Raw genomic sequence first — 72089 nt, 5'->3', positions numbered from 1 at the left:
CTAGTCAATGGAGAGTATTAGCCGAGATAGAATAGAATCATAGAAAAGTTACAGCACAGAAGGAAGCCATTCAGCCCATCTAGTCTATGTCAGCCGGAGGTCACCCAGGTGCGCTTTCTAATCCCACCTTCATGCATCCGGTCCATAGCCCTGTATCATACAGAACTTAAGGTTCAGAACCAGGTACTTTCTAAGGTGCAAATCCAGGTATTTTTTACAAGAGTTTAGGATCTCTGCCACCACCACCAACTTAGTCAGCGAATGTCAGACTCCCACTACACTTTGCGTGAAAATGTTCTTCCTCTTTCCCCCTCTACGCCTCTGCCACTTATCTTGAATCTATGCCCCCTGGTTCTAGAATTCTCCACCAAGGGGAACAATTCTATTCTGTCTATTCTATCACTTCTCATAATTTTGTACACCTCCTTAATTAAGTCATCCTGCAGCCTTCATTGTTCTAAGGACAATAACCCCACACTATCCAATCTCTCTTTGTAGCCACACTTTTCTAGCCCTGGCAACATTCTTGTAAACCTCCTCTGCACTCTCTCCAGAGCAATAACATCTTTTGAAGTCCTTTGAGCTTTGACAAAAGGTCACCTGGACTCAAATGTTAGCTCTTTTCTCTCCCTACAGATCCTGCCAGGCCGCTGAGATTTTCCAGCATTTTCACATTTGTTTCAGATTCCAGCATCCGCTGTAATTTGCTTTTAATGTTCTTCCTGTAATGTGGTGACCAGAACTGCGTACAATAATCCAGTTGTGGCCACACCAGTGTTTTATACAATTCCAACATTGTATCCCATTTTATATTCTACAGCTTTGCCAATGAAAGAGAGCATTCCATATGCTTTCTTTACAACCTTATCTGTTTGAACAGCTGCCCTTAGGGACCTGAGTACTTGTCCACCAAGATCTCTCACTTCATTTACTCCTCTTAGTATGTTCCCATTTATTGTGTACTCCCTATAACAGTTTGACCTCCCTAAGTGCATGACCGCACACTTTTGTGTGTTAAATTCCACCTATAACTTTATCGCTCACTCCACAAACCCATCTAGATCATTTTGAAGATTATAGTTATAGCTCGGCCAATCTTTGTGTCGTCTGCAAATGGAGTGGAGCATCGGCTGTCTCTCTTTGCGGATGACCTACTTCTTGACATTACAGACCCAACCCCCTCCACCGACGACAAAATGAAATTGCTTAACACCTTTGGCTCCTTCTCGGAGTATAAACTTGAACTTAGGCACGAGTGAATGTTTCCTGGTTAACCTCCCTGGGAGGCGAGTCCAATTGGGGGCTTCACCTTTTTGCATTTCTTTTTTTTTTGATAAACAATTTCAATGAGGTTTTTTTTGGCATTGTAGACAGTAAAATTACAGAACGTGAAAACGAAAGGACTGTACAGTAAGCAAAATACACACTGCAATTGCCCTAACCCGTCCTTCCCAGATCTGCCTAACTGACCCCGTATACTACATTCCCCACCCCTCCCTGCCCCCCCCCCCCCCCCCCCCCCCCCGCCCCTACCACCCTGCTGACGATTAATTCCCCGCAAAGAAGTCAATGAATGGTTGCTACCTCCAGGCGAACCCTAACAACGACCCTCTCAAAGCGAACTTGATTTTCTCTAGGCCCAGGAAACTTGCCATGTCTGACAGCCAGACTTCCAACTTCGGGGGCTTTGACTCCCTCCAAGCTAGAAGTCTTCGGGCTACCAGGGAAGCAAAGGCCAAAACGTCGGCCTCTTTCTCCCCCTGGACTTCCGGGGCCTCTGAAATCCCACAAATCGCCACCTCCGGACCACTCTAATGTTCACTACACTAGACATGACGTCCTCGAACCCGTGCCAGTAACTCCTAAGTTTTGGACACACCCAAAACATGTGGACATGGTCTGCCGGTCGTCTCAGACACTTTACACACCTATCCTCTACGCCGAAGAATCTGCTCATCTGAGACACTGTCATGTGGGCCCGGTGGACGACCTTAAACTGAATCAGGCTGAGCCTGGCACATGTTGCAATCCCATTAACCCTGCTCAGCGCGTCCGCCCACAGGCCTTCCCCAATCTCCCCTTCCAACTCCTCCTCCCATTAATGCCTCAGCTCCTCGGTCTGCGTCGCCTCTGCTCCCGTGAGCTCCTTGTAAATATCCGAGACACTTCCCTCCCCCACCCATCCTCTGGACACTACCCTATCTTGGATCTGAGCTGCTCTACTGCCTTACCCATGGACACCACCTCAAACTCCACCTGCAGCCTCCTCCGTTTCCTCAAGTGCTCCGCACTCAGGGCCCCCGCATACCTCCTGTCAATCTGCAGGATCTCCGCTAACAGTCGGTCCGTTTCTGCCCTGTCCATTTTGTCCCTGTGAGCCCAGATTGAAATCAGCTCCCCTCTCACCACCGCTGCTGAGACTTCCCCCGTATCGTTGACCTGCAGGTAGTTTTGTATACACTTCCTCACCCTCTCGCACACCCCTTTGTCCGCCAGCAGTCCCACATCCAGCCTCCACTGCGGGTGCTGGAAGCTCTCTTCACTCACCTGAAGCTCAACCCAATGCGGGGCATGGTCGGAAATGGTGATTGCCGAATACTGCGCATCCACCACCCCTGTCAGTAGATCGCTACTCAGTATAAAAAAATTGATCCGGGAGTAGACCCTATGAACGTGCGAAAAGAAGGAAAACTCCTTCCCTATCGGCCGACCAAACCACGGATCGCACCCCCCCCCCCTCCCCCCACTCCCCCCCCCCCCCCCCCCCCCCCCCCCCGTTCCCCCCACTCCATGAACTCCCTCAGCTCTTTTCCCATTGCTGACAATCTACCCGTTTTTGAGCACGACCGGTCCAGGCCTGGATCCATAACTGTATTGAAATCCCCTCCCATAACCAGCTTGTGGGAATCCAGGTCGGGGATCTTCCCCAGCACCCTCTTTATGAAATCCGCATCATCCCAGTTTGGCGCATATATGTTGACCAAGACCACCTTCCTCTCCTCCAGCCTACTGCTAACCATAACGTAGCGACCTCCCCCATCCGAAACAATATTCCCCACCTCAAACTGCACCCGCTTGTTCACCAGAATCGTGACTCCCCTGGTCTTAGCGTCTAGCCCTGAGTGGAATACCTGACTAACCCAGCTCTTCCTCAACCTGATCTGGTCCGCTACCTTCAGGTGCGTCTCCTGCAACATTATCACGTCCGCCTTGAAAGCCCGAAGATGCACGAACACTTTAGCCCTCTTCAGCAGCCCATTTAGCCCTCTGATGTTTCACGTAACCTGCCTAGTTGGGGGGCACTGTGCCACCCCCCTTGCAGGTCAGCCATCCCCTTTCCTGGGCCTGCCCCCAGCCCGTGCCCCGCGCCTCTGTAACCCCGCCTCCTGGCAGCACCCATCCCCGACCTCTTCTCCACTTCCAAAATCAAATCCCTCCCTTGTCAACCAAGCAACCCCTCCGCCCCCCTAGCAACAACACTCTATAACCTAACCCCATCCCTAATCTGATTGTATACACACCCCCCACTGCGCCCCCGCAGACTAGCTCACCCAGCTAGCCTAGTGGCCCGCGGCTCCGGCGCCAGCATGTCTCCCACCTATTGTTTCCTATCTGCCCTCCCCCCGCCCATCGAAACCATCGCCCTCATCAACCCAGCCCCGACAGCCGCCCCCTTTAAGAAACAGACGCCACCCAAAGTCAGTATAAAGAAAAACAAAGACAAACTCTTGCCATAATACAGATCAAAGTAATAACACTCAAAATAATACAAAGTCAAAAATCCCCACCACGATCCCCCTCACAGCACAAAAAACCCACCGAAATCGAATAATTTTAAAACTACATTCCCCTTCTTAAACAAAACACAATTATCGAAGAGAAAAGCCAAGAACGAAAACAAACGAACGAATAAATCAGTGCAAACAGCATTTGAAACGAGCAGGAAAAACAGTTTCTCAAACTTAGAGCAGAATGTTCTCAAGTTGGCACCAGTCCTTCCCTCCTGGCAAACTCCATAGAGTCCTCGGGCAACTCAAGGTAATGATGTTGGTCCTCATGCGTAACCCAAAGTCGCGCCAGATACAACAGACCGAACTTAACCTGCTTCTTGAACAGGATCGACTTGACTTGATTAAAGCCTGCCCTCCTCTTGGCCACCTCCACACTTAGATCTTGGTACACCCGCAAAATGCTGTTGTCCCACTTACAGCTCCGCATGCGTTTGGCCCATTGGAGAATACGCTCCCTATCCAAGTATCTATGGAACCTGACCACCATCGCCCGAGGGGGGTCTCCCTGCCGTGGCTTCCTCGCCAGCGCTCTGTACGCCTGATCCACCTCCAACGGTCGGGGGAAAGCCCCATCTCCAAGCAGCTTCTGGAACATGTTCACCACAAACTACCCGGGATCAGCCCCCTCCGCCCCCTCCGGGAGGCCAACAATCCTTAGGTTCTGCCGACGGGACCTGTTCTCCAAATCCTTTACCTGTTCCAGCAGCCTTTTTGCCGGTCCTTCAGCATCCCCACCTCCATCTCCACCGCCGTCTGGTGTTCCTCCTGTTCAGCTAGCGCCTTCTCCAGTTTCTGGATCACCCTGTCCTGGGCATCTAGCCTCCGCTCCTTAATCGGGTCCAGACATTCCCGTTTCTGTTTGGCGAAGCCTTCCCAGATGACCTGCATCAGCTCCTCCGTTGATGGTTGGGCCGAAGCCCCAGGGGTCTGGACACCGGCCATCTTATCCGCTGCTGCAGCCAACACCAAGCTCGACCCCGACTTTTTGTTTCTTCCCTTTCGATCTCTTCGGGCTCTCTGTTCCATAAACCAATATATACACCGAACACTTGTTCACTGTTTCTTCAAATCTGGCGCTTAAAAGCGGAAGCGCCACCTTTTTGCATTTCTGATACAAACTTTTGCTCTCTGAGGGTGGCCCACAATTGGACCTCACTTCATAAATTGAATTACACAAGCCGGATTAATAATGTCAAGATAGATTAGAAGAGGTGGAACAACCTTCCTCTATCCTTGGCAGGTACGATTCAGACTATTAAAATAACGTGCTCCCGGGATCTTTCTTTTTCTTTCAGTGTCTTCCCATTTTTCTTGCCAATTATATTTGGGTGGATAAGAATCCCAGATTCCGTAGTGTTCTGCTCCAAAGGGATAGAAAGACGGGAGCTTAGCCCACCCCAATTTATTGTTTTATTACTGGGCCACGAACAATCAAAAACTTTTGTTGTGGATCAGTGACCCCGATTCAATTTGGGGACAAATAGAGGCTTGTTCCTGCTTTATCTCTACTCTTCTTGCCATAGTCAGTGCACCATTGCCCTTTTCCCCCACTAGATTTACCTCAAACTCAGTTAGGGTCTCCTCCCTCAGGATTTGGAAACAGTTTAGAAACCATTTTAAGCTCCTTTCCCTGTCTTCACTAGCCTTTATTTCCAACAACCACCGTTTCCGATCTTCCGGTTTGGACCCAACATTTTAAATCTTGAGAAGTGAAGGGTCTGGAGCGTTTTGTGGACCTGTTCGTGGGGGAGGGTTTGCCAGTTTTAGGGAGTAAGCTGATAAATTCTAACTGTCCAACTCCAGGTTTTTTTGGTATTTTCAAGTTTACAATTTTTCACGGAAGACTTTTCCTTCCTTTCCTTCTGTGCCATCTTTTTCCTTGATGAGGAGGATTCAGTCTCTGGCTCAGCCTGGGGTCTATTTCACATCTATATGGCCATATTGTCTTGTCAGATTCCATTCCGCTAAACGGGGTGAGCGCAAAATGGGAAAGTGAATTGGGCCCTGTTCTTACTGATGAGGTTTGAAGTGAGGCCCTTCACGCAGTCAACTTTACATCATCTTGTGTTTGGTTGAGACTAATTCAGTTTAAGGTGTCACACAGGACGCACTTGACTCGGGCAAGAATGCGTGGGTTTCCCCAAATGTTGTTTTCTTGGCCTGGCTACCCATATTCACATGTTCTTGTCCTGCCCCAAACTTCTAGACTTCTGGACTTCATTCTTTAACACCATGTCAGAGATACTCCATATGGATTTAGACCCATGTCCACAGGTGGTCATATTTGGGGTGTCGGCTTCGCCGGGGGATTCAGTCTGGGGTAGAGGTGGGCATCGTCGTCTTTGCCTCGCTAATGGCCTGGAGGTGAATATTGCTTGGTTGGAGGCCTCCCACTTTACCCAGTGCCTCTGCTCGGTTGGGTGACTTAATGTCATTCCTGCATTTGGAGAAGGTCAAGTTCACCATCAGGAGGTCGGTGGAGCGATTCTACCTAAAATGGCAACTATTTATTCCCATTTTAAGGAGTTAGTCACTGTCAGTTGTTGGGGGGGGGGGGGGGGGGGGTTGTTAGGTTAGATTTAGTACCTAAGTTAATTATGTGTTGTGTATTTTTTACTTTTACATTTGCTTGTGATTTTTTGCATTCTGTTATTCTGGTTTGTGTTGATTATTCTGAAAAAAATGTACATACTTCCAGGATCCCGATCTGCATCTAATGAACATGAAAACACAAGAATTAGAAGCAGGAGTAGGCTACTTACCCCTTGAGCCTGCTCTGCCATTGAATACGATCATGTGTCATGTGAGAGTACCTTTAAGAAATGGGTGTTTTTATAGAATAACTGTAGTGGGTGTACCTTTAAGAAATGGATGTTTATTACTGCAGTGATGGCAGAGAGTAGGTGGAGCTGGGCTGTCTGTCAGCTTTTTACTTTTGCTTTAGGCTTTTTGCTGCAGGGTGGGTTTGGTTTCATTTTAATTTTGGAGAAGCTGCAATCACAGCAGGATGTGCGTGAATCTCTGCAAGCTTATGACTGTCCATTTGCTGATTTCAACGTGGTAACTGTTCTCAGTAGTGAAGTTAAGCCTGATGTCTTTCTGTAAAAAGGTGTTTTTTAAGTCTTATGGATATTAAAAGGAAAGCTTAAAGGATTACTTAGTGTTGTAGTCTTTGGGGGTTGTATTTGAATTAATGGTTGCTAAGATTTTCACTGTATGTTTTAAAAAGGTTAACTTGAGTTCATAGAATAAACATTGTTTTGCTTTAAAAAATACTTTTCCATTTCTGCTGTACCATACCTGTAGAGTGGGCCATGTGCCCCCCATACCACAATCTATTAAAAGTTGGGGGTCAGGTGAACTCCATGAAACACTTGGGGTTCTCTAAACCCTGGCCCATAACAAATGGCTGACCTGATTATAACCTCAACCCCACATTCCTGCTGATACGCGATAACCTTTCACCCCCTTGTTAATCAATAATCTATACCGCTGTGCCTAAAACATGTGGAAGGAGTCTGCTTTCACCGCCTTTTAAGGAAGTGAGTTCCAGAGACCACGGCCCTCAAGAGAAAAAAAAATAATCTCTGTCTTAAATGAGCGACCTCTTATTTTTAAAGAGTGACCCCATTTCTAGATTCTCCCACAAGAAGAAACATCCCCTCCACATCCACTCTGTCAATACCCCATAGGATCTTATATGTTTCAATCAAGTCGCCCCTTATTCATCTCAACTCTAGTCGATACAAGCCGTCCATTCCAGATATTAGTCTGGTAAACCTTCTCTGAACTGCTTCTAATGCATTTAAATCTTCCTTAAAAAAGGAGGCTAATAATGTATACAGTTGTCCAAATGAGATCACACCATTGCTCTTCATATCAAGCGTAATAAACCAATTCACGGGCAGCACAGTAGCATTCTGAATAGCATAATTGCTTCACAGCTCCAGGGTACCAGGTTTGATTCCGGCTTGGGTCATTGTCTGTGCGGAGTCTGCACATCCTCCCCGTGTGTGCGTGGGTTTCCTCCGGGTGCTCCGGTTTCCTCCCACAGTCCAAAGATGTGCAGGTTAGGTGGGTTGGCCATGCTAAATTGCCCTTAGTGTCCAAAATCTCCCTTAGTGTTGGGTGGGGTTACTGGGTTATGGGGATAGGGTGGAGGGGTGGGCTTGGGTAGGGTGCTCTTGCCAAGGGCCGGTGCAGACTCGATGGGCTGAATGGCCTCCTTCAGCACTGTAAATTCTATGATTTAAAAAAATTCCCCTCACAAGCCTTTGTGATTCAAGCACTAGGACACCCAGTTCCCTTTGAACCTCCGAGCTCTGCAATCTCTCAGCAGTTAGATAATATGCTTTCTTATTCTTTCTGCCAAAATCAACAATTTCACATTTGCCCACAATATATTCAATTTGCCACATTTTTCCCGACTCACTTAACCTCTTCTTGCACTTTATAGCTTCCTTACATCATCTTCACAATTTACTTTCCTACTTAACTTTAGCAAATTTAGCAACCATACCATACCCCAGTTCCTTCATCCAAGTCATTTGTATAAATTGTAAAAGGTTGAGGGCCCAGCACTGATTCCTGTGGCACAATATTAGTTACATCTCACCAACCAGAAAAAGACCCATTTATGCCTACTCTCTGTTTCCTGTTAGCCAGTCGATCTTCTATCAAGCCTTCATTTTACCCTTCACGCCATGAACTTTCATTTTCCACAATAACGTTTGACGTGGCACCTTATTACATGCCTTCTGGAAATCTAAGTACAGTACAACCACCGCTTCCCCTTTATCCACAACACATGTGACCTCTTTAAAGAACACCAATAAATTGGTTAAACATGATTTCCCTTTCACAAAATCATGTTGACTCTGCCTGATTGCCCTGAATTTTTCCAATTGTCCTGCCACAGCATCTTTAATGATAGCTTCTAACATTTTTCGTATAACAGATGTTACCCTAACTGGCCGAGAATATCCTGCTTTCTTTGTCCCTCCCCTCCGGAGTAAAGGACTTACATTTGCTACTTTTTAACATTCTGGAATCTTCCCCAAATCTAGGAAATTTTGGAAAATTATCAACTATCTCATCAGCCACTTCTTTCAAGAGCCTAGGATAAAGCCCGGCAGCATCTGTAGGGAGAGAAAAGAACTAACGTTTCGAGTCCGATGACTCTTTGTCAAAGCTTAGCTCTGAAACGTTAGCTCTTTTCTCTCCCTACAGATGCTGCCAGACTTGCTGAGATTTTCCAGCATTTTCCCTTTTGCTTCAGATTCCAGCATCCGCAGTAATTTGCTTTTTTCTAGGCTAAAGCCCATCAGGACCTAGGATTTGTCAGCCGCAGACCCAACAATCATCACCAAAGATTAATCGGCACTTCCTTGCACCATACTCTGTGTATGTTCCATAAAAGAAAGAAACCAAAAAACCCTGGCGGGAATTGTTTATGGCTGTCTAACGGTAATTGTAATATAGGAAATTAGAGATACATGTAATAGGGGTAACACAGTAATCATGGGGAACTTTAATCTTCAAAAAGATTGGGATTTATGGATATGCGCCCCAAAGTTCCTCTGGTCCTCTACTTCCTAGTTCCCTACTGCCCATTGTGTATTCCCTTACCTTGTTGGTGCTCCCTAAAGGCATCACCTCACACTTTTTAGGAATGGCATGGTGACACAGAGATTAGCACTGCTGCCTCACAGTGCCAGGGACCTGAGTTCGATTCCAACCTTGGGTGACTGTGTGGAGTATACACTTTCTCCCCATGTTTGAGTGGGTTTCCTCTGGGTGATCCGGGTTCCTCCCATTTTCCAAGGATGTGCAGGTAGGTGGATTGGCCATGATAAATTTCCCCTTAGTGTCCAAAGATTAAGTGGGGTTACTGGGATAGGGTGGGGAGTGGACCTATGTAGAGTAGTCTTTAAGAGAATTGGTGCCTTTAAGAGAATTGGTGCAGACTCGATAGGCCAAATGGCCTCCTTCTGCACTGTAAGAATCTTATGATTTTGTTGAGCAATTGGTTAGAGTACAGGCCAATTTGGATCTGGTATTGTGCATTGAGACAAGATTAATTAATAACCTTATCATAAAGGAGCCTCTGGGGAATAGTTATCATAATATGAGAGGATTTTGTATTGAGTTTGGGAGTGGTTTAGTTGAGTATGAAATTTGGATCTTAAAGCTGAACACAGCAAACTACGCAGCTCGAAGGGCGAGTTGGCTAAGGCAGATTAAGAAACTAAATTAAAAGGTATGACATTGGATTGGATTGGATTTGTTTATTGTGACGTGTACCGAGGTACAGTGAAAAGTATTGTTTGCGTGCCGCTCAGACAGATCACTCCGAACATGAAAATACATAATAAGGCAAACATAAAATACACAATGTAAATACATAGACACAGGCATCAGGTGAAGCATACAGGAATGTAGTATTACTCGGTGGAGAGGATGTGTGAAGAGATCAGATCGGTCCACAAGAGGGTCATTTAGGAGTCTGGTGACAGTGGGGAAGAAGCTGTTTTTTTAATCTGTTCGTGTGTGCTCTCAGACTTCTGTATCTCCTGCCCGATGGAAGAAGTTGGAAGAGTGAGTAAGCCGGGTGGGAGGGGTCTTTGATTATGCTGCCCGCTTTCCCCAGGCAGCGGGTGGTGTAGATGGAGTCAATAGATGGGAAGCGGGTTCATGTGATGGACTGGGCTGTGTTCACGACTTTGTAGTTTCTTAGTCTTGAGCCGAGCAATTGCCATACCAGGCTGTGATGCAGCCAGATAAGATGCTTTCTACAGTGCACCTGTAAATGTTGGGAAGAGTCAATGTGGACATGCCAAATTTCCTTAGTTTTGCAAGGAAGTATAGCTGCTGTTGTGCTTTCTTGGTGGTAGCGTCGACGTGGGTGGACCAGGACAGATTTTTGGTGATGTGCACACCTAGGAATTTGAAGCTGTCAACCATCTCCACCTCGGCCCCGTTGATGCAGACAGGGGTATGTGCAGTACTTTGCCTCCTAAAGTCAATGACCAGCTCTTTAGTTTTGTTAACATTGAGGGAGAGATTGTTGTTGCTGCACCACTCCACTAGGTTCTCTATCTCCCTCCTGTATTCTGACTCATCGTATTTAGAAATCCGACCCAATACGCTGTGTCATCAGCAAACTTGTAGATGGAGTTGGAGCCAAATTTTGCCATGCAGTCATTTGTGTACAGGGAGTCGAGTAGGGGGCGAAGCCTTGCGGGGCCCTGGTATTGAGGACTAACGTGGAGGAGGTGTTGTTGTTTATCCTTATTGATTATAGTCTATGGGTCAGAAAGTAGAGGATCCAGTTGCAGAGAGAGGAGCCAAGTCCTAGGTTTTGGAGCTTTGATATGAGCTTGGCTGGGATTATGGTGTTGAAGGCAGAGCTGTAGTCAATAAATAGGAGTCTGATGTATGAATCCTTGTTGTTGAGATGCTCCAGGGATGAGTGTAGGGCCAGGGAGATGGCGTCTGCTGTGGACCAGTTGCGCTGGTATGCGAATTCAGTGGATCTAGGCATTCTGGGATTATGGATAGATAATTGCAAACATTTAAAGTATTAATTCATAATTCACAACAATTATACATTCGCTTAAGGAATAAAAACCCCACAAGAAAAGTGGTTCAACAATGACTAACAAGAGCAGCTAAATTGGAGGCGTGATTTAAGCAAATAATTTTGAAGTGTAATAGCGAACAGGAAACGCTACGAGCTTCCCAACGCTCGGCTGACCAGGCTGTCACCACAATAAAATATTAATTGGTTCACTTGATGAGGCCCAGACAGGCTGGACATCAGAGTCCTCACCCCCTATGAGGAATAGGCACTGGAGGTTATGGAGGTGGCTGAGGACTGAGCGGTGACCACCGTGGAGGTTGGTGTACGGCAAAGGTGAGAATCCACTGGCCCCCATCCAGATGACTTGTCACACGTGAGGTGTTAGTGTCATACAGACGGACTCATCCCTCCCACTGACTACATATCCATTCTCCCGCAGGACCGACAACCGAAGGTGCCGGCCCATCGGAGGTGGCACGCCCTCCCCCTCACCTCCTATGAAAACACCTCGGAGGGGAGTTCCAAGGATCCCACCATAATAGATGCGGAAAAGCTGTAATCCCCACCCTTCACCAGCACAGAGACACACCCCTCGGTGGGCAACAGTAGTGGACAGGCTCCTGCGGCACATTCTGGTGAGCACCATACTCGCCTGCTGATGCATATCAGGTGGAAGCAGTAACACCCAGGTGAGACAGCAGTTGGAGATCTGTTGGATCCCAGGACCCAGCTGGGTCCGAGCTGAAATGTTGAGCCGCTGGAATGGGTTTACCCGGAGCTGATGCAAATGCGAGGGTGCGGCCGTGAAATTCAGAGGAGGATGTCAATGACCTAGTCACTGAGGGGCATCACCGAGGGCACCATGCTGCAGACATTGGGGAGCCACCAGAACTGGCAGAGCCAGATGATGCAGGGCAGTCAGGGCTCAGTCCAAAATCCCCTCCATCCCCACGGGACCTATGGGCACCGACCAGGGCGAGGGGGCACTGGGTGTTAACCCAGCGGCCACCAGCACCCCAGTGTTCCACCGCCCTGACAATGGTGTGTCTTGCACCTGGTACAGTGCAGCACGGCAGGCCATGTGCCGCCATCAAGATTCAAAAACAGCTTCTTCCCCGCTGTCACCAGACTCCTAAATGATCCTCTGATCAATACTACACTCTTGTGCGCTTCACCCGATGCCGTGTCTATGTATTTACGTTGTGCACCTTGTGTTGCCCTATTCTGTATTTTCTTTTCCTTTTCATGTACTAAATGATCTGTTTGAGCTGCTCGCAGAAAAATACTTTTCACTGTACCTCGGTACACATGACAATAAACAATCCAATCCATTCCAATCCAAGTGCGCCGGGGCCCTCCAGTCCTAGAACCTCCAGAGGACACCAGTCAGGGGTATTGAAGGCCACGGGACATGGCAGTCAGCTGGCTGCCTCCACCTCCTATGTGCATCCTGGGGATGCACCTTGATGTAGCGCTCGACAGAAGGCTAAGCAGGTCAAGGATCAGAGAGAGAGCACTGGGGTGCAAAAGGGATGGGGGAATGGGGGGGGGGCAGGAGGTAAGCGGGATGTGTGGTCAGGGTAAGAGGAGTGGGGGGTAAGTGGGGAGTCTGGGAGGGGTGGGGTGAGTGGGGCAACACTATCGGGAGAGTGGGGGAGTTGGGGACACCTTTGTTCTTTAATTGCAACTTCATTGCAGTGTTAATGTAAACCCACTTGTGACAATAATAAAGATTATTATTATTACCATTAAAGTCTGTTGGCCTCAATCACTATGATGCCTCTGGCACTCTGTCCAGCAATGCAGGCAGAGTACCAATCCCAGTCATGCGGGTCCTGGGCTAGCCCCCCCCCCCCCCCCCCCCCCCTCCCCCCTGTCACACCACATGCAGGTGATGGGTGTGAGTGAGTGCTCAGAAGAAGGCAAGGGTCAGGCAATGGCATTGAACGAGGAGCTCCAGCTCAGGGTTATCATCACCTCCCCTGCCCTCGACCATGAGCTGTTGACAGTGTCCACAGCCCCATCACCCTGGAGTGATGTTACACAAATCCAGGGAGTGTGGGAATTGGGGTGGGGAGGGGGACTTGGGAGTGTGAAGAGGAGGAATGATGGACAAGGTCATGTCCTGCGTGAAGCGGGCATGGATCAGGCCCTCCTGCTCTCTGGGCTTGCCAAACCCTTGCCCTGCCACCTGTCCTCCTTCCTGCAGGTTCTCCCAGGCTCGTCCTCCAGCCCCTCCTGGTCCTCCACCTCATCGTTCTCGTCCTCCTTAGAGGTGGCCACAAATTCTTCCCCCTCCACCTCTAGCACATCACCCTGCTGCTGTGCCACATTAGGGAGGATACAGCAGACCACCAGAAAGCAGGCGACCCTCCAGGGGGTGTACTGCAGTGCACCACCAGAGCGGTTGAGGCACCAGAACTGCATCTCAAGCAGTCCAATGCACCGCTCAATGATAGCCCGGGTGGCCTCAGGGGCCTTGTTGTATCAGGTCCGCATCAGTCACCAGCCTCCGTACTGGGGTTATTAGCCAGGTCCTTGAAGCTCCCTTGTTTGCTACATTACTAAAGTGCCTAAATTTCAATAACAATACATAACACAATTGATAGTCAAGGGCATTACCATCAATGAATCTCCTGCTATCAATATCCTGGGGTTACCATTCATCCGAAACTGAACTGGACTAGCCATATTAATACTGTGGCTACAAGAGCAGCTCAGAGGCTAGGAATCCTGTGGCAAGTAACTCACCTCCTGACCTTCCCCAAAATCTCTCCACCATCTACAAGGAATCAGTAAGGAGTGTGATGGAATATCTTCACTTGCCTTGATCAGTGTAGCTTCAACATCACTCAAGAAGCTCAACACCATCCAGGGCAAAGCAGCCCAGTTGATTGCTACTCCTTCCACAAGCATTCACTCCCTCCACTATCGACACACAGTACCAGTAGTGCGTACCATCTACAAGATGCACTGCAGGAACTCACCAAGGCTCCTTCGGCAGCATCTTCCAAACCACAACCACCTCGAAGGACATGAGCATCAGATACCTGGGAACCCCACCACCTGGAGGTTCCCTTCCAAGTCACTCACCACCCAGACTTGGAAATATATTGCCGCTCCTTCACTGTCACTGGGGCAAAATCCTGGAACTTCCAACCCTAACCCTTGGGTGTACCTACACCTCAGAGACTACCTTCAAGAGTAATTAGAGATGGGCTATAAATGCTGGCCTAGCCAACGATGCCCACATCCCATTTATTAAATACTTCTGCCCTATCGCACCTGTTTCATGTAATACAAGTTATTGTTACAAAAGCAGTTGCACAGAACTAAGTTGGGTAGAGTAGGAGACTAGTGCCTTGGGTGATGTGGGATTTTCAGAAGGATGTGGAAGCTTTGGAAAAGGTGCAAAGGATATTTACCAGGATGTTGTCTGGAATGGAGAGTGGGTCTTACAAGGAAAGGTTGAGTTGCTAGGCCTTTTCTCATTAGAACGGAGAAGGATGAGGGTGACTTGATAGAGGTTTATAAGATGATCAGGGGAATAGATAGAGTAGACAGTCAGAGACTTTTTCCCCAGGTGGAACAAACCATTGAAAGGGGACATAAATTTAAGGTGAATGGTGGAAGATATAGGGAGGACGTCAGAGGTAGGTTCTTTACCCAGAGAGTAGTGGGGGCATGGAATGCACTGCCTGTGGAAGTAGTTGAGTAGGAAACATTAGGGACCTTCAAGCGGCTATTGGACAGGTACATGGATTACGGTAGAATGATGGGATGTAGATTAATTTGTTCTTCTTAACATAGGATAAAGGTTCGGTACAACATCGTGGGCCGAAGGGCCTGTTCTGTGCTGTATTTTTCTATGTTCTATAATTGGGAGCTGGTCTGTCTAGTGTGGAATGGTGCATGTTAGGACCTGACGCAGTCTCTCAAATCACAGCACTATGTACTAGCTGGACTGAGTGATGTTTAATTCATTCAATGATAGAACCCAATCAGTAATAAAATCAACACAAACACTTGGCTGTATAAAAAAAAACTTGCATCCAAATAGAATCTTTCAGGAACATCTCAAATGACATTTGGAGTGTAGACACTCCATTCTGCCCAACCTGCGACCCCTCGCTGCCCAACCTGCGACCCCTCGCTGCCCAACATGTGCATTCCCACTCTGAAATAAACAAACACTCACTGCTCAATGTGCACCCCCTTTGCTCCAGTGTGACTGAGAAAGGTTGTGTCAACAGGTCCTGAAGTTAGGTCGCCAATTATAAAAAGGAGACTAGGCATTGAGCTCTGTAAAAAGATTTATTCAATGACATGTGTAAAATACAATACTGATTAAAAAGTGTTTTGTGTACACATCCAACCCTGCCCATTATCAAAACAGAGCCTCAGTCCCACAGCTGATGAGCAAGGACAGCACAGGCAGAGATCAGACATTCCTCCGCCAATTCTAGTTTTGGTTTTGGTTGCACATTATCTGAACGTATATCTGCATGGGCACAATAATGCAAGCATGGCTCCACGTGGGATGGGGAAATACATCAGGCCAATGTATACATATGATTAGAGAAAGTTGACCAAATTCCAACTGTAGTACGGAGAACAAGGCAGGGCGTCCAGAAATCTCCAAAATGTAAACATAACATGGAACGTCTGTTCTTTTTATCAAAAGCTCATTTTTCAGCTTAAGTGAGTCATGTTTAGGGCCCAGCATGAGGTGCTAAGCCCACTAAAGTCAGGCCTGTAGAGAAAAGGAGGTTCTACTAAAGTCAGGCCCCGGGGGGGCAGACTGCTATAAAATTACAAAGTCATCATACACCCGGAAAAGATTTGTGGTGATTGAGCGATGATGCCTAGAATGGCTTCATTCACAGGAGTATGATGGCTAATCCTTAAATCCACAGATGTTTGCAAAAGGAGAAACAATTGATCTGCCTCCTACAATTCCCTAAACAGTATCAAAAACCCCAGATCTCATACAATAAAAACAGAACTTGTTATTTTCCAGTCCCATCTCATTTTAAGATTACAAACTAATTTATCACAAGGAATTTATTCCACAATCTTATGGGACAGTAACACCAGCTTGGCACACACAATGTCACGGGCCATTCATCATCTTCAGAGATAGAGGAAGAAAATCAGGCTAACGGTGAGATTGTCAAAAGCTAATCGCTCACTACGTATAACATACATCAGGGTTGCCATCCTGTTCAGATTGTCTTGGAGTCTCCTGGAATGAATGATTAGTCTCCCAGAGCATCCAAGAGAAAAATCAGAGGGGCTGTCTCTTCTCCATTTTCATACTACATGGACTCATAATAAGCAACAGGCTGGCAATCCCCAGACACAACCAGGCCCTGGCATATGAGTTCTGTATGGAAAACCATGTGATAGATAGAGCAGGTTCTGGGGTAGAGGGGATTGTGGGTATTGCAGCAGCCATTAATGACTGATTGCCCCAAAGGATGATCAATAACTGGAGTATGGAGGCTGGGCAATGAGAGGGGATGGTCAGAAGATAAAACTTTCCAGGATAGTTAACAACCATAACAACAGAAACACATTGGAAGTCAGGAACCATGCAAAGCCACCTTCAGATAACATGCCTTCTCCTTGATCTCATTGAATCTCAACAGTGCAGGAGGCCATTCGGCCCATCGCATCTGCACCGATCCTTTGAAAGACCACCCTACCTAGGTCCAATCCCCTGCCCTATTCCTGCAACACCACTGTAAAGAGCAATATAGCATGGCCAATCCACCTAACCTGCACATCTTTGAACAGTGGGAGGAAACCGGAGCACCCGGAGGAAACTCACGCACAGGGGAGAACATGCAAACTCCACACAGTCACCCGAGGTCGGAATCGAACCTGCGTCTCTGGTGCTGTGAGGCAGCAGTGCTCACCACTGTGCTGCCCTTCTCCTTATAACGTTACTGTGTACCACCCACAGACGTCATCTAGGCCATAGGGAGGGGTGTATCATCCACACAAAGGTCATCCTGGCAACGAGGGAGGGGTGAACCCGCCGTGGAAAGGTTACCCTGGTGACAGGGGAGGGGTGTACACGCTGCAAAACAATTATCCTGGCAAAAATGATGGGGCAAGAAAGAGATACACAGAAATGTCATCCTGGCAATGGGGAGGGGTGTCCCACACACAGAAAGGTCAGTCTGGCAATGGGGAAGGGTATAGCATCCACAAAAATGTTACCCTGGAATCAGCGATGGGGGTATACTATCCACAGAAAGGTCATCCTGACAATGGGAGAGGGGTGTACCACCCACAGAGAGGTCATCGAGGCCATGGAGAGGGGTGTACCACACACAGAAAGGTCATCCTGGCAATGGGGGAGGGGCATACCATCCACAGAAAGGTCATCCTGGCAATGGGGGAGGGGCATACCATCCACAGAAAGGTCATCCTGGCAATGGGGGAGGGGCATACCATCCACAGAAAGGTCATCCTGGCAATGGGGGAGGGGCATACCATCCACAGAAAGGTCATCCTGGCAATGGGGGAGGGGCATACCATCCACAGAGAGGTCATCGAGGCCATGGCAAGGGGTGCACCATCCACAGAAAGGTCACCTTGGCAACAGGGGAGGGCTGTGCCCAATGGGGGAGGGGTGTACCCGCCACAGAAAAGTCATTCTGGCAACTGGGGAGGGATGTTGCTATGCAACATTTACCATAGTTTAAGGTAGGGAATTCAGCCTCACATACTGTACCTCCTTAACATGAGGAAACCCACACTATACTCTCACCCAGAACAGTGTGACAAACAAGAGCTCTTTAATTGCGTCAGTGTCTAACTTGCATTCAAAGATGAGAATCCAGCCAACGTCAGGATGTTTTGTCTTGGGGCTTGGTGGGGTGGGGTGTGTTGGTTGGGAGCGAGGCAGGGCAATATCTCCCAAGGTGACATCAATGCTCGGAATGCCCCCTGCCCCTATCCCTTTTGAGTGTGTTTTTAAAAGATTTAAGCTTCCCTTATGCAATTGGCTTTGGTTCCGTGGAGGGATAGGCTCCCCAGGTGACCCAGATTGATACTCCGCTGATAAAATCCATTCAGATAAACCAGTACACAGCAAACCAGAGTCAGTGAGAGGCTGATCTGACTACAAGCTCCCACAGTAATCCCTCCCCACCCACATCCCTCCCCCACCTAATATGTCTGGAACAGTCCAAGTGATGTGTGTCCATATCAAACGTTCTTGCTTCTTCATTCTTTAGTCAGATTTGTCCTTCTTCTTGGAAGTGAAAGACACTTTACCAGCCACAGTGGATCCCACCGTTGAAACACCTCCTGCCACAGCTGATACGCCACCCTTCACTAGTCCCACGCCAAGTGCTGGCACTGAAGTGACTGCTGTCTTGGTCACTGCTAGACCTTTGCCACCGAGCCAAACCACACCACCAACTGTGGCACCAACAGCTCCCTTGGTGATGCTGTACAGGCCACCAGTCACTTTCCAAAGCATTCCACCTTCTGTCTTGGGATGATCCTTCGAGGAGTCTGGAACTGGGAAAGAAAAAAAGGTTATTAGCCGAGTCAAAACAAAGCATTTCCACCCGGGATCGCCGGAGCTGACCAGCACCAACAACCCCACTTATTCTTTTAATCGTTCCCTCATCCCAGGGTCCTGAGGCCAACTGAAGGGAAATAACTTCTAATTACACTACCTCCTCTGTCAGGCCATCCCAAAATAATTTACAGCCAATTGAATACTTTTGAAATGCTGGGAACATTACAATTTGTACACAGCAAGATCCGCTAAACAGTAATAATAATAATAATAATAATAAATTAGTCACAAGTAGGCTTCAATGAAGTTATTGAAAAAAGATCCTAGCCACCACATTCCGGCACCTGTTCGGGGAGGCCGCTACAATCTGTTTTTAGGTGTTAGTTGAGTATAAATATTGGCTGGGACCACCAGGAAAAATGCTCTACCTCTTTTATGATGGTACCATGGGATATTATTTGCCCACCTTAGAGGGCAAACAGGGCCTTGGCTTAACATCTCATCTTAAATATCACAGTGTAGCACTCAATCAGTACTGGAGGTTCAGCCTGAATTATGTACTCGAGTCTCTGGAATGGGCCTTAAATTCGCCTCCTGACTCCAAGATGAGAGTGCTAGTCACTGAGCCATGACTAACATTTGGCCAAAATCTGACTGGGTTGTCATCAGCAAACTCCAGGAACCAGCGATCAATTTATTTTCTGTTTTACCATAAAGTTGAATGTCTCAAATGATCCAGCTGACCTCACACTCACCACTTTCAGAGCAGGCCCACACCAGTCACAGTCGCAAGAACACAGTGCGTTCCTAACATGACACCCTGCTCTAACACTTGATGTGTTGGGTAATCTGGATCTGTGGAGACTGCGTTTACCTTAGCAGTAACATAGACAGGCTACCAACACTTGTAATAGTACAACTCTATTTTATTTAACTAAGAGCTGTTAAACATACTTGCACTTACAGAACCCAACTCCAGCTTTTACATTGGGGAAAACCTGATTCACTTATTGTTATTTTGTTTCAAGTTACACTTTTCTGGAATGCAACTACAAGGTTAATTGAGGAATTACTGGACAGAGCGGTCATGATGGGAATGAATGGCCGATACTGATCTACCCGAGTGTGAAATAATTCCTATCTCAGCTAATCCTAATGGCTGTGCCAAGTGATGGGGAAGGTGCTTTATGTGAGCAGGAGCCTGGCAGAGCAGTGGCAGATTACCTGATCACTGCTTCCATAACTGAGGAAGGTTGCATTACACAAGGCAACAAAAATGAGGCAAAGAAATTAAATATTTAATTCACTTTCTTCCACTTGCCTTCCAGTTAGCAGATTAAGTTCCTTACCTTCAGTTGGTTCACTGTCGAGAACTTCCTGATCATTCTTGTTTTGGGATGGTGATCGGTTCATTTCTGTACAATTCACAGCCTGAAATGATAAGGACAGGGAAGGGTGAATTCCACTTGGGCTTCCATTGGAATAGTAAGGATATGACAAGAGAAGGTTGCTTGAACCATCCAGCCATTACTTTGGCAGTCTGTGTACAAATTGCCCTTCCAGCAATGCAGACCAAGTTTACACAAAATTTCTCGCCCATCTTGGATAGAATCTACATGCTCCAAACTGTAATAGACTTCAATATTGGAACATCTTGTTATATTATCCTCTCTGCTGGAGAGGTGTAAATAAAGTTAGTGCAGCTGGTCATTAGTGTTACTCAGAGCGAACCACAGCAGAAAGGTGAGAACAAGGCTGGGACAGAATTTGTTTTTACACGCCATTTGAGAAATTAAGAACATCATTGACACATTTTCTGGATCTTCTAAAGCTGACTCCGAGGGAGTGTGGGCAATTTGAAAGATTGAGCCTCGTCAGGGTGACCAACTCTTGGGCATAAATGAAGGGATACTTTGGTATAGAAACACGGAGGGGAGGGGCAATGGAGTTTTTGCAAGCCTGTGAGAGCGGGGAACGTGGACCGCCCTGACGAGAGTTGAGCACGCAGTGCGAGTGGGAAGGGAAAGGCCTCACAGCCGCATACAGCAGCACGGTAGCATTGTGGATAGCACAATCGCTTCACAGCTCCAGAGCCCCAAGTTCGATTCCGGCTTGGGTCACTGTCTGTGCGGAGTCTGCACATCCTCCCCGTGTGTGTGTAGGTTTCCTCCGGGTGCTCCGGTTTCCTCCCACAGTCCAAAGATGTGCAGGTTAGGTGGATTGGCCATGATAAATTGCCCTTAGTGTCCAAAATTGCCCTAGTGTTGGGTGGGGTTACTGGGTTATGGGGATAGGGTGGAGGTGTTGACCTTGGGTAGGGTGCTCTTTCCAAGAGCCGGTGCAGACTCGATGGGCCGAATGGCCTCCTTCGACACTGTAAATTCTATGATAAATTCTATGATTATCAATTCTGACTGCTCACTGCCTGCTCCTCTGGCCAACCACAGAGCATCCACAAGATCAACCCACATGCTTGATGGACCTGTGCATGCACAGAAGCTAAGTCATTATCACTGCGGGTATGGTACAAACTTAGAAATCAACCTTAGAGACACTTTTGTAGGAGACCTAAAGATCAATAAAGTTTTGAATAAAGCAGAGATGGAAGGGGGTCCGAGATGTGGCTACATTCATGGAAATGGCAGAAAGAGATAGTTGTGGATTATAAGGAATTTCTTTTCCTGAGCAAGGATGGGAGCTCCGCTGGATTTCAGTGAAATCCAGGCAACAGCAGCAATGTTCAGAGTCTCAGGATCAGAAATTTGGATGCTACCATTGCCATTGTATCCACCAACCATTTATATGCCTCCATTTCAGGTGAAAGTACTTTGCCTTTTGGTAAAGATCCAGGTCGAGGTTGTGGTAGATCCAAAGCTAGTTCGGGATCCTAGATCCTCAAATGTGCATGGGATAGATATGGAAACAGTAGTTGATGTTATTGAACAAGACCAGCCTCCCCGAACAGGCGCCGGAATGTGGCAACTAGGGACTTTTCACAATAACTTAATTTGAAGCCTACTTGTGACAATAAGCGATTTTCATTTCAGGAAGATCAAGAGTTGTACTCAGAGAGCAGGAGAAACAGCAGATGGAAGATTGGATTGGATTTTTTTTATTGTCACATGTACCGAGGTACAGTGAAAAGTATTTTTCTGCGAGCTGCTCAAACAGATCATTTAGTACATGAAAATAAAAGAAAAAGAAAATGCATGATAGGGCAACACAAGGTACACAATGCAAGTACAAAGACACCGACATTGGGTGAAGCATCAGGTGTAGTGTTAATGAGGTCAGTCCATAAGAGGGTCATTTAGGAATCTGGTGCGGGTAATGCGGGAGATGCGGGAGATGCGGGTAACAGGACTGGAAATAAAATTCCAGCACCCACAGTAGAAATGAAAGTCAGAGATTCACAGCTTCCCTTCATCGTTGATAGTTACAACAGTGTGGTAAATCAGGAGGAGAGACAGGAAATCACCAAGTCTCATTCCCTTACACAAAACTGGTATGAAACTGACCAGTCCAATATCAGAATTCCAATGTTAGGTGAAGTTAGGGTTAGAATGGAATACAATGAAACATCCTGTAATGTCTCATTGGTATTAGTTACAAGGACCAAAGTCTCTCCGATGGGAATTAATTGGATTTTGACGATACGGTTAAACTGGGCCGAGTTATTTACAGTAGAGATGAGTAAGGGTATGTCTGACACCGAGGATATGCCAAGAGAACACAAAATGTTCTTTGAACAAGGATGACCAAGTGATAAAAGAGAGATCATAAAGACAAAGTGAAGATGAAGGACAATGTACAGTCGGTATTTTGAAAGGTTTGGCCAGTACCTTATTCCTAGTTGGAAGTGAAGATTTGTATAGATTAGAAAGAGCAGGGGTAATTGAGAAGGTAAAGAGCAGTGAATGGACCCACCCTGGTAGCTCAAAAAAGTAAATGGGTCTATTCGGATTTGTGGAGACTCTAAGCAAATGGATCCAGAATGATACTTGGCCACTGCCTAACAGCGAGGATTTGTTATATAATTTAATAAATGGGAAAGTATTCAAGAAGGTAGATCTGCCAAATACATATTTGTAATTAAAATTAACTGACAAGAGCAAGGAACCTCTGACCATTCCTACTACACACAAGGGGTTGTATCAGAATGAAAGGACACCGTTTGGGGTGTCTACTGCTCCCCCAGTCTTGCACAGCCTCTTGGATCAGGTACTCAGTGGGTTGAGAGGGAGTGTGCTGCTTCTTAAAGGACATTCTAATCAGCCAGAAGACAATCAGCACATTGTAAGGTCGAACAAAATCCTGGACCAACTTTAAGAATACGGCATTAAAGCAAATAAAAAACACAACTGTTGCTTCATGCTGTCAATTCTAACGTACCTGGATCACAAGATAGCAGTGAAGGTATTTATCCAAAACAGAGGTTGAGGGGATTCTGAAAGCATAGGCCAGAGAACAAAGAGTAATTTAGAACATTCCTAGATATTGTAATCTCATCCCTTATTTAGCAAACACATTTGCTCTATATCAATCGTACAAAGGTGGAATAGTTTGGAAGTGGTCTGTGGCATGTCAGAAAGAAGTGTGGTGATGCTGTTTTGGCCTGTCATGATCCAAGAACAATTGGTTTTAGCATGTGATGTCTCACCACAGGGGTTAGATATGGTGTAATCTCACGTAATGGAAGATGGCGTGGGGAAATCTGTAGCGAATGCTTCCCATACTTCAACTGAGTCGGCGAAAAAAGACTCAAGTTGACAAAGTGGCTTTAGCGATGCATGTTACTAAGTTCCACAAATACTTGAACAGTAGTACTGCCAAGTCCTTATGATCATATTTAGTTCACAGGAGGGAGGACCATTAAGCATGGTACAACGCTCTGTAAACATTTGGGGGCATGGTAGCACAATGGTTAGCACTGCAGCTTCACAGCTCCAGGGTCCCAGGTTCAATTCCCAGCTTGGGTCACTGTGCAGAGTCTGCACGTTCTCCCAGTGTCTGAATGGGTTTCTTTCGGGTGCTCCGGTTTCCTCCCACAATCCGAAGATGCGCAGATTAGGTGGATTGGCCATGATAAATTTCCCTTAGGTGTCCAAAAAAGCTTAGGTGGGGTTACTGGGAAAGGGTGGATGTGTGGGCTTAAGTAGGGTGCTCTTTCCAAGGGCTGGGGCAGACTCGATGGGCCAAATGGCCTCCTTCGGCACTGTAAATTCTATGAAACATGGCTCCAGTGATGGATGTTAATTTTGATGCCCCATTAGTGAGAGATTAAATACCGTAAATCAGCAGATCATGCAAATACTTTTGAGATTTCCCATGAAACCTGATTTATTTCTAGCTACTGAGTTACTTGTGAATCACTAAGTACACAAATGACATACCAGTGTCTGCCAGAGAAATTCACGCAGAAACTCGCAAGGAGGCACTCCTCAGTAAACTGTTCAGTTATGTCTTGAACGACTGGCCTACAGGACGCGATGAGGTATTTCACATGAACTGAGTATAGATTAAAGCTGCCTCCTATGGGGTTTAGGAGGCATTATTTTGCCATGGTTTATAAAGAGACTGTTAGAGGAACTTCATCAAGAACACACAGGGATAGCCCATATCAAAGCAGCCACAAGCAGCTAGTTTTGGTATCAAAAGGTAGGCAGAGATATTAAAGAGTTGGGGAAGAGATGTGAAGTGTGTCTCAATAATGAAAAATGGCCCAAGCACGGTTCCTCTGATTTCATGTCGATTTTTTACATATATATTATATTATTTACAGTGCAGGAGGAGGCCATTCGACCCATCAAGTCTGCACTGGCTCTTGGAAAGAGCACCCTACCCAAGGTTAACACCTCCACCCTATCCCCATAACCCAGTAACCCCACCCAACACTAAGGGCAATTTTGGACACTAGGGGCAATTTATCATGGCCAATCCACCTAACCTGCACATCTTTGGACTGTGGGAGGAAACCGGAGCACCCGGAGGAAACCCACGCATACATGGGGAGGATGTGCAGACTCCGCACAGACAGTGACCCAAGCCGGAATCGAACCTGGGACCCTGGAGCTGTGAAGCGATTGTGCTATCCACAATGCTACCGTGCTGCCCTACTTTGAGCCTTGTTTTGGTAGCTAGCTGAAGTATAGATAAATGTTAAAACTATGTCCAATACCACAAGTATGCCAAAATATAGAGGTTTTGGGAAGTTGGTTGCGATTTATTGGTTCACGTCAGATAATGATCCACATCAAAAGAGTTTGAAATATTGGAGAGTAAGAATAGACTCAAACAGACTTGAAAACCAAAATAAAAGCAAATTACTGCAGATCCTAGAATCTGAAACAAAAAAAAGTCCAAAGATGTGCGGGTTAGGTGGATTGGCCATGCTAAATTGCCCGTAGTGTCCTAATAAATGTAAGGTTAAGGGGGGGGGGGGGGGGGTTGTTGGGTTACGGGTATAGGGTGGATATGTGGGTTTGAGTAGGGTGATCATGGCTTGGCGCAACATTGAGGGCTGAAGGGCCTGTTCTGTGCTGTACTGTTCTATGTTCTATGTTCTAAAACAGAAAATGCTGGACAATCTCAGCAGGTCTGACAGCATCTGTGGAGAGAGAAGGGAGCTGAAGTTTAGAGTCTGGATGGCTCTTTGTCAAAGCAAGAGAGAATTGAAAAGAGATTTATACTGTTGTGGCGGGTGGGGGGGGGGGGGGGGGGGGGGTGTTGGAGCCCTGGGGCTGGCTAGAGGGCCAGCGATAGGTGGAGATTGACAAAGGTGTCATGGCCAAAAAGACATATGGACTGTAAACAGTGGTAATAATAGCAAAGTCAAAGATGCAAGACAATGCTTTGAATGCGAGCATTTGCAGGTAATTAAGTATTTATAGATCCAGAGATAGGGGTAACCCCAGGTTAATGAGGTGTGAATTGTCTCAAGCCAGGACAGTTGGTAGGATTCACATCATAATGACTAAGAAGGGTGCTGATAGTGGCACATTAAAAGATCAGAATGTTGTTAATTGCAGAACAAATGTAAGCAGTGTGCTCCATTCTCTCTCCACAGATGCTGTCAAACCTGTTGATATTTTCCAGCATTTTCAGTTTTTGACTCTAAAACCATATCACCCACCATCGAATGGTGCTGCAGAATGAATTATAGACTGTGAACAGCTCTTTGCAAAAGTATTTGCTTGATTCAAGCCAGGCAGTAATTCCCATGTTTCTCTCTGACAATCTACTGTTCTCTTACAGAATAACCCCACCATCTACAAAGGGTTGCTCACCTTACAAATTAATGTTCAAATCCACTCCCAGGACAAGGTTTTGTTTGCTTCAGCCTGACAATCACAAAATAAAAGAAGAAAAACAGACAAGAGAAGATAAGTCATGACACATGAAGAATGAAATTTAGAGAGTTCAGTTCCGGTCAGGAGGTCATAATGAAAAATCCACAAGGCGATAAACAGAATTATATAATTGTCGTTGTAAAGAAACTGGGTGCATTTACATATCTAGTGAAGATTTGACGAGAGGCTCCATGTGTGCCATGCAGCTTGAAAGAGGAAATCTGACAAAGGGAGGGCATGAGAAACCTCCTATAATCTAAATTCCTCCTATAACTCAAAAGTGGAGGTCGGAAAGAAACTGTTAGTTTGCCGGTATTGAGAATCTACAACATCAGATCAAGCTAAGTCAGGGTCTTTGATTAAGAGAAATCAACATCACAATGCCAACCATGAAATGGAGTTAGTCAATGTTCTGGTTTGAAACAGTCAGAGATGTTGAAGGAACAGAGACAAGCTAATGGAAATGGAAGGAGATACTCAGACACAAAAAGAAAGATACAGATAGGTTAGATTCATTAGGTTCATTGAATGTACTAGAGAAAGAAGAAAATAGTTGTTCTTTTCCTTATTTCTTGTCGTCAAACACATATTGGTATTAATAAAACATGATTACCACATTATAGGAAGGATGTGGAAGCTTTGGAAAGGGTTCAGAGGAGATTTACTAGGATGTTGCCTGGTATGGAGGGAAGGTCTTACGAGGAAAGGCTCAGGGACTTGAGGTTGTTTTCGTTAGAGAGAAGAAGGCTGAGAGGTGACTTAATAGAGACGTATAAGATAGTCAGAGGGTTAGATAGGGTGGAAAGTGAGAATCTTTTTCCTCGGATGGGGATGACCAACACGAGGGGACACAGCTTTAAATTGAGGGGTGGTAGATATAGGAAAGATGTCAGAGGCAGTTTCTTTACTCAGAGAGTAGTAGGGGTGTGGAACGCCCTGACTGCAACAGTAGTAGACTCGGCATTTAAGTGGTCACTGGATAGACATATGGATGAAAATGGAATAGTGTAGGTCAGATAGGCTTCAGATGGTTTCACAGGTCGGCGCAACATCGAGGGCCGAAGGGCCCGTACTGCGCTGTAATGTTCTATAATTATTGTAATATGAAAATTACTCTGGTAATTTTGGTCATATATTTTTCCGATTGGATGAAAAACTAATTGATGTTTTTTTTCTTTTTGATATCGTGGGGGTGACGTCAACTTGGGGACGCAGTTAACATTTAAGACGGAGATGAGGAGAATTTTCCTCCCAGAGCATTGTGAGTCTGTGGAATTCTCTCCCCCAGAGAGTGGTGGAGGCGGTGGGTCACTGAATCTATACAAGGCCGAGTTAGACAGATGTTGGATGGACAGATGAGTCAAGCGTTATGGGGATAGGCAGGAGTGGAGTTGAGGCCACAAGCAGATCAGACATGGTCTTATTGAATGGCAGAGCAGGCTATGTTCCTATCCCCTGCTACTCTATGACTCACTCACTTTATGCTGCAGTCATTCTCTCCATATGTACCAAATACCTTTTCTGGCGAAGGATGAAACATTAACCAGTTTTGTCAGAGAGTGACAGAGCTGTTGTGTTTCTCCAGCTGTTCAGAAGACATGAAATGCAACCCGTGCTTCAACAAGCTCTCGGTTACAGAGGCAGGAAACTGTCCCGATTACCATTTTTAAAATCAGCAGTTAACTCACAATTAACTGAACTCAAAGGCCACCTTTTATCTGTAGCCATCAAGCCCGTGGAACAGGAACTCCCGAACCTTGCCTGGCACCCTAGTGATAACAAAACACGGCGAACCTGTGTTGTAATCTATCCTGGAATCCTGAAATGCCTCCAAGTGAACAGTTCATCAGAAAGGTGATCCCGTTAAAGAAATATAAAAACCATGAAAATGTGCGTTGTCACGTTTTTACCCTCTGAATCTTCAACTGTGAAAACAGAGTCACAGTATTCAGTGCACCACATCATCAACCACCACGATACCGCTGGCATTTCAGTCTGCGGTCAGAGCTTATGCTTAATCATGAAAAGTTCTGAGCAGTAGAACTGAACACTCTATCCCGAGACACTTGTGTTGAAGGACATTCAACTGTGTAAATACGGTGCAGAGCTGGAGGCCAGAGTCTGACACTGCAAGTAATTTACATGTCAACCCAATTCTCAGCTCCCACACACTGTACAATAACACTGCAATGTCCCGGGTGCTGCCTGGGAGTGTAATCAAACAAAATCTGACATGGAATCATAAAATGTGGTCAGGTGACTAAAATCTTGGCACGTTTTAAGAGGGGGTCTTGAGATGAGAGATTCAGGTGGAGATCCAGTGGATAGGGCCTTGCCAGTAAGCATGGCAATGGCTGGATGAAGATTACTAGAACTGGGGGGACACAATGAGCTCAGACAGGTGTAGTGTCAGAGGAGATAGAGAGGTGGGAGGTCATGGAAGGGTCGCCAACCCGACAGGATTGGCCTGGAGTCTCCAGGAATTGATGATCAATCTCCAGGACACTGCAATCCTGCAGAAATATCATCAGGACATGAATAAAGACTGTTCTTTTTACCATCTTCTTTCAACTTTTCTCTTGACCATATATAAATATATTGAAGATGGGAGGGGGAGGTGGGGGGAGGCCTCCTTCTGCACTGTAGGGATTCTATGAATCACTGAATAACCCCACAATCAACATTGTGGGGCTCATCACTCACTAGAAACTAAACTGGACTAACCATATAAAACTGTGGCTATAAGAGCAGGTCCTGACCCCCAAAGCCTGTCCGCTGTCTAAAAGGTACGAGTCAGAAGTGTGGTAGAACTCTCTCCACTTATCTGGATGAGTGCAGTTCCATCATCATCTTGTGTGATTGGCATCCCATCCAGCACCTTGAATATTCATTCCCTCTGCCACCAAAGCACAGTGGCAGCCATGTGCATTACTTTCAACAGCACCGTCCAAACCTGCAAATGTTACCATCTGGAAGGACAAGGACAGAAGATACATGGGAACACCATCAGCTGGAGGTTCCCCTCCAAGCCACACACCATCCTGACTTGGAAATATATCACCATTCCTTCAGCGTCGCTGGGTCAAAATCCTGGAACTCACTCCCTAACAGCACTGTTGGTGTACCTACACCACATGGACTGGTGGTTCACCACCACCTTCTTGTGGGCAATTAGGGATGGCCTAGCCTACGACATACATGAAAAAAATTAAAGAAAATTAATCCAAGCTTCATGGGCAGAGGGTATATAGCAACACAAATCTCACAGGACAGTGTATTACAGCACGAGCATGTTCACCTGCTTAAGCCTAAATTACAGCTGTTAGCTAAACTTAGAATAAAAAACAAGACAGCATGATTCAGAATAATTTTAAACTCCAGTTTAATCCAGAAATAAATCGAAAATCCTTCTTTAATAGCCAGCGATTTAGCGGAGTGAGCTAAACCAGCCCCTAAGTAGAGTTGCACTAACAGTTACGAAGAATATCACAGCTGTACTGCGGGAGGACACCTCAAGAGGGTTCAGACAGTGAGGCAATATGGGTAGAGCGCAGGAATAGGAAAGGTGCAGTCAATGTTGGGGGTTTACTGCAGGCCTCCCAACAGCCAGCGGGAAATAGAGGAGCAGGTGTGTAGGTAGATTTTGGAAAGGTGTAAAAGCAACAGGATTGTTCTGGTGGGTGATTTTAATTTCCCTTATGTGTGAGGTGATTCATTTTGGAAGGAATAACAGGAAGACAGAGTACTGGGCTAATGGTAAGATTCTTGGTAGTGTGGATGAGCAGAGAGATCTCGGTGTCCATGTCCATAGATCCCTGAAAGTTGCCACCCAGGTTGAGAGGGTTGTTAAGAAGGCGTACGGTGTGTTAGCTTTTATTGGTAGAGGAATTGAGTTTCGGAGCCATGAGGTCATGTTGCAGTTGAACAAAACTCTGGTGCGGCCGCATTTGGAGTATTGCGTACAGTTCTGGTCGCCACATTATAGGAAGGCTGTGGAAGCATTGGAAAGGGTACAGAGGAGATTTACAAGGATGTTGCCTGGTATGGAGGGAAGATCTTATGAGGAAAGGCTGAAGGACTTGAGGCTGTTTTCGTTAGCGAGAAGGAGGTTAAGAGGTGACTTAATTGAGGCATACAAGATGATCAGAGGATTAGATAGGGTGGACATTGAGAGCCTTTTTCCTCGGATGGTGATGTCCAACATGAGGGGACATAGCTTTAAATTGAGGGGAGATAGATATAGGACAGATGTCAGAGGTAGGTTCTTTACTCAGAGAGTAGTAAGGGCGTGGACTCGCCAACACTAAACGCATTCAAATGGTCATTGGATAGGAATATGGATGATAAGGGAATAGTGTAGAGGGACTTTAGAGGGGTTTCACAGGACGGCGCAACATCTCGGGCCGAAGGGCCTGTACTGCGCTGTAATGTTCGATGTTCTATGTTCTATATTGACTGGGACTCATTTAGTGCTAAAGGCTTGGATGGGGCAGAGTTTGTGAGGAGCATCCAGGAGGGCTTCTTGAAACAATATGTACAGTAAGAAGTCTTACAACACCAGGTTAAAGTCCAACAGGTTTGTTTCGAATCACTAGCTTTCGGAACACAGTTCCTTCCTCAGGTGAATCCAATATGTAGACAGTCCAACTCGGGAAGGTGCCGTCCTGGACCTGGTATTGGGGAATGAACCCAGCAGTTTCAGTGGTGGAGCATTTCGGGAACAATGACCATAATTCAGTAAGTTTTAAGTTACTGTTGAATAAAGATAAGAGTCGTCCTCAGTGAAGGTGCTAAATCGGGGGAAGGCTAATTATAATAATATTAGGCAAGAATTGAAGAATCAAGATTGTGGGCGGATATTTGAAGGTATTAGCATGTTCTGTAGAACAAGTAGTTTAAAATAATTTATTATAGAACAAACTTTGTGGTAAGATAACTAGGATAAATTAACAACTAACACTAAACAACTCTCATGGAACTCCTGCAAATACATCTATCTCCCAGCATGATCAACTCCCAAATCACATGGTGACACGATGGGGTTATAATGCCACCTAGTGGTCGGAGGTCATGCATAACATTATGCACAAACTTACATTTTGCATATCAGGGGCTCGTTTGGCATAGTGGGCTAAGACAGCTGGCTTGTAATGCAGAACAAGACCAGCAGCGTGGGTTCAATTCCTGTTCCAGCCTCCCCGAACAGGCACCGAATGTGGCGACTAGGGGCTTTTCACAGTAACTTCATTGAAGCCTACTTGTGACAATAAGTGATTATTAATTATTATCACAGCCTCTTTCCTTTGTAAAAGAAAGATATTTACAAGCATTAAATTACTTTTACATTTCATCATATGCATAAATATATACATGTTCAGATATCTTTTGTTTTACTTCACAGTCTGTTACAAGTTCAGTCTTTCTGGCTTGCACCGTATTCTTGTGGATCTTACAACATAGAACGTACAGTGCAGAAGGAGGCCATTCGGCCCATCGAGTCTGCACCGACCCACATTAAGTCCTCACTTCCACCCTATCCCTGTAACCCAATAACCCGTCCTAACCTTTTGGTCACGAATGGCAATTTATCATGGCCAATCCACCTAACCTGCACGTCTTTAGACTGTGGGAGGAAACCGGAGCACCCGGAGGAAAGTCACGCAGACACAGGGAGAACGTGCAGACTCCGCACAGACAGTGACCCAGTGGGGAAATCGAACCTGGGACCCTGGCGCTGTGAAGCCACAGTGCTATCCACTTGTGCTACCGTGCTGCCCATAAATCTTCTCAGTGTTTGCTCAACTGGCACAGGTTCTTCATGTTCTTTAATATTTGGTGTTTGATTTTGATGTTGTTCATGTGGACGTATCATCTTCTTGTGTTGGTTCAGTGTTTTCTTGAGATGTTTCAGGACTGTTGTATTCTTGCTCTGGTGGTTGCATCACAAATGATTGCCGTACTTTGAGCAAAGCTCTTCTATTCCGTCTCAAAACAACACCTTGATCCGTCTTAACCAGATAGGAGTTTGGACCTGCTGGTCGCAGTACCTATGCCTGTTTAGACCATCTATTGCCCCTGTAGCCTTCTACTCTCACCGTATCCTCTAGCTGCAGAGGTTGAAGCCTTTTGGCAGACTGGTCATAGAACCCCTTCTGCTTCTTTTTCTGAGAGGCCAATTGTCTCGCTAACGAATGGTTCACGAGCCCAGTAAGAAGTAGAGGTAGAGTTGTGCATAGATGCCTGTTCATTAACAGTTGAGCAGACAAGAGGCCATTCAGTAGCGGTGCTGAACAATAGCCGAGAAGTGCAAGAATTGTCAAGCGTTGTTTGACAACATGGACTCCCGTTTCAGCCTTGCCATTCGACTGAGGTAACATGCTGGATATCATACTTCCGTGCAAATTCCATCCATTCATAACAATCAAAGCAAGGACCATTATCGCTCATGACCACATCCGGAATGTCGTGTCACACAGAAATTTCCTTGCTGCGCTATCTCCGGGTAGTTCGAGAAATAGTCTATGACCAGAAAGTACTCCTTTCCATTAAAATGGACAAGGTCCATGCCAACCTTCTGACATGGCGTGGTGACTGTATTGCCTATCTGCATAGTTCCTTGTTCTGCTTGCATGGAAATACTTGGCATGTTTCACAGTTCCCCACCATCCGCTCAATGCCCCAGTTGATAGCAGGCCAATAGACTGCCTCCCTGGCTCTCCTCTTGCACTTTTCCACCCCTTAGTTCCCTTCATGCAGCTTGATGAGGATTATTAGCTGCAGTATCTATGGAATCACGATCTGCTGATTTCGCAACAGAAATCCATTAACGTCACTTAATTCTGCTTGAATGTTACAGAAACCCGAACATGATCCTTTGGGCCATCCTTCATTAATGTACTTTATCACTTTCTGCAGCATTAGTTTATTTTCTAATGACCTTCGACTTGTCGTCAGAGACTGGCAGAGACTCTGTCACCATGTTTACATGGACTTGTACGTCCTCATCCAACTGGGTTGGTTCCTTAGTGCCCGCAGCTCTGGAAAGCATGTCAGCTTTTTGGCAGACTGGTCATAGAACCCCTTCTGCTTCTTTTTCTGAGAGGCCAATTGTCCCACTAACGAATGGTTCACGAGCCCAGTAAGAAGTAGAGGTAGAGTTGTGCATAGATGCCTGTTCATTAACAGTTGAGCAGACATGAGGCCATTCAGTAGCGGTGCTGAACAATAGCCAAGAAGTGCAAGAATCGTCAAGCGTTGTTTGACAACATGGACTCCCGTTTCAGCCTTGCCATTCGACTGAGGTAATGTGGCCTGGAAGTAACATGCCGGAAATCAGAGATGTTCACCCGGCATGTACACCAATTCAAAATCGTTTCGCTGCAACTTCATAAACATTTGTTGCCGCCTCGGCGACGTCTCATAAGATTTGTTTCTATGATGGCAACCAGTGGCCTGAGGTCAGTCTCCACAATGAAGTTTGTAAGCCCATACATGGAACTTTGCCAGCACATTAATGAGCCCAAGACACTCTTTTTCAATCTGTGCGTATCGTCGTTCAGTGTCAGACATCGCCCTAGATGTATACACCATTGGCAGCCAGTCTCCTTCCAGATTCTGCTGAAGTAGGACCACCCCAAAGCCATCCTGCGATGCATTGGTTGAGATTTTTGTGCTCCTGGTTGGGTCACAAAACGTGAGCACTGGCGAAGCCTGCAGTTCCTGCCACTCTTGTTCATGCTTGCTGGACCACTGGGATGCTGCATTCTTCTTTATGGTCTCCCTCAGATGCATTGTTTTGGCTGCCATCTTGGGGATGAACTTGCCCACAAAATGGATCATGTCGAGCATTCTTAAAATGCCTTTTTTATCCATAGGGTGTGGCATCTGTAGAATCAGGCTGAACCCCTTGTGCAGACAGCTCGTCTCCCAGGAAGGTGATACCATGCCCCCCCCCCCCCCCCCCCCCCCCACTAAGGAAGGAGTCAAAGGAAAGGGTCAAAAGGAGGTTTACAAGATTGATCCCTGGAAGGAAGAGCTTGTTGTATAGGAACAGGTCTGTACTTGTTGGGAGTTTAGAAGGATGAAGGGGGGGATCTTATTGAAACTGACGGATACTGTGAGGCCTGGATAGAGTGGACGTGGTGAGGATGTTTCCACTTGTAGGAAAAACTAAAACCAAAGGACACAATCTCAGACTAAAGGGACGATCCTTTAAAACAGAGATGAGGAGGAATTTTTCAATCAGAGGGTTTGTGAATCTGTGGAACTCTTTGCCGCAGAAGGTTGTGAAGGCCAAATCATTGTCTTAAGGACATTCAGAGATAGATAGGTTCTTGATTAATAAGGAGATCAGGGGTTATAGGGAGAAGACAGGAGAATGGGGATGAGAAAGATATCAGCAATGATTGAATGACGGGGCATTCCGTTAATTCTGCTCCTATGACTTGTGGTCTTATGGACTTGACATTTCATCCTGTTTAATTTCAGACCGTTTTTCGGATACTCTTTAGGACCCTTAGCAGAAGCTCATCATGTTACTCCTGAATCAACCCACAAATAATAATGTCATCTACATACACACGGACCTCCCGGGATTCCTTCAATTATATGGCATGATGAAAATCTCTGAAGTCGATATGATGCCAAATGGCATTCGTAAAAAAACAATACCTCCCGCAGGGTGTGATGAATGTGCACATTTTGGTGCTTTCTTTATCTACCCTTGTGAAGCATCCAATTTGCTGACACAGGTTGCTCCTGCCATTTCACATGTTATCTCCTCCCTTTTTGGTATTGGTAGTGTTCCCTTTTAATATTGGGATTCAAATCCTCCGGATCCATGCAGATTCTTGGATCCCTATTCTGCTTCTTTACACAGACCATGGAATTAACCCAGTCTGTAGGGGCTTCAATATGTTTAATGACACCCAAGGCAGTCATTCTCTCGACCTCTGCCTTTAGTCTGTCCCTTCATGCCGCTGGGACACGTCTCGGTGCATGAATCGCAGGTTTCACATTTTCCTTCAACTGAACCTTGCCTGTATGGTAACGTACCAAAACCTTGGAAAATTTCAGGGAAATCGTTCAATATGGAGTCTCCTGAGGGATGAGAGCCTATTGCAGCATTGTCTGCATTGAAGATTCGTCAGAAGAGCTTTGGCTACTCATACGCCTCAACTCCAATGAAGGACTCGTGGTACACCACCACCAGAGAAAATTTCAGCTTGTACCTTCAGCTTGATGTACCGACATCAAGCTCACATGCTCCCAATGAGATTTCATTGCCATTATAATGTTAGTAGTTAATAATGTTCCAGCAACTATTCCTCGGCTGACTTTGCAGCTTTTTTTAAAACATCAGACAGGTTGATGAGGTTGGCCCTTGCACCAGTGTCAAGCTTGACCATTATTACAAGGTCCCTCATGGCAGGCTGGTACAGAAGGTGAAACCATACAGGATCAGAGGTGAGCTGGCAAGCTGGATACAGAACTGTGACAGTCATAGAAGACAGGGTAGCATTGGAAGGGTGCTTTTCTGAATGGAGGGCTGTGATTAATGGTGTTCCGCAGGGATCTGTGCTGGGACTTTTGCTGTTTGTAGTATATATAAATGATATGGGTGTACAGGGCAGCACGGTAGCATTGTGATAGCACAATCGCTTCACAGCTCCAGGGTCCCAGGTTCGATTCCGGCTTGAGTCAATGTCTGTGTGGAGTCTGCACATCCTCCCCGTGTGTGCGTGGGTTTCCTCCGGGTGCTCCGGTTTCCTCCCACAGTCCAAAGATGTGCAGGTTAGGTGGATTGGCCATGATAAATTGCCCTTAGTGTTCAAAATTGCCCTTAGTGTTGGGTGGGGTTACTGGGTTATGGGGATAGGGTGGAGGTGTTGACCTCGGGTAGGGTGCTCTTTCCAAGAGCCAGTGCAGACTCGATGGGCCGAGTGGCCTCCTTCTGCACTGCAAATTCTATGATGATTTGAACAAAAGTATAACAGGTCTGATTAGTAAGACACAAAGGTTGGTAGAATTGTGGATAGCGATGAGGACTGTCAGAGGATACAGCAGAATATAGATCGGTTGGAGACTTGGACGGAGAGATGGAAGATGGAGTTTAATCCGGACAAATGCGAGGTTATGCATTTTGGAATAATATAGTGGGAAATATAGAGCAAAGGGCAGAACCTTTAAGAGTGTTGACAGGCAGAGGAATCTGGGTGTACAGGTCCACAGGTCACTGAAAGCGGCAACGCAGGTGGAGAAGGTAGTCAAGAAGACATATGTCATGCTTACCCTCATTGGCCGGGGCCATGAGTATAAAAATTGACAAGTCATGCTGCAGCTGTATAGAACCTTAGCCACACTTGGAATGCAGTGTTCAATTCTGGTCGCCACACTACCAGAAGGATGTGGAGGCTTTGGAGAGCGTAGAAAAGAGGATTACCGGGATGTTGCCTGATATGGAGGGCATTAGTAATGAGGAGAGGTTGTATAAACTTGGTTTGTTCTCACTGGAACAACATTAATTGAGGGGCGACCCGATAGAAGTTTACAAAATTATGAAGGGCATGGACAGAGCGGATAGTCAGAAGTTCTTTCTCAGTAGAAAGAGTCAATTACCAGAGGACATAGTTTAAGGTGTGAGGGGCAAAGTTTAGAGGAGATGTACGAGGGAAGTTTTTTTACACAAGAGGGTAGTTGGTATCTGGAACTCGCTGCCAGTGAAGGTGGTGGAAGCAGGTACGATAGTGACATTTAAGGGTTGTCTTGACAAATACATGGGAATAGAGGGATCCGGATCCTGGAAGTGTAGAAGATTTTAGGTTAAACGGGCAACATGGTCGGCACAGGCTTGGTGGGCCCAAGGGCCTGTTTAGGTGCTGTACATTTCTTTGTTCTTTGTTCACCCAAGAAGTTTTTTTTGAAACAGCCAAAGGTGAAGAGAAACACAGCTCACTTCCAGTTGACTTAGTGAAAAGTGCATATTATGTCCCTGGAGGACATTTGCCGAATTTCACTGTCTAAATGGCAAAAAATGCAGAAAACCACTGACAAGAAAGGTCAACTGGAGGCAACTGGAAAGGTATTTTTTCTTCAACATGGGTGACTTGGCAACTGGGACAGCTCTTCATCCGACACTTTCAAAGGCATTAGGATGGATATCTGCTGATATCATCAAGGTCATTGATGAGAGATTCAGTCCATTTGCGCAAAACATCAGTGCCTGTGATAAATGTAAGAAATTGTCATATTTTATATTTTTTGCAGCATTACTAAACCCTGGGTTAAGATGCATGCAGACAGTATGACTGCTAGAATGGTGATTAAGATGTCATAGAACCAAGGTAAGCATTGATTCAGGTGAGGTGTTCTGTTAATAAATCTTGAGACCCATTTACTTGTTTACAGATAGCTAACTAATGGAATATTGTTTATGTTTAAAGGACCCCTGGGTGTAGATAATGTATATGGGGTATTGTGTTTAGTCCTGGCTAACCGAGTCAAGATACATGTTGCAAGAAGAGACAAAATAATGCCTTGTGCTTTGGGTACGGATGATGTAGTTAATGGGAGGAGCCAGGTCTGTCTGAGAAGTCAGTTGGTCCTAGAGCTCTAATCTGAACAGAGGTGTTTTAGTTTGGTCTTGCAAAGTTCTTTCTTTCAAGATTCTGCACATAGGAAAGCAAGACCCTGGTTGTTAACTTTATTCAGGAGTATGATTTGAAATATATTGGAAGCTAAGGGTTTCTCTCTTTTACTTGAAAACTGTTGTAACTGTTAACTCTGAAGCTATTACTTTATTGCTCATATGGTTAGTTCCGTGTTCAAATTAAAGTTTGTTTCAACATAAAAGATACCTATTGGCCAGTGTTATCACCTCTGTGGTGCAGTAACATTTCCTCACAGTTTTACAAATTGTAAATAGTTGGGTTCTGGTCTGGGATCCGAGCAGTGCCCATCCTTCAAAACTGCAGAATACCAGGAAAAGGCTTGATGAAGCTGAGGAGAGCATTCGGATTGTGGAAATCCCAACTTCCTTGGCAGAGGCCCGTTTACAGTCTACCAAAAAACAGCTGCTCACAATGTTGGGCCATCAAGATGATTTAGAGAACTGAGGCCAGAGGAAAATGTTCAGATTATCAGTTTACAAGAGGGAGCTGAGGGTAAGCTCGCCGTTAAATTCTTTTGAGAGCTGACAACCACTCTTAACATAGAAAGGGACGCTGGGCACATGATACTGGAAAGGGCACATCGCTCACTTGTTCTGAGGCCCAGGGATAATCATGACCCCATCCCATAATGCGTTTCCACAACTTTGAAGATCATCAAAACGTGATGGAGGCAGCCAAACGTAATGGGACGTTACACTTTGATGGATCAAGGATCCCTTTCTATCAAAAATATAGATCTCTTTCTATTCAGCAGTGGTACAACAAAGACAGAAGGATTTTGACAAAGTCAGAAGACAATTGAAGGCCATGAAAGTACAGTACGCCCTGCCACATCCAACCATACGGAGGGTGGGCACTTAGTAACTGGACACAAACATTTGATACCCTGGCTAAAATCATGGCTTTCGTGAACTCTGTGGGAGGCAATAATCCAAGGGCCTCAACTGAACGACATTATGAACAGACTGCAGTTGATTGTAAAGTTTGGACTTTATCCCTTGTTATTTTTTTTGGTCTTTGTATTTATTATTCTGACAGGGATGTACTAATAAACTGTACACTACAATGCATCTGGTATTTAAGAAATGCCGAGTGGCATGTGGCGCAGTGGTTAGCACTGGGACTGCGGCGCTGAGGACCTGGGTTTGAATCCTGGCCCTGGGTCACTGTCCGTGTGGGTTTTGCACATTCTCCCTGTATTTGCGTGGGTTTCACCCCCACAACCCAAAGATGTGCAGGGTAGGTGGATTGGCCACGCTAAATTGCCCCTCAATTGGAAAAAAAAAAGAAATGCTGGGACTCGTGCATAACCACAGATCCATAGAATCCCTACAGTGCAGAAGGAGATCATTCACCTCATCGAGTCTGCACCAACCCTCTGAAAGAGCTCGTACCTAAGCCCACTTGTCCTGTTTCCTTCTCTCTTATTATGTTAATTAGGAGTGTCGCTACTGCTGAGAGTCAAGCGTGATTTCGGTTTCAATAGGCGAGGTGAGATTACAGGGATGGAGCCTCATTCTCTTTACATTACATTTGACTTTTCTTTCTTGAAGACAGGCTCCATGTCATAAATATGGAATGTATGTTTGGTTTATTAAAAAAAGTCTCACATTTGGTGAGGAAAGCCCCCTGTTTAAGATCGTTTGTTCAGTTATATAAGATGGTTCGTGTGGAGTTTTTTTGGATAAGAGAATCGTTAGTAGGTTACTGGCATTCTTGCAAGGTTAATTTGTTAGAAAAAGATCATTTAATTTGTCACTTCTCGAGTAACTGGGGATGAGGCGGTGGGTTTCCACACACTCAAGTGTAAAATGGCCAACTTTCTTTTCATCGATATCCTACATTCTTTATTACTGAATATGTAAAGACAGAGGCTACACTAAAAATTTGCTCCTGGAATGTACGGCTGATATATCATCCTATTAAAAGAAAAAAGATTCTATCTTTCCTCAAAAACGAGGAAGTTGATATTGCTCTGATACACGCTCTGATACATGTGACTCATTTGGATGACAAAGAGCATCTGAAATTGAAGCGGGATTGAGTCAGGCAAATGGTTTCTGCCTCATTTTTGACTAGTCATGATTTTTCTGAATAAAAACCTGCCATTTAGACTCGAGAACTGCACAAGGGATAAGGGGAAGATAGATGAGGTAGATAGTCGACATCTTTTCCCAAAGGTAAGGGAGTCTAAAACTAAAGGGCATAGATTTAAGATAAGAGAGGAGAGATACAAAAGGGTCCAGAGGGGCAATTTATTCACACAGAGGGTGGTGCAAGTCTGGAAAGAGCTGCCAGAGGCAGTAGTAGAGGGGGGTATAATTTTGTCTTTTAAAAAGCATTTAGACAGTTATATGGGTACGATGGGTAGAGTGGGTAATGAGTCAAATGCGGGCAACTGGGACGAGCTCAGTGGTAAAAACTGAGCAGCATGGACGAGTTGGGCTGAAGGGCCTGTTAAGATTCTATGACTCTATATATGTGATTATCAATGGCATACAGCATTGGGAAAGGGTTTTGATCATGAATATTTATGGTCCTCCAAATTATTATCCTGACTTCATAACTGTCGTCTTTATGGATTTTACTGAAATAGCAATGACAACTTCATTTATTGGAGGGGTTGAAACTGCCACCTAAACTCTTTGATTGGCAAGCTCCCTATAATTAGGAATCCACCTACGCGAAGGCACCATGTCTGTATGCGATGAATTGGGATACTTGGATGCTTGGGGAACATTACATCCGGAGGACAAATAGTTCATCTTATTCTTTGCACCACCCCCACCCCACCAGTGTGATACCAGAATCAATTTTTTTTCATGCCAAATACAATATTACACTCAAGTGGTTTACTGCTCCATGGATAATGCTCCCGTCTTCCTGGAACTTTTACTCATTGGAACATATCTACAATCTAGGATTATGGAGATTTAACAAATCTATGCTGAATGATCAGCATTTTGTCTCTTATTTTAAATCCAAATGAGACCTTTTGTATTCAGTCAGTTATCATTTCGAAGTCAGCTCCTCAATCCTGTGGGAGACTTGAGGCTTTTGCAGGAGGATTCGTCATTTTCCATATGACAAATAGAAAGTGGAGCAACAGCATCAGTTAGAAATGAAACGCGCAGAAACAAAGAGAATAGGTTAAAAATCCTAACCACTTGCTGTTGAAAGAAATAACTGCAGTCCAAATAGTCTGGGGTTTGCTTTCGGCTCAATGTACTGAGAGGAATATAAAATTTGCAGAACAAAAATGATATGAATTTTGAAACAAACCAACTGGATACTTAGCTCTCCTTACAAGGAAGAAAGCCTTAGACTATTTATTTTCTATTTGATTCAAAGGGCGGTGAAGGGAAAGTTAAGATTGAGGATATTAACAAGGCATTTAAAAGTTTTTAATGTCAGTTTGGTGAATGTATTCACTAAGTATGAACTGTCTGTATAGTGCTGTGACCTATGACCCGGAAATGATAATATGTTCTACTTCCAGGTACTGTACTGGAACCCCGGTGGGCTCCGCCCTCCCCGGGGCGATATATAGACCGGCTACCTGTGGGTGGCACTCATTTGTACAGCAGACACGGGCAGGCGAGTTCCTGGATAATAAAGCCTTATATTCACTCGTTCTCAGTCTCGCAGTGAATTGATGGTATATCAGTCAGTTTATATAAAACAAATCAATTTGAAGATGCATTAATACATATGAAGCGGGGCAGCACGGTGGCCAAGTGGTTAGCATAACCGCCTCACGGCGCAGAGGTCCCAGGTTCGATCCCGGCTCTGGGTCACTGTCCGTGTGGAGTTTGCACATTCTCCCCGTGTTTGCGTGGGTTTCGCCCCCACAACCCAAAAATGTGCAGAGTAGGTGGATTGGCCACGCTAAATTGCCCCTTAATTGGAAAAAATAATTGGGTAATCTAAATTTATTTTAAAAAAAATACATATGAAGCGATTTTTCTCCTTTTTTTGAACTCTCAACAATTTCTGAAGACCAAAGATCAATTTTAACTGCATCCATTTCTAAAATGGAAGCATTATAGGCATTGAAGGGTCTATAATCTGTTCAGGTTCGGGACCTGATGGTTTTGGAAGTGAATCTTTGAGTGGTATTTATAACCATTCAATTAAAGTACGACAGCTACCTCAGTCTCTTAGAAAGGTAATATTCCTTAATATTGAAGACAGGTAAAAGTCTGGAAGACTGTGCGTCCTATAGACCACTATAGATCACTTTTAAATGTAGATCTGAAATTACTGTCTAAAATACTGGCGTTCAGTCTAGAAATAAAACTTCCTTCAATTAACCAGGGTGATGAGACTGGATTTAATTATTTACTTTTGAATTTTTCCAATTAAGGGGCAATTTAGTGTGGGCAATCCACCTACTCTGCACATCTTTGGGTTGTTGGGGTGAGACCCACACAGACACGGGGAGAACGTGCAAACTCCACACAGACAGTGACCCGGGGCCAGGATCGAACCACTACGCCACCATGCCGCCCGCAGACTGGGTTTATAAAAGACCAAATTCATGTATCAATGTCAGACGATTATTAAATAACATTCATGTTTCTCAAAAACAGGCGATAGGTAGCTTGGTTTTTCTCATTGGATGCAGTGAAAGCATTTGATCCGGTGGAGTGGAACTATTTATTTTATACATTAGAAAAGTTTGTACGAGGGTATTTTATTAAATGAACAGAGGCACTTGCAGCAGTTCAGTGTAGATCTAATGAGGGCATCCCATAGTGGCACAGTGTTGGCACAGCTACTTCACAGCGCCAGGAACCCAGTTCTGACCTTGAGTGACTGTGTTGAGCTTGTACTTTCTCCCCGTGCCTTTCTCTGCGTGGGTTTCCTCTGGGTGTCCCAGTTTCCTCCCACAGTCCAAAGATGTGCAGGTTAGATGGTCCAGGGACCGAACACATCTCCCAGAAACACCTGCCAAGTTGAGCGGTCAAACATGCGGCTCTAGGATAGGGTTCATCAGCCTAGGATAGGATAGGATAGGGTTCATCAGCCACGTCAGGACACGCATATCACCCATAACCAGCAACAGGAGTTGCTTAGGTGGACAATCATACTAGTTAGTGAGTGATGGCTGAAGAAAGTGTCAATTCTACATTCGGCTCAGGTCCTGATGAAAATCCACCGGGGGTTTAGCTCCTTTATACAGAACAAAAAGAGACCTTGCTTTAAACTGGCCAAATTGCAACTTCCAAGATCAAAAGAGGACCTTGGTGTGCCTAATGTAAAATTATATCAGGTAGCCTCTCATCTTACATTTATATGGGAATAGATAAGAAAGGACAACTTCCATTTGGCTTGAAATTGAGGCTCGTCAGTCAAAATATCCTTTACAAACACTTTTGTTTCTTGAGATTTTACGACAGTGCCAGGCAAATGTGAGAATCCAAAAAGTATTAATAAGCTTGAGAGCTTGTAAGATGGTCCATAATTTGGAAGGAAGATATGTTAACTTCTGCTCTCACTGCTACACAGGGAAATCCTGACTTCCCTCCGGGTCTACCGGGGTTACATAAGAACATAAGAACTAGGAGTAGGCCATCTGGCCCTTCGAGCCTGCTCCGCCATTCAATGAGATCATGGCTGATCGTTTGTGGACTCAGCTCCACTTTCCGGTCCGAACATCGTAACCCTTTATTCTTTAAAAAGAAAGGTTCTGACACCAGTGGCGGGATTCTCCCCTACCCGGCGGGGCGGGGGGTCCCAGCGTAGCGGAGTGGCGCCAACCACTCCGGCGTTGGGCCTCCACAAAGGTGCGGAATTCTCCGCACCTTTAGGGGCCAAGCCCTCATATTGAGGGGCTAGGCCCGCGCCGGTGTGGTTGGCACCACGCCGACTGGCGCCAAAACCGGCGCCAATGGCCTTTGACGCCCGCCGCCCGGCACCGGGGCTGGCCGAAACGCCTTCACTTGTTCACGCATGCGCCGGTGCGTCAGCTGCCGCCGACGTCACCACCGGCGCTTGCGCGCTGGGGGATTCTCTTCCGCCTCCGCCATGGTGGAGGCCGTGGCGGTGGCGGAAGAAAAAGAGTGCCCCCACGGTAATGGCCCGCCCGCCGATCGGTGGGCGCCGATCAGTGGGCCCCGATCGCGGGCCTGACCACCATGGGGGCACTCCCCAGGGTCCGATCGCCCTGTGCCCCCCCCCCACAGGACCCCAGGGACCCTCTCACGCCGCTGATCCCGCCGGCACCAGAGGTGGTTCAAACCACGGCGGCGGGATTGGCCTCTCAGCGGCGGGACTTCGGCCCATTGCGGGCCGGAGAATCGCCGAACGGCGGGGCGCGATTCCCGCCCCCGGCGGTATTTTCGCCGGCCCCGGGCAATTCTCTGACCCTGCGGGGGGTCGGAGAAATTCGCCCCTGGAGTGAGAGAGGACTCCAGATTGTGGATTTGTTTCTTTTGACCAACTTTGTCAGCAATGTGATATCCCCATAGTTTTTTTTTACAACTTTGTAGACTTTATTCTTTATAAAACAACCTGGCTTCTTAATGCCAGTGTCTCCCCTGTAGAAAAAATATGACTGTTCATGGATCCAAAAGAATTAATTCGTAAATTTATGACACATGTTCCAGAACCAATACGAATATGCACGAGATACAGTGGATTTGGGAAAGAGATCCTGTGGTGAATATTAATGAAGAGATCGGGGGGGTTTTCTGGGAGAATGCAAATGAAACTTCTGTCAGTAAGAGATTGGAGATGATTCAACTAGAAATTCTACATCGTTTGCATATTACACCAAGTTTAAAGCAGAAGAGGACACTGCTATATCTCCATGTGCCAAAAATGTCAATTTTTAACAGGTGACCATACTCACTGTGTTTGGCCTTGTGTCAAATTTTTTTTTTAAATATTGGTCAGGTATACTTACGCTGGAAAACCTTTGATATGACCTTGAAGATGGAGCCTGTGTTTTTGATTTTGGAGCTTCCAGGTAAACATACAGTTGGTAATAATGAGAAAAGGTTGTATAATATTCTATCTTTTGCAGCACAGAAACATATTTTATATTCTTGGGTCAATGAAAAGTTACCTGCACACAATTAGCACAAAATTATTATGGCGTGTATGCCAATGAAATTTCTAACTTGTATTCTTCGATCTAGGCCGGGCTTATTCCAAAATATCCTAAATATACAGGTTCCATGGTGATTTACTTCTACAAGGCTTTGCAAAGAATATGCAGTACTGTCGCTAATAATATACTGTACCAGGAGTGTGCGCCCCTTCTCCTCTTATTTTCTTTTCTTCTCAACCCTTTTACTCTTCTCTTATGTCAAAGCTCTAGATTATATGATTTTAAAAAAAAATTTAGAGTACACAATTATTTTTTTCAACTAAGGGGCAATTTAGCATGGCCAATCTACCTACCCTGCACATCTTTGGGTTGTAGGGCTGAGACCCATGCAGACATGGGGAGAATGTGCAAACTCAACACGGACAGTGACCCGGGGCCAAGATCAAACCCAGGTCCTTGGCACTGTAGGCAGCATTGCTAACCACTGCGCCACCGTGCCGCTCCTTAGGTTAGATGATTCAACTGTGGGGTTTTTTTCCCTATACAATCAAATGATTGTGCTGTGCTGTACCAATTGTACGGATGTGCTGTTTGTTGTGAAAAAGGGGATAAGAAGCATCCCAGAAACACAGTGGGGTCTTCAAGCAGAAACAACAGACGGTAAAAATATTTGTGCACGCCATTGGCCTATGAAGGAATCAGGATGAAATGTATTTCAGAAAGAAAACCTTGAATTTATGAAGACACCTTGAGGAAAACAATTGGAGGTTCAGCATTTCGGCTGCTTACGGTATGCGCTCACACAGAGTAAAGTTTTGGGGGAATTATGAGACTAGCAGTCAACATAGGCCATCACCTGAGCAAGAGTGGCCCCTTCAGCAAAGTGGAGAGAACAAGATACAAGCCATAAAAGTGACATCCGCAAAGAAAAATCGCTTCAGCGTGAGGGCTTCAGAGTGTGGTGCTTTGGAGGGAGGTGGGGGGTGGTAGCATGATGTTCATGGGAAGTTGGTGAGAGTTCTGAAATGCTGGTTGGTACTTGGTTTAGGCTGCTCCAGAATGGAAAATAATAAAGCTCAGATCTTGCTGCAGGATTTAAGTGCACACTATTCCAAGCATGTTTGTTATCTGAAACATTGGGCTGTCCAGGCAGAGTCAGAAGGTTGGACGGTCATTCTAACCAGACAACTGCAAGGTGACCCCAGGCAGAGCCAGAAATGGAAACTGAGTCATAATGTTCAAACGAACATTCCCTCAGTAACCTCAGCCTGCTCACATCTCTCTCAATAACACTCTGACCCTCCATTTACCTTCTGTAAACTTCAGGCCATCCAAATTCATAGAATTTAGATTCATAGAAGAATTTACAATGCAGTAGGAGGCCGTTCGGCCCATCGAGTCTGCACCGGCTCTTGGAAATCTTGCAAATCTATATTGCCTGCGTCTTAATTTGCACCAAATCCACTTTTTCAAATCCTTCCATGGTCCTGATCCTCCCTGTCTCTTGTAATCTCCTCCATTCCCACAATTCTTCGAAATATCTAGCTCCTGGAGAGAGAAGGCATTGGAAGATTGCAGAAGAAATATGATTCCAGGGATGAGAAACTTCAGTTTTGATGACAGTCGTGTGAAAATGTTTTTTCCACATCACATTTGCTTCTTCTGCAGATCATTGGTGGCCATACCCTCAGTTGTCTGAGCTCCGTACTCCAGAATTCCCTCCCTAAACCTCTCCATCTCTCTATCCCACTTTCCTCCATTAGCAAATTTCGTAAAGCCTATCTGACCAAGCTTTTGGTCATCTGACCTAATATCGCCTTTTGAGATTCAATGTGACACTTTTTATAATGTTCCTATGAAGCAACATGGGACATTTGATTATATTAAGGATGCTATATAAATATAAGTTGTATTGAATTGAAAGCTTGCCTGTGGTCAGACTTGGTAGAAGATTACCCTTGATCACAATGATAGCAGCTCGAGGGGCTGAATATCCTATTGTTGCTTCAATTCCTTATCTAACAGTGCAATCTCATTGAAGTCAACGGCATGAAAATCAGACATCTTTTTTCACAATAGTTAATCTGTTCCCTAAGATTAGTATCCAGGCGGTCAAGGTAAATATTACCAATCAAAACCCTTTCTTCGTTCAATTGCATATCCAACAGCACATCCAATGCAAACCATTATGAGCCGATAAGGTGTTGAATAGATGTTTGTTATTTTGGTCTTGGGGCAGGAGCACAATTTGTACCTTTGCTCCATTTCCCTTGAAAGAAACATCTATTCATAAAATCTCTACAACGCAGGAGACCATTCGGCCCATCGGGTCTGCACTGACCCTCCGAAAGACCACTCTACTTAAGTCCACTCCTCCCACCCTATTCCTGTAACCCCACGTAATCTGCAAATCTTTAGACACCAAGGAGAAATTTATGGAATTCTCAGTGCAGAAGGAGGCCATTCGGGCCAATGAGTCTGTACCCTACCTCGGCCCACTCCCCCATCTTCTCCCTGTAACCTAGTAACTCTACTCAACCTTTTGGACGATAAGGATGAATTTAGGTATGGCCAATCCACCTAACCTGCACATCTTTGGGCCATGGGAGGAAACCGGAGCACCCAGAGGAAACCCACGCAGACATTGGGAGAATGTGAAAACTCCACATTTACAGTCACCCAAGGCTGGAATTGAACCCAGATCCCCAGCCCTGTGAGGCAGCAGTGGCAACCATTGTGCCACCATTAGACCATAAGACATAGGAACAGCATTAGGCTACTCGACCCATTGAGTCTGTTCCGCAATTTAATCATGGCTGATACTTTTCTCATCCCCATTCCCCCGCCTTCTCTCCATAACCTCTGATCCCCTTATTAATCAAGAACCTATCTATCTCTGTCTTCAAGACACTCAAATTGGCCTCCACAGCCTTCTGCGGCAAAGAGTTCCACAGATTCACCATCCTCTGGCTGAAGAAATTCCTCCTCATCTCTGTTTTAAAGGATCGTTCCTTTAGTCTGAGATTGTGTCCTTTGCTTCTAGTTCTTCCTACAAGTGGAAACATTCTCTCCACATCCACTCTATCCAGGCCTCGCAATATCCTGTAACTTTCAATACGATCTCCCCTCATTCTTCTAAACTCCAATGAGTACAGGACAAGTTCTTTATTGCACGGATCATTCTTATGAACCTCCTTGGACCCTTTCCAAGGCCAACACATCCTTCCTTAGATACGGGGCCCAAAACTGCTCACAATACTCCAAATAGGGTCTGACCAGAGCTTTATACAGCCTCAGAAGTACATCCCTGGTCTTGTATTCGAGCCCTCTTGACATGAATGCTAACATTGCATTTGCCTTCCTAACTGCTGACTGAACCTTCACTGTTAACCTCAAGAGAATCATGAACAAGGACTTCCAAGTCCCTTTGTGCTTCTGATTTCCGAAGCATCTTCCCATTTCTCCTTCCAAAGTGCATAATTTCACACTTTTCCTCATTGTATTCCATCTGCCACTTCTTTGCCCGCTCTCCTAGCCTGTCAAAGTCCTTCTACAGCCTGCCTGCTTGCTCAACACTACTTGTCCCTCTACAGATCTTTATAACATCTGCAAACTTAGCAACAGTGCCTTCGGTCCCTTCTTCCAGATCATTAATGTATATTCTGAAAAGTTATGCTCCCAGCACCGTCCCCTGAGGCACACCACTAGTCACCGGCTGCCATCCTGAAAAAGACTCCTTGATCCCCACTCCTGCCTTCTGCCAGTTAGCCATACCTCTATCTATGCCAGGATCTTACCCTTAACAGTCTCCAATGCGGTACCTTGTCAAAAGCTTTCCGGAAATTTAAATAAATCCTGTCCACTGGTTCTCCTTTGTCTAACTTCCTTGTTACTTCCTCAAAGAACTAACAGATTGGCCAGACATGACCTCCACTTGACGAAGCCGTGCTGACTCAGTCCTATTTTATCATGCACTTCCAAGTACTCCGCAATATCATCTTTAATAATGAACTCTAAAATCTTAGCAATGACCAAAGTCAGGCTAACTGGCCTATACTTTCCCGTCTTCTGCCTCCCTCTCTTCTTAAACAGCGATGTTACATTAGACACTTCCCAGTCCTCTGGGACCCTTCCTGCCCCCAGTGATTGCTGAAAGGTCACCAATATCTTGACAATTTCCTCAGCTATCTCTTTTAGAACCCTGGGGTGTAACCCATCCGGTCCAGATGATTTATCCACCTTCAGACCTTTCAGTTTCCCCAGAACCTTCTCCTTAGCCGATGGTCACTGCACTGACTTCTGCCGCCTGATTCTCCTGGACCTCTGGCATCCCACTGGTGTCTTCCACCGTGAAGACTGATGTAAAGTAACTGTTCAGTTTGTCTGCCATTTCTTTATTTCCTATTATTACTTCTCCAGCCACATTTTCCGTGCCACACAAAGTCCCATTCACCATAGTCAAACCACATACATCTTTGGACTGTAGGGGGAAACCGGAGCACCCAGAGGAAACCCACACAGACACGGGGAGAATATGCAACCACCACACAGTCACCCAAGGCCGGAATCGAGCCCGGGTCCCTGGCATTGTGAGGCAGCAGTGCTATCCACTGTGCAACTGCTACCGATCTCAGTCTTAAAAATGCAATTCAGCATTCAGTCTTTCTGGGAGAAAGTTCCAAATTTCCACCACCCTGTGTGAGTGTGCTTCCTTATTTCCTCCTGCATAGCCTGGTTCATTGTGCGCTTGTTCTGGATCCCTTCACGCAGAGGAAATCATTTCTCCATATCTGTTTGATTTAATCCCTTTTTTCAACACCCTCATTAGACCTCTACTCAAGCACAACTCAAATGGATTTAATGGACCATTCAATCTAAAGTCTTATCCAAAAAATAGCATCTCTGGCAGTGTAGCACTTCAACGCAGCACTGCAATGTGAGCCTGGATTATTAGCTGACGTCAATGGTGTGAGAATAGACCCACAAATGTCTGGCTCCGGGGCTACCACCAATGCATCCCATTCTTTCCGAAAGTTTAAGACTGGAGGAAAATTAAGATGGCTACGGTCTCGATTGTAGTCCAAATTCCTCCAACAAAGGAAACTAAATGTACTGTAGAGCTGGGAGCCAATGAATTTGCCTGCATGAACATGCAGCTTATTTTCAAACCCACAGGGATCACTCAGATTACTATTAAAGATCGGTTCTTCTGTGCACCTGGAGCACCCGTGCCTGGGTTGAAATCTCCAAACTCTCAGCTTCTCAAATTAGTCCCTTGGTTATATCTGAGAGCAGCAGTTCCCTACAGCACACACAGAATTCATCATTTATCAGACAAACAGTCTGATAAATTTATGATTTAAAAATGCTATTTAAAGTCATAGCACATGGTGACATTCTGAGAGTATTCACAGTGGTGTGTGGGAACTGACTCTGACAGCACCAACCTCTGTTCTCGGTCATTGTGACAGATTCGCTCTGGGGTGGTGGGGAGTGAAGGGCAGAGGTCACACCTATGATCCTTCAAACTGGACTGCAATAAACGTGACTAGTTTCACGATAGTTTATTTGCATTCAGATTAAAAACTGTTGATAAAGTTTAATAACCAGTGGGTGATTGAAACCAAACCACAAAACTAACTTGGTCAATGGCTCAGTTAGTGACTACAGCAGTGGGCAGGAAGGTCCCAGAGGGTAGGAATGCAGGCACCAGAAATGACCAAAGTATAACTGAGAAACGGAGGGTTAAAAAGCATCAAATTGCACGAAGACCCTCCTGCTGCTAACTATCCAGGTGGAGTCTGTGTGTATATGGGTGTAAATGTCCCCCTGTTATATTTATGTATAAATGTATATGGATATAGTATATATTTGTGAGTGTTAAGTATATGAAAGAAGGTTGTGGTTGTCCCCTCCTCGCTCCGCCCGCTCACCTCGCCCCCCCACCCACCCGCTCTCCTCGCCCTGCCGGCCCACCCGCTCTCCTCGCCCGGCCCGCTCGCTCTCCTCGCCCGGCCCGCTCGCTCGCTCTCCTCACCCGGCCCTCTCTCCTCGCCCCCGCTCTCCTCGCCCGGCCGGCCCGCCCGCTCTCCTCGCCCTGCCGGCCCGCCCGCTCTCCTTGCCCCCGCTCTCCTCGCCCCCGCCCGCCCTCTCGCTCTCCTCGCCCCCACCCGCCCTCTCGCTCTCCTCGTCCCCCGCTCTCCTCGTCCTGCCGGCCCGCCCGCTCTCCTCGTCCTGCCGGCCCGCCCGCTCTCCTCATCCTGCCGGCCCGCCCGCTCTCCTCGCCCCCGCCCGCTCGCTCTCCTCGCCCGGCCCGCCCACCCCGCTCGCTCTCCGCGCCCGCCCTCCTCGCCCGCTCTCCTCGCCCCCGCCCGCCCTCTCGCTCTCCTCGTCCTGCCGGCCCGCCCGCTCTCCTCGTCCTGCCGGCCCGCCCGCTCTCCTCGTCCTGCCGGCCCGCCCGCTCTCCTCGCCCCCGCCCGCTCGTTCTCCTCGCCCGGCCCGCCCACCCCGCTCGCTCTCCGCGCCCGCCCTCCTCGCCCCCACCCGCCCGCTCTCCTCGCCCCCGCTCTCCTCGTCCAGCCGGCCCGCCCGCTCTCCTCGCCCCCGCCCGCCCTCTCGCTCTCCTCGCCCCCGCCCGCCCTCTCGCTCTCCTCGCCCCCGCCCGCCCTCTCGCTCTCCTCGCCCCCGCCCGCCCTCTCGCTCTCCTCGTCCTGCCGGCCCGCCCGCTCTCCTCGCCCCCGCCCGCCCTCTCGCTCTCCTCATCCTGCCGGCCCGCCCGCTCTCCTCGCCCCCGCCCGCCCTCTCGCTCTCCTCGTCCTGCCGGCCCGCCCGCCCCCTCGCTCTCCGCGCCCGCCCCCCTCGCTCTCCGCGCCCGCCCCCCTCGCTCTCCCCGCCCGCCCCCTCGCTCTCCGCGCCCGCCCCCCTCGCTCTCCGCGCCCGCCCCCTCGCTCTCCGCGCCCGCCCCCTCGCTCTCCGCGCCCGCCCCCTCGCTCTCCGCGCCCGCCCCCTCGCTCTCCGCGCCCGCCCGCTCGCTCTCCGCGCCCGCCCCCTCGCTCTCCGCGCCCGCCCGCTCGCTCTCCGCGCCCGCCCGCTCGCTCTCCGCGCCCGCCCGCTCGCTCTCCTCGCCCGCCCGCTCTCCTCGCCCACTCGCTCTCCTCGCCCACTCGCTCTCCTCGCCCACTCGCTCTCCTCGCCTGGCCCACCCGCTCTCTTTGCCCGCCCTCTTCGCCCGGCTCGCCCGCTCTCTTCACTCAGCCCGCCCGCTCGCTCTCCTCGCCTCGCCCACCCCGCTCGCTCTCCTCGCCTCGCCCGAACACTCGCTCTCCTCGCCTCGACCACTCGCTCTCCTCGCCCAGCCCGCCCACCTGCTGGTGTGGTTTGTAAGGGTGGCAAATTTCCTTTCCTAAGGGACATTAGTGAACCAGATTGGTTTTTACGACAATCGACAATGGTTTCAGGGTATTAGCCGGAGTCTCTGGATCACCAGCCCAGTGACAATACCACTAGTTTCAAGGATGTTCTCCAGTCTAATGAAGATAAGCTCTGAACTGTGGACAATAAATGTAACCTGGGCGGCTCAGTAGTTAGCACTGCTGCCTCACAGCTCCAGGGACCCAGGTACAATTCCGGCCTCGGGTGACTCTCTGTGTGGAGCTTGCATTTTCTCCGTGTGCCTGCATGGGTTTCCTCCGGGTGCTCCGGTTTCCTCCCACAGTCCAAAGAAGTACAGGTTGGGCGGATTGGCCATGCTAAATTGCCCCTCAAATGTCCAAAACGTTAGGAGGAGTTATTGGGATAGGGTGGGTGTGGGCTTAAGTAGGTGCTCTCTCCAAGGGCCAATGCAGACCCAATGGGCCGAATGGCCTCCTTCTACACTGTAAATTCGATGATTCTATGAATAGGATCTTTGCTACCATTGCAGGGAGAACATAAAGACTATGACCCAGAGCACACTGCACCATTAATAAAATCATAGCTGATCTTTAAATTCAACTCCACTTTCCCAACCATTCCCCTTCATTCCCAAATAAATCCAAAAATCTTTCAATCCCAGCCTTGAATAATTCAACTACTGAGCATTCACAGCCTGTTGGGTCAGAGAATTCCAAAGATTCACAACCTACTGAATAAAGAAATTTCTCCTTATCCTTCAGTCCTAAATGGTCGACCCCCTTCACCCTGAGATAGTGCCCCCTAGTTCTAAACTTTATATCCAGGGGAACCGCCTGTCGGTATCTACCTTAAAAGACCCTCTCAGAACAAAATCATCTCTCATTCTTCTGAATGTAAGAGAGCATAGACCCACCTTACTCAATCTCTCCTCAACCCTTTCATCAAGGAATCAACCTAGTGAATCTTTGTTACATCCCTTCTGAAGGCAAGTCTGTCCTTCCTCAGGTACAGAGATCAAAACTGCACACAGTGCTCCAATTGTGTCTCACAGAGCCCTGCACAATTGCAGCAACCCTTCCTTATTCTAGTCACCAACCCCTGTGTAAAAAAAGGTCAATTAGCATCTGCCTTCCTGATTGCCTGCTGTACATACATGTTAGCTTTCTCCATTTTGTGCACTAGCATATCAAAACCCCTCTGAAAACCAAGTTTGAAAAAAGATTATGTTTTTCTATTCTTCATACCTCACATTCTATTCAATCGGCCACCTTCTTGCACACTCACTTAACCTGTCGTTTTCACTTTGCAGAATCTGTCGTCCCCACAGTTTACTTCCCCCCCTTGCTTTGTCTCATTGGCAAACTTGGATACATTACTCAGTCCTCCATCTAAGTCATCACTATTGATTGGAAATAGCTGACGTCCCAGTGCTGATCCTTGCAGCACCGCTTCGTACTCTCTGTTTACATAGAAGCCCTACAGTACAGGAGACGGCCATTCAGCTCAGTGAGTCTGCATCGACCCCCTGAAAGAGAACCCTACCCAGGCCCCCCTTCCCTATCCCCGCAATTCCATAGCTCCACCTTACCTGCAAATCTTTGGATTGTGGGAAACCAGAGCACCTGGAGGAAACCCACACGGACACAGGGAGAATGTGCAAACTCTACACAGTCAACCAAGGCCGGAATCGAACCCGGGTCCCAGACGCTGTGATGCAGCAGTGCTAACCACTGTGCCACCCATTTTCTGACCATTGATGAACTCTTTCATCATGCTAATAAGTTACCCATAAGCCTTACTTTAGAGGCACCTTATGGATGCCATAATAATAATGATCTTTATTGTAACAAGTAGGCTTACATTAACACTGCAATGAAGTTACTGTGAAAAGCCCCTCGTCGCCACATTTCAGCACCAGTACAGGTACACCGAGGGAGAATTCAGAATGTCCAAATTACTGAACAGCACATCTTTCGGGACTCGTGGGAGGAAACTGGAGCATCCGGAGGAAACCCACGCAGACACGAGGAGAACGTGCGGACTCTGCACAGACAGTGACCTAAGCGGGAATCGAACCTGGGACCCTGGCACTGTGAAGCAACAATGCTACCCGCTATGCTACCGTGCCGCCCATTTGAAAGTCCAAATACTCTTGATTCCAGAGATGAGGGGCTTGACTTGTGACGAGAGATTGAGCAGTTTAGGCCTATACTCTCGAGAGTTTAGAAGAATGAGGGAAGATCAAATTGAGGTATATAAAACGATAAAAGGTAGGGATAAAATAATAATCTTTATTATTACACCTGTTCGGGTACACAGAGGGAGAATTCAAAATGTCCAATTAACCTAACAGCACATCTTTCGGGACTTGTGGGAGGAAACCGGAGCACCCGGAGGAAACCCACGCAGACACGGGGAGAACATGCAGACTCCGCACAGACAGTGACCCAGTGGGGAAATCAAACCTGGGACACTGGTGCTGTGAAGTAACAGTGCTAACCACTGTGCAACCGTGCTGCCCATAAAGTAGAAGTGGAGCTCATGCTTCCATTTGTGGGTTCCCTAGAATGGTTGGTCATAGTCTCAGGATAAGGGGGAACAAATTTAAAACTGACTTCTCCCAAGTGGTTGTGAATCTGTGCAATTCGCTATCCCAGAGTTTGGTGGATGCTGGGACTGTGAGTAAATGTAAGGAGTTAGACAGATTTTTAATCAGTAATGGGTTGAAGGGTTATGGAGAACGGGCAGGATGGTGGAGATGAGGCTGTGATGAGATCAGCCATGATAGTATTGAACGGTGGAGCAGGCTCGAAAGGCTAAATTATCTACTCCTGCTCCTAGTTCTTATGTTCTAAAAGAGAACCATTCTGCTAATTCCACCTTCCAGCTCACTCTGTAGCCCTGCTAAAAATCCGATGTTCTTGATTAATATTGTCATTTCTTGATTAGTAAGGGGGGCAGGGGTTATGGGGAGGAGGCAGGAAAATGGGGATGAGGAACATATCAGCCATGATCGAATGGTGGAGCAGATTCGATGGGCCAAATGACCCAATTCTGCTCTTATGATAGAATTTACAGTGCAGAAGGAGTCATTCGGCCCATCGAGTCTGCACCGGCTCTTGGAAAGAGCACCCTACTTAAGTCCTCATCTCCATCCTATCCCAGTAACCCAGTAACCCCACCTAACCCAAAACCAATTTAGCATGGCCAATCCACCTAACCTGCACATCTTTGGACTGTGGGAGACACAGGGGAATGTGCAGATTCCACACAGACAGTGAGCCAAGCGGGGAATCGAACATGGGACCCTGGAGCTGTGAAGCAACTGTGCTAACCACTGTGCAACCGTGCTGCCCTTATATGTTATGGTCTTATGTCAGCTGGATCACCAGTTTCCCCCAAATCCCGCCGATATGGGTCAACAACTGAGGTAGTAGACATTTGTCAATTGATAGCTAAGATCCCATTGTAAACTCAGTAACACCTCAAACCACCAAGACGCAACCCACAACAATCAACAGCAGATGTGTAAACTCGATGCAACAACAACAAAATGAGGGGCACAAAACAAAGAGATGAGACATCGAAATAGACAAAGGCAATTGTGCCGCAAGGATTCTCTCTCTCTCCGTATGAGGAAAGAAAGCTGTTTAAAGGCCAGCCAGACAGAGCCGACCTGACCGCCCCGTCGGATCTCCCTCTTGGTGACATGGCACTTGCTGAGTTGTCACAGTGTGGAGCTGCTGGGATGGCGGAATGGGACAAGCTGCATTGCAACTGGATACGAAATCAAAGTGTGCAAATTCACTTTACTCAGCTCACCGCGGTTACAAAGTGAACACAGCCGTGTCACTTTCACCTCGTGTCGCGTTGTGTAATTGACAAATACCCCCCAGTGCTACTCTCTAACAAAAGTAAACATTCAGCAGGATGAAGACTCAGTTCCTGAAATCCCGGATAACTGATGATTCATTCTCCCATTCTTTACAAATACGGTGTCTCGTCTGTGCTTTCAAAAAATATTGCATCTAACTGTTCTGGTCGGATTTTTCCTTGGTGGGGGGGGGGGGGGGGGGGGGAGAGACATTTAAAACTTGCAAATCGAAGAAGTTTCTCCGAACAAAGAGTTGTTTTCCTCAATGAGATAACTAAGATACAAAGCTCAACGCGCTCTTTTCCTGTTCCTACCTTGACCATTCTCTGCCTTCCTTCCCTGGGTGGCTGTGTTCAGTGATGGGGATAAGGCTCCTATTCCCACTCCGGCTCCTCCACTCTCACTCACCCTCCAGCTCCAGCTCCTGGATCAACGCTGCCGACGTGGCGTTCCGCCCCACATTACAACCGGACGTGGCGTCAGGAACAGCAAAAAAAACAAGCTTCAGCTGAAAGCAGCTATTTACACACTGGCTACCTCAGGCTGCACAGATGTCAGTTTGAGCTGGGTGGGGGCAAACTAGAAGAAGCGTAATTATCTTCTCCTGAACACCAAGGCCTCATTCATCTCAGACAGACAGTGAAGGGCATCTGACTGGGTGCACAGCTTCGAGTCAGGGAAATGCTCCCAAACCACAGAAACCCATTGAACCTCCTGTCAATATTGATTCACTCCCTGTACACCTCCTGTCAATATTGATTCACTCCCTGTACACCTCCTGTCAATATTGATTCACTCCCTGTACACCTCCTGTCAATATTGATTCACTCCCTGTATACCTCCTGTCAATATTGATTCACTCCCTATGCACCTCCTGTCAATATTGATTCACTCCCTGTATACCTCCTGTCAATATTGATTCACTCCCTGTACACCTCCTGTCAATATTGATTCACTCCCTGTACACCTCCTGTCAATATTGATTCACTCCCTGTACACCTCCTGTCAATATTGATTCACTCCCTGTATACCTCCTGTCAATATTGATTCACTCCCTATGCACCTCCTGTCAATATTGATTCACTCTCTGTACACCTCCTGTCAATATTGATTCACTCCCTGTACACCTGTCAATATTGATTCACTCCCTCTACACCTCCTGTCAATATTGATACCGTCCCTGAACACATCCTATCACTATTGATTCACTCTCTGTACACCTCCTGTTGGTATTGATTCACTCCCTGAACACATCCTGTCAATATTGATCCACTCCCTGTACACCTCCTGTCAATATTGATTCACTCCCTATGCACCTCCTGTCAATATTGATTCACTCTCTGTGCACCTGCTGTCAATATTGATTCACTCCCTGTACACCTCCTGTCAATATTGATTCACTCCCTGTACACCTCCTGTCAATATTGATTCACTCCCTGTACACCTCCTGTCAATATTGATTCACTCCCTCTACACCTTCTGTCAATATTGATACCCTCCCTGAACACATCCTGTCAATATTGATTCACTCCCTGACACCTCCTGTCGGTATTGATTCACTCCCTGAACACATCCTGTCAATATTGACCCACTCCCTGTACACCTCCTGTCAATATTGATTCACTCCGTGTACACCTCCTGTCAATATTGATTCACTTCCTGTACACCTCCTGTCAATATTGATCCACTTAATGTACACCTTCTGCCAATATTGATCCATTTCCTGTACACCTCCTGTCAATATTGATCCATGAGAACATAAGAACTAGGAGCAGGAGTAGGCCATCTGGCCCCTCGAGGTTGCTCCACCATTCAACGAGATCATGGCTGATCTTTTGTGGACTCAGCTCCACTTTCCGGCCCCAACGCCATAACCCTTAATCCCTTTATTCTTCAAAAAATTATCTATCTTTACCTTAAAAACATTTAATGAAGGAGCCCCAACTGCTTCACTGGGCAAGGAATTCCATAGATTCACAACCCTTTGGGTGAAGAAGTTCCTCCTAAATTCAGTCCTAAATCTACTTCCCCTTATTTTGAGGCTATGCCGCCTAGTTCTGCTTTCACTCGCCAGTTGCAACAATCTGCCCGCATCTATCCTATCTATTCCCTTCATAATTTTATATGTTTTTATAAGATCCCCCCTCATCCTTCTAAATTCCAACGAGTACAGTCCCAGTCTACTTAACCTCTCCTCGTAATCCAACCCCTTCAGCTCTGGGATTAACCTAGTGAATCTCCTCTGCACACCCTCCAGTGCCAGTACGTCCTTTCTCAAGTAAGGAGACCAAAACTGAACACAATACTCCAGGTGTGGCCTCACTAACACCTTATACAATTGCAGCATAACCTCCCTAGTCTTAAACTCCATCCCTCTAGCAATGAAGAACAAAATTCCATTTGACTTCTTAATCACCTGTTGCAACTTTCTGTGACTCATGCACTAGCACACCCAAGTCTCTCTGCCCAGCAGCATGCTTTAATATTTTATCGTTTAAATAATAATCCCTTTTGCTGTTATTCCTACCAAAATGGATAACCTCACATTTGTCAACATTGTATTTCATCTGCCAGACCCTAGCCCATTCACTTAACCTATCCAAATCTCTCTGCAGACTTCCAGTATCCTCTGCATTTTATGCTTTACCACTCATCTTAGTGTCATCTGCAAACTTGGACTCATTGCCCTTGGTCCCCAACTCCAAATCATCTATGTAAATTGTGAATAATTGTGGGCCCAACACGGATCCCTGAGGGACACCACTAGCTACTGATTGCCAACCAGAGAAACACCCATTAATCCCCACTCTTGCTTTCTATTAATTAATCAATCCTCTGTCCATGCTACTACTTTACCCTTAATGCCATGCATCTTTATCTTATGCAGCAACCTTTTGTGTGGCACCTTGTCAAAGGCTTTCTCGAAATCCAGATATACCACATCCATTGGCTCCCCGTTATCTACTGCACTGGTAATGTCCTCAAAAAATTCCACTAAATTAGTTAGGCACGACCTGCCCTTTATGAACCCAAGCTGCGTCTGCCCAATGGGACAATTTCTATCCAGATGCCTCACTATTTCTTCCTTGATGATAGATTCCAGCATCTTCCCTACTACCGAAGTTAAGCTCACTGGCCTATAATTTCCCGCTCTCTGCCTACCTCTTTTTTTAAACAGTGGTGTCACGTTTGCTAATTTCCAATCCATCGGGACCACCCCAGAGTCTAGTGAGTTTTGGTAAATCATCACTAGTGCATCTGCAATTTCCCTAGCCATCTCTTTTAGCACTCTGGGGTGCATTCCACCAGGGCCAGGAGACTTGTCTACCTTTAGCCCCATTAGCTTGCCCTTCACTACCTCCTTAGTGATAACAATCTTCTCAAGGTCCTCACCTGTCATAGCCTCATTTCTATCAGCCACTGGCATGTTATTTGTGTCTTCCACTGTGAAGACCGACCCAAAAAACCTGTTCAGTTCCTCAGCCATTTCATCATCTCCCATTATTAAAACTCCCTTCTCATCCTCTAAAGGACCAATATTTACCTTAGCCACTCTTTTTTGTTTTATATATTTGTAAAAACTTTTACTGTCTGTTTTTATATTCTGAGCAAGTTTACTCTCATACTCTATCTTACTCTTCTTTATAGCTTTTTTAGTAGCTTTCTGTTGCCCCCTAAAGATTTCCCAGTCCTCTAGTCTCCCACCAATTTTTGCCAATTTGTACGCTTTTTCCTTCAATTTGATACTCTCCCTTATTTCCTTAGATATCCATGGTCGATTTTCCCCCTTTCTACCGTCCTTTCTTTTTGTTGGTGTAAACTTTTGCTGAGCACTGTGAAAAATTGCTTGGAAGGTTCTCCACTGTTCCTCAACTGTTCCACCATAAAGTCTTTGCTCCCAGTCTACCTTAGCTAGTTCTTCTCTCATCCCATTGTAATCTCCTTTGTTTAAACACAAAACACTAGTATTTGATTTTACCTTCTCACCCTCCATCTGTATTTTAAATTCCACCATATTGTGATCGCTCCTTCCGAGAGGATCCCTAACTATGAGATCATGAATCAATCCTGTCTCATTACACAGGACAAGATCTAGGACCGCTTGTTCCCTCGTAGGTTCCATTACATACTGTTGTAGGAAACTATCGCGGATACATTCTATAAACTCCTCCTCAAGGTTGCCTTGACCGACCTGGTTAAACCAATCGACATGTAGATTAAAATCCCCCATGATAACTGCTGTACCATTTCTACATGCATCAGTTATTTCTTTGTTTATTGCCTGCCCCACCATAACGTTACTATTTGGTGGCTGATAGACTACTCCTATCAGTGACTTTTTCGCCTTACTATTCCTGATTTCCACCCAAATGGATTCAACCTTATCCTCCATAGCACCGATGTCATCCCTTACTATTGCCCGGATGTCATCTTTAAATAACAGAGCAACACCACCTCCCTTACCATCCACTCTGTCCTTCCGAATAGTTTGATACCCTCGGATATTTAAGTCCCAGTCGTGACCATTCTTTAACCATGTTTCAGTAATGGCCACTAAATCATTGTCATTCACGATGATTTGCGCCATCAACTCATTTACTTTATTCCGAATACTACAAGCATTCAAGTAAAGTACACTTATGTTGTTTTTTTAACCTCTGTTTTGAATCTTAACATCTCCAGTTTTATTCCTTTTAGTATTACTGGGCCTATTCACTGAGCGCCCCTCAGTCACTGTACCTTGTACTGTCGCCCTTTTTGATTTTTGACTATGTCTTCTCTGCCTTGTACTTTCCCCCTTACTTCCTTTTGCTTCTGTCCCTGTTTTACTACCTTCCAACTTCCTGCATCGGTTCCCATCCCCCTGCCACATTAGTTTAAACCCTCCGCAACAGCTCCAGCAAACACCCCCCCAGGACATCGGTTCCAGTCCTGCCCAGGTGCAGACTGTCCGGTTTGTACTGGTCCCACCTCCCTCAGAACCAGTCCCAATGCCCCAGGAATTTGAATCCCTCCCTCTTGCACCATCTCTCGAGCCACACATTCATCCTATCTATCCTGACATTCCTACTCTGACAAGCTTGTGGCACTGGTAACAATCCTGAGATTACTACCTTTGAGGTCCTACTTTTTAGTTTAACTCCTAACTCCCTGAATTCAGCTTGTAGGACCTCATCCCATTTTTTACCTATATCGTTGGTGCCTATGTGCACCACGACAGCTGGCTGTTCACCCCCCCCCCCCCCCCCAGAATGTCCTGCAGCCGCTCTGAGACATCCTTGACCCTTGCACCAGGAGGCAACATACCATCCTGGAGTCTCGATTGCGTCCACAGAACTGCCTGTCTATTCCCCTTACGATCAAGTCCCCTATCACTATAGCCCTGCCATTTTTCTTCCTGCCCTGTTGCGCAGCAGAGCTAGCCACGGTGCCATGAACCTTGCTGCTGCTGCCTTCCCCTGGTGAGCCATCTCCCTCAACAGTATCCAAAGCGGTATATCTGATTTTCAGGGAGATGACCGCAGGGGACACCTGCACTGCCTTCCTACTCTTGCTCGGTCTTTTGGTCACCCATTTTCTATCTCCCTCAGTAACTTTCACCAACTCGTTAAACGTGCTATCCACGACCTCCTCAGCATCGCAGATGCTCCAAAGTGAGTCCATCCGCAGCTCCAGATCCGTCAAATGGTCTAACAGGAGCTGCAACTGAACACACTTCTTGCACGTGAAAGAGCCAGGGACAGTGGACATGTCCCTGAGCTCCCACATCGCACACGAGGAGCATGACACGGGTCTGGGATCTACTGCCATATCTTAAACCTTAGGTAAACTTATACAACTACAATTTCAAAAAACAAAAGATAAATAAATAAATTAGACAATGAAAAGAAAAACTACTTACCAGTCACTTACCAGTCACTTACCAGGGTTAAAAGTACCTCCTCCCCACCCAGCTTCGAATTCCCACCTAGCTTCAAATTCCCAAACTCACTCTTGGTTGTGCCTCACTCTGGCTGTGCCTTCTCTGGCTCACTGGGACAACTCACCCAGGGTCTCAGATGCTCTCTGGTTCTCTCCCTGCAGATCAGAAGTTACAGGCCAGAAGAAAGAGAGAGAACAAAACAACAGAGAAAAAGCACCTTCTCCCACTCTGCACCGAATTACCTCAGTGCACCAAATTACCAAGTTGCAATTCCCACTCTGGATGTGCCTCACTCCGGCTGTGTCTTCTCGACTTGTGCAAAGCTACTGAATCATTCCCTGTACACCTCCTGTCAATATCGATCACTCCATGTACACCTCCTATCAATATTGATTGAGTCCCTGTACACCTCCTGTCAATATTGATTCACTCTTTGTACACCTCCTGTCAATATTGATTCACTCCCTGTACACCTCCTGTCGATATTGATTCACTCCCTGTACACCTCCTGTCGATATTGATTCACTCCCTGTACGCCTCCTGTCAATATTGATTCACTCTTTGTACACCTCCTGCAAATATTGATTCACTCCCTGTACACCTCCTGTCAATATTGATTCACTCCCTGTACACCTCCTGTTAATATTGATTCACTCCCTGTACACCTCCTGTCAATATTGATTCACTCCCTGTACACCTCCTGTCAATATCGATCACTCCATGTACACCTCCTGTCAATATTGATTGAGTCCCTGTACACCTCCTGTCAATATTGATGCACTCTTTGTACACCTCCTGTCAATATTGATTCACTCCCTGTACACCTCCTGTCGATATTGATTCACTCCCTGTACGCCTCCTGTCAATATTGATTCACTCCCTGTACGCCTCCTGTCAATATTGATTCACTCTTTGTACACCTCCTGCAAATATTGATTCACTCCCTGTACACCTCCTGTCAATATTGATTCACTCCCTGTACACCTCCTGTCAATATTGATTCACTCCCTGTACACCTCCTGTCAATATTGATTCACTCCCTGTACACCTCCTGTCAATATTGATTCATTCCCTATACATGTCCTGTTAATATTGATTCACTCCCTGTACACCTGTCAATATTGATTCACTCACTGGGCACCTCCTGTCAATATTGATTCACTCCCTGTACACCTCCTGTCAATATTGATCCACATCCTGTGCACCTCCTGTCAATATTGATTCACTCTCTGTACACCTCCTGTCAATATTGATCCACATTCTGTGCACCTCCTGTCAATATTGATTCACTCTCTGTACACCTCCTGTCAATATTGATTCACATCCTGTGCACCTCCTGTCAATATTGATTCACTCTCTGTACACCTCCTGTTAATATTGATCCACATCCTGTGCACCTCCTGTCAATATTGATCCACTCCCTGTACACCTCCTGTCAATATTGATCCACTGCCTGTACACCTCCTGTCAATATTGATTCATTCCCTGTACACCTCAAGTCAATATTGAATCTACCTGTGCGTAGTCTGCATGTCATTCCCATATCTGCGTGGGGTGAAACGTATTGCACCTGATCAGGGGCTTTCATCATGATGAGTGTGAAGCTGGAGGGGACCCCCGTGGTGCTGGAGAGTGTGTATGCCCCAAATTATCTGAGGCGGGTCAAAGAATCATAGAATCGTAGAATTGTAGAATCATAGCGTCATGGAATCATAGAATTTACAGTGCAGAAGGAGGCCATTTGGCCCATCGAGTCTGCACCAGCCCTTAGAAAGCGCAACTCACTTATGCCCACACCTACAGGCTATCCCCGTAACTCCATCTAACCTTTTTGCACACTATGGGCAATTTAGCATGGTGAATCCACCTAACAAGCACATCTTTGGACTGTGGGAGCAAACCCGATTACCCAGAGGAAACCCACGCAGACACGGGGAGAACACGCAGACTCCGCACAGACAGTGACCTAAACCAGGAATCGAACCTGGGACCCTGGAGCTATGAAGCAACCCCTTAGCAAACCGTTCTTAGCAAAGTTTCATGCACTGGCTGATTATGGGGTGTGATTTTATCATGTTTCTGGTTCCAGGGTTAGCTCAGTCGTACCGTATATCCTGGAAGATTTCGGAGATGGCTAAGGAGTTGTTGGGGTTTATGGAGTGTATGGGTGTGGTGGACGCGTGGGTAGTTTGAGAGGCTGAGGGCGAAGGAGATTTTGTTTGTGTCTCACATGCTCTGTATGTACTCACATATTGATTTCTTTGTTTTGGACAAGGCGTTGGTGGCGTGGTAGGTGAGTTGGAGCATTTGGCAATCGGGGGGCAGGATTCTCTGAAATGGAGGCAGAGTGTCCGCGCTGTCTTGTACGGCGTCGCGTTTCATGACGGCGCGAAACGGGCCAGCACGGCCCTGGAGCGGTTCATGCCGTTCCAGCCTCCCCTCCCGGCACCAACTGGGTGCCGCACCAAATCGCGCATGCGCAGTGGCGCCGCACCAACCCACGCATGCACAGGGGACTTCCTCAATGCGCCGGCCCCGACGCAACATGGCGCGGGGGAGTGAGAGGCCGACCCACCCATCGGTGTGCCCCGATCACGGGTCGGGCCCCATCGGAGGCCCTCCCCCGGTGAAAGAGCCCCCCTCCGCCCCCCCCACAGGCCATCCCCCGACCCTGCGCTCAGAGTTCCCATCGGCTGCGAGCAGGTGTGGACGGCGCCGGTGGGAATCTGCCTTTTCCGCACAGCCGCTTGGCCCATCAAGACCGGAGAATCGGCGGACCGGCTGCAGACCGCGGCCCGCAACCGGCGCCGCGCCAAACTCTCCAGCACAAATGGCGCCGATTCTCCGCTCCTCGGAGAATCGCGTGCTGGCATTGGGCCGGCGTGGCACAGTTGCGGCGATTCTCCAGCCCGACGTCGGGCTTGGAGAATCCCGCCCAGGGTCTCGGATCACAGGCCGCGGTGAATGGGTGCAGGAAGGGGACCAGTAGCCGCAGCGGAGTCTGGGTGTGGGGTTACCAGCGGACAGAGGGGTTTGCAAGAGGGTGAGGGTGGCCCTCAGAATTATGTGCAGCTGAATAAGATGGGAGAGGTTTCGGCCTCCATGCTGTGGGAAGCACTGAAGGCGCTGTTGAGGGTGGAATTTATTTTGATTCGGGTGCACAGGCAGAAAGTGGAATGAGTGGAGAAGGTGAAAATGTTGGAGGACATCTTGAGGGTGGATCGGAACTATTCAGGGGCATAGGTTGAGGTGTTATTAACGTTGAGGCCAAGGCTCCAGATGGAGTTTGGCTCATGTTTATGGGGAAGGCAGTAGACAACTGGGCAGGGCTATGGGGGCGATATATGAATATGTGGAAAAGGCGAATAGGATGCTGACATATTTATTGAGGAAGCAGGTGGCAGCGAGGGAAATTGGGAGAGTGAGAGACAAGAGGGGTACGGTGGTATCGGTGCCCAAGGGGGTGAATGGGGTCTTTGAGGCTTTTTAATGAGGGTCTCTATAAGTCGGAGCCCCAACAGGGGATGAAGGGATTAGACGGTTTCTCGATGGGTTGGACTTCCCGAGGGTTGAGGGGGTGAACGTGGAGGAACTGGGGGCCTCGATCGGGCTGAGGGAGGTTATGAAATGTGTGGGGTCAATACAGACGGGGAAGGCCCCGGACGGGTTCCCTGGGTTCCTGCTGGTGGAGATGTTTAAAGAGTCGGGAATGAGGGAGGAGCTCCGCCCCCCACACCCCGCTACACCCCCTCCCCCCCCACCACCCCATCCCCCCACATTGTCTCAGGCCTCGATTTTGCTTCTCCTAAAGAAGGGTAAAGACCTGGAGCAGTGTGGATCATATCGTCCGATCTCGCTGCTGAATGTAGGTGCAGTAAAATGAAATGAAATGAAAATCGCTTATTGTCACAAGTAGGCTTCAATGAAGTTACTGTGAAAAGCCCCTAGTCGCCACATTCCGGCGCCTGTCCGGGGAGTCTGGTACGGGAATCGAACCGTGCTGCTGGCCTGCTTGGTCTGCTTTAAAAGCCAGCGATTTAGCCAAGTGAGCTAAACCAGCCCCATTTTCATTTTAATTGTTCATTTAATTGTTCATTTAGCAAGTTTATCAATGTTCTCCTGTAATTTATTGCAGTACTGACCACCTTCTCAGTATTGACCACCCCTCCCCCCAATTTGGTGTCATTTAGAAATTGTAATTTTGATTCCACAGTCAAAATGGTTACCATAGTGATCCCAGCACTCACAAATGAAACATTCTCATGTCGGAATACAAGTTAATATGAGAGAAGTGACTCTATAAGAGGACATACTCGAACTCTAATGGGCGCCCAAGTTCAACGCCCTTAAATTTCCGTGACCATTAAAGAAACCAGTGGCACGATGAAAGTCCAGCAAACATCCAAACACTGCAAGTGAATGTACACTTCCAAGCACCAAAAATGTATACAATGGTTGTACACCAATACTACCTCTGTTCTTTCAAAATGTCTTTATCTTTCTTTGCCTACTGCTACATCCAGGTACATCCCCAACATCCCCAGCTGAGCTGGAGGAAGCCCGCACACTGCTATACCCTATTGACTGCAGTGACTTGAGTGGGTGTCCTCTGCTTTCTCATGGTCTAGAAGCCTCTGATCTGCTCAGGGGTTCCTGCTCTGGTGGTGGACACCCACCTCAGTCAGACCTGTGGGAGGCGACGTTAGTGGGGGGGGGGGGGGGGGGAGTGGCAGGGCACGCTTGGTGTGTCGTGTGTTAAAGTGCCCATGGTGTCTTGCTGGCACACCTCCCCTCTGTGGCTGCCCAACGGGACCTCACTGATTCCTTGAGGAAATCGGACATATGGAGGGTGGTGGAGTGCTCCATCCCCCTCTCACCTAGTCACCGCTTCACTGCACCCCTGGATGCAGCGCAGATCTCAGTGCGTATCCAGCAGCCATTGTGTTTTGCTAGATCTGGGTCCCCGAGGCAGCCACCACCCATCCCATTGAGGTAGCCAAGTATTCGCAATGCTGGAACTATAACATCAGACAGAACATGGGCGGGCTCTTTTAGCCTTTGGTCCAGTCTTCACATAGCTTCTGGTACCTCTGCCTGATGTTCCTCTGCCTGTCTCTGCATCTCAAACATGTCTCTTATGGCTGGCCCAGAGGCTCTTCATTCCCATAGGGCTCAGCAGGAGCCTGGTCTCCAGCAGCCAGTGACCTCAGCTGCCTTTGCCAGCAGTGGAACCATGTCAGTGATATGCTAACTAGATTGTGACCTCGAGCCTGTTCTAGAACTGGGACCCACTGAGGTGCGTGTACCTGCACTGGTGGAAGGTGCAGGTGAACGCAGTGACGGTGCATCCTCTGACAATTCTGAGGCATCCTCCTCAGCTGAAGCTGTGGATGGTCCCCATTTTCCGACTGGTATCTGGAATGGAGATAATGAAGATTTGGATTGGATTGGATTTGTTTATTGTCACGTGTACCGAGGTACAGTGAAAAGTATTTTTCTGCAAGCAGCTCAACTGATCATTCAGTACATGGTAAGAAAAGGGAATTAGTCAAAATTCAAGAAAATACAAGAAAATACATAATAGGGCAACACAAGATATACAATGTAACTACATAAGCATTGGCATCGGTTGAAGCATACAGGGTGTAGTGTTAATGAGGTCAGTCAATAAGAGGGTCATTTAGGAGTCTGGTGACAGTGGGGAAGAAGCTGTTTTTGAGTCTGTTCGTGCATGTTCTCAGACTTCTGTATTTCCTGCCCAATGGAAGAAGTTGGAAGAGTGAGTAAGCCGGATGGGAGGGATCCTTTATTAGACTGCCCGCTTTCCCCAGGCCGCGGGAGGTGTAGATGGAGTCCATGGATGGGAGGCAGGTTCGTGTGATGGACTGGGCGGTATTCACAACTCTCTGAAGTTCCTTGCGGTCCTGGGCCGAGCAGTTGCCATACCAGGCTGTGATGCAGCCCGATAGGATGCTTTCTATGGTGCATCTGTAAAAGTTGGTAAGGGTTAATATGGACATGACGAATTTCCTTAGTTTCCATAGGAAGTATAGGCGCTGTTGTGCTTTCTTGGTGATAGCGTCGACGTGAGTGGACCAGGACAGTTTTTGGTGATGTGCACCCCATGGAATTTGAAACTGCTAACCATCTCCACCTTGGCCCCGTTGATGCTGACAGGGGTGTGTGCAGTACTTTGCTTCCTGAAGTCAATGACCAGCTCTTTACTTTTGCTGACATTGAGGGAGAGATTGTTGTCGTTACACCACTCCACCAGGTTCTCTATCTCCCTCCTGTATTCTGACTCATCGTTATTCGAGATCCGGCCCACTATGGTCGTATCATCAGCAAACCTGTAGATGGAGTTGGAACCAAGTTTTTCCACACAGTCGTGTGTGTACAAGGAGTAGAGTAGGGGGCTAAGTATGCAGCCTTGCAGGGCACCAGTGTTGAGGACTATTGTGGAGGAGGTGTTGTTGTTCATTCTTACTGATTGTGGTCTGTTGGTCAGAAAATCGAGGATCCAGTTGCAGAGTGGAGAGCCAAGTCCTAGGTTTTGGAACTTTGATATGAGCTTGGCTGGGATTATGGTGTTGAAGGCGGAGCTGTAGTCAATAAATAGGAGTCTGATGTAGGAGTCCTTGTTTTTGAGATGCTCTAGGGATGAGTGTAGGGCCAGGGAAATGGTGTCTGATGTGGACCGGTTGCGATGGTATGCGAATTGAAGTGGGTCAAGGCATTCCGGGAGTATGGAGATGATGTGCTTCATGATCAGCCTCTCGAAGCACTTCATTACAACTGACGTCAGGGCCACCGGGCGGTAGTCATTGAGGCACGTTGCCTGGTTCTTCTTTGGTACCGGTGTGATGGTGGTATGACGGTATGATTTCGTGGATGCTCATGCAGGCCTTCCTTACTTGAATAATGTCTCACTCTGTCAGCACATCTGCAGGCAGGAGGCATCCTTACTGAGGGTTGTGGGGTGGGTTCCTGTCTCACTTTGGGCAGAGGAATAGTCCGGCTGCCCCCTTACTATTTCTGTGGCGGTGAGGACTCAAATATCTGGAATGCTGTCTCCGGTCTTGACTCATTCCCTCTTGGTGTCTGTATTCCTGTCCTGCAGTTTGACAGAAGGATTGAGTGCGTGAGCAGTTTAGAAGTGTTGCTGCCTGTGCGAACTCCTGACCCTGTGATTAACAAGCAGGATTGCGTGGGAGGGTGAGCTGTGATGAGGATGCAGAGGTGTTTCAGTGGGATATGGACAGGCTGAGTGAGTGGGCACATGCTTAGCAGATGTAGTGTAATGTGGTTAATGTGGATAAATGTGAGATTATCCACTTCAGTAGCAAAAATAGGAAGACATATTATTATTTGAATGGGTGTAAATTGAGATAGGTGGATACTCAGTGAGACCTTGGTGTCCCATGCATCAGACGCTGAAAGTAACACACAGGTACAGCAGGCAGTAAAGAAGGCAAATGGTAATTGGCCTTCATAGCGAGAGGATTTGAGTATAGAAATAGAGATATTTTACTGCAATTGTATAGGCCACAACTGCAGTATAATGTGCAGTTTTGGTATCCTTATCTGAGGATGGATGTTTTTGCTATGGTGGGAGCGTAGCAAAGGTTTACCAGGCTGATTGCTGGGTTGGCGGGACTGTCATATGAGGAAAGATTAAGTGAGTTAGGATTATATTCATTGGAGTTTAGAAGAGTGAGAGTGGATCTCATAGAAATTTTTAAAATTCTTCCAGGATTAGACAGGGTAGATTCAGAAAGAATTTCCTGATTGTGGGGGAGCCCAGAACTAGGAGGTCACAGTTTGAGGATAAAGGGTAAACCTTTTAGGACTGAGGTGAGGTGAAATTTCTTCACCCAGAGAGTAGTGAATCTGTGGAATTCACTACCTCAGAAAGTAGTTGAGACCAAAACATGTAATTTCAAGAAGGAATTAGATACAGCTCTTGGGGCTAAAGGGATCAAGGGAAATGGGGGAAGGCAGGATCAGGGTATTGAATTTGATCGGCCATGATCATAATGAATGGTGGTACAGGCTCGAAGAGCCGAATGGTCTCTTCCTGCTTCTATTTTCTATATTTCTATGTTTTTATGTAGGATGTCCTGCAAATGAGAGAAAATTGAGAACAATGAATAATGAAGGACATTCAATGCACATGTCCCGTCTGCTGCTGAGTGCTGCAACCCAATCTCCTGACTGACATCCCTCTGCACTTGTATACTTAAGAATAATCTTTATTAGTGTCACAAGTCACAAGGGCAGCACGGTAGCATAGTGGTTAGCAAAGTTGCTTCACAGCTCCAGGGTCCCAAATTCGATTCCTGGCTTGGGTCACTGTCTGTGTGGAGTCTACATGTTCTCCCCATGTCTGCGTGGGTTTCTGTCGGGTGCTCCGGTTTCCTCCCACAGTCCAAAGATATGCTGATTAGGTGGATTGGCCATGCTAAATTGACCTTAGTTTCCAAAAAGGTTAAGTGGGGGTTACTGGCTTACGGGGATAGGGTAGAGATGTGGACTTGAGTAAGGTGCTTTTTGTAAGGGCTGGTGCAGACTAGATGGGTAGAATGACCTCCTTCTGTACTGTAAATTCTATGATTCTGAGTAGGCTTACATTAACACTGCAATGAAGTTACTGTGAAAAGCCCCTGGTTGCCACACTCCGGCACCTGTTCGGGTACACAGAGGGAGAATTCAGAATGTCCAATTCATCTAACAGCACTTCTTTCGGGACTACATTGCCTGATGCCCACATGAGTGTTACTTTGCAGTGAGTAGATAGTGCCACCTACCCAGCAGATCTTCATCCTTTTCCTACACTGTTGGCCTGTTCTTTCATGGGCCCCAAGGGTGCTAATCTCCACTGTGCTGTGGTCGGACAGAAGGGCCTCCTGTTGTCATCTATGGGAAACAAGACCCCTTGCCTTTACTGGAAAGCTTAGAGGAGAATCTGCATGGAGACATCGCTAAACAGTGGGCCACATGTTGTCTGCTTGGGGACACAGAGGGATTTACAGTCTAGAGCTCCTGACTTGTAGTGAGTGAATGGGTGTCTGGGTGCCTTTAAATATGGCGCCAGAACCTTTGAATGTTGGAGCTAAGGGCAGGGATGGTGACTTCCTGCCTCCCCCGCCACGGGATTTGTCATACTCCTTGCACATGCAAATGAAATGATCTGAACAACGCAAGGCCGTACTTGGCCAGATGTCCCAACCCCAAGCTGAAGGAACTCTTATTTCCACTCCCACCACCCAATTTATAATCCAGAGTGGAATAACTTGTCCAAGACAAACAAACTGAAAGACAATTTCAAGTAAAAGAAAGAGAAGCTGGGAAGAAAGGAGGAGGGAGAATTCCAGAAAAAAGGAGAGAGAACAAGCTTTCCAGAGGGAAAAGCAGGAAAGGGAAAGATACATTGTACTCTCTGTTATTGAGGGCACTGTCTTCAGCTCAGAACCGAGCTTTGAGCTCTTAAAGCTCTCTCAATTCATACTAAAGTTCGATGAGGCAGATGTGGAAGCATTTTTCATTTAATTTGAGAAAATGTGCAAAGAGGTTGAAGTGGTCAGCAGAGGTCTGGATCATTCTACTGCAAAGCAGATTATCAAGCAAAGACCATGATGTTTATTCCCTGTTGTCGGTCAAGAATTTATCAAACTATGAGATGATTAAAAATGTTACTCTGCGTGCAAAAGACCTGGCACTGGAGGCGATCCACCAAAAATGCCAAATACTTCAAAAATGGCCAGAGCAAATTTACATTTGAGTTTGAAAGGGTTAAACAAATTATTTTTTGACCGAAGGTTGCTTGAGCTTAAGCAAGGTTACACCTATGAGAACCTCAGAGATCAGCGGCTGGATTCTCCCAAAATGGGGCTATGTCCCCACGCCGGC

The 72089-nt window shown here is 46.7% G+C and overlaps 1 protein-coding gene across 4 annotated transcripts; it reads right to left on the bottom strand.

The window, feature by feature from the left end:
- Positions 1 to 18618: 18618 nt before the first annotated feature.
- Positions 18619 to 56731, bottom strand: zgc:153675 (uncharacterized protein LOC768179 homolog). 4 transcript variants are annotated; one of them, XM_038819976.1, is made up of 5 exons: positions 56572 to 56712; positions 26203 to 26256; positions 23309 to 23363; positions 20266 to 20347; positions 18619 to 18912 (listed from the first exon to the last, which is right to left on the bottom strand). In XM_038819976.1, exons 4-5 carry the CDS (start codon positions 20327 to 20329, stop codon positions 18620 to 18622), a joined length of 357 nt encoding a protein of 118 aa, XP_038675904.1. In that variant the 5' UTR covers positions 20330 to 20347; positions 23309 to 23363; positions 26203 to 26256; positions 56572 to 56712; the 3' UTR covers position 18619. The 4 variants fall into 4 exon arrangements, with proteins under 4 accessions (XP_038675904.1, XP_038675905.1, XP_038675906.1 ...); XM_038819977.1 differs by lacking the exon at positions 26203 to 26256 and having other exon boundaries at positions 56572 to 56722; XM_038819978.1 differs by lacking the exon at positions 23309 to 23363 and having other exon boundaries at positions 56572 to 56714.
- Positions 56732 to 72089: the final 15358 nt, after the last annotated feature.

This window comes from Scyliorhinus canicula, chromosome 15 (genome assembly GCF_902713615.1).
Source record: "Scyliorhinus canicula chromosome 15, sScyCan1.1, whole genome shotgun sequence".
Lineage (NCBI taxonomy): Eukaryota > Metazoa > Chordata > Chondrichthyes > Carcharhiniformes > Scyliorhinidae > Scyliorhinus > Scyliorhinus canicula.
The sequence above is the reverse complement of the archived record's forward strand: the minus strand, read 5'-3'. Positions and strand labels throughout refer to the sequence as shown.

Bases quoted from the DNA above. Each gene is read 5' to 3' on its own strand.
- zgc:153675 (XM_038819975.1), bottom strand. The intron at 18,913-20,265 runs GTAAGGAACTTA...TTTCTTTCCCAG, and splicing joins CGACAGTGAACCAACTGAAG to TTCCAGACTCCTCGAAGGAT.